This window comes from Xiphophorus hellerii, chromosome 6, assembly GCF_003331165.1.
Source record: "Xiphophorus hellerii strain 12219 chromosome 6, Xiphophorus_hellerii-4.1, whole genome shotgun sequence".
NCBI classification, from domain to species: Eukaryota; Metazoa; Chordata; class Actinopteri; order Cyprinodontiformes; family Poeciliidae; genus Xiphophorus; species Xiphophorus hellerii.
The window spans coordinates 20,925,137-20,977,896 of record NC_045677.1 but is presented as its reverse complement, the minus strand read 5'-3'; the positions used below and the strand labels follow the sequence as shown (position 1 = coordinate 20,977,896).

General features: G+C 37.0%; 2 protein-coding genes across 2 annotated transcripts; both read left to right on the top strand.

The window, feature by feature from the left end:
- The first annotated feature begins 297 nt into the window (after window positions 1-297).
- On the top strand, window positions 298-8,498 carry dapk3 (death-associated protein kinase 3). The gene is given in 10 exon segments (XM_032566237.1): window positions 298-401; window positions 1,671-1,775; window positions 3,312-3,672; window positions 4,726-4,776; window positions 4,778-4,856; window positions 4,967-5,015; window positions 5,118-5,144; window positions 5,224-5,376; window positions 5,476-5,521; window positions 6,892-8,498. Coding segments are annotated over 9 exon segments (1,365 nt in total). The 5' UTR covers window positions 298-401; window positions 1,671-1,713; the 3' UTR covers window positions 7,429-8,498.
- Window positions 8,499-13,469: 4,971 nt separating this feature from the next.
- On the top strand, window positions 13,470-49,206 carry prkci (protein kinase C, iota). Its single transcript, XM_032566234.1, has 18 exons — window positions 13,470-13,953; window positions 24,693-24,814; window positions 28,103-28,192; window positions 29,480-29,530; window positions 30,194-30,279; window positions 30,409-30,546; window positions 30,630-30,684; window positions 32,886-32,941; window positions 33,784-33,960; window positions 35,893-35,990; window positions 37,693-37,779; window positions 37,866-38,001; window positions 38,126-38,213; window positions 40,315-40,440; window positions 40,857-40,936; window positions 43,272-43,361; window positions 47,586-47,701; window positions 47,788-49,206. Exons 1-18 carry the CDS (start codon window positions 13,871-13,873, stop codon window positions 47,873-47,875), a joined length of 1,767 nt encoding a protein of 588 aa, XP_032422125.1. The 5' UTR covers window positions 13,470-13,870; the 3' UTR covers window positions 47,876-49,206.
- Window positions 49,207-52,760: the final 3,554 nt, after the last annotated feature.

Sequence of the window (52,760 nt, the reverse complement as noted above, 5' to 3'; positions counted from 1 at the left end):
ATAAACTAAATTATTGGTTTATCTAATAAATACATTTGTCATTTAAATTAACACATATAGAAATATAACTAAAATGCATATTTATGTGTTACATTTTGGAACTTAGGACTTGATATTTGCAAAGCAATTTCTTATTTTATTTGTTTTTATTTTAATTGGGGTTTTTTATTACTTTTTCAGTTTATTTTGGTATGCATACTCTCATTTTTGGAGCTCATTTTAATGTTAAGCACATTGTAATTTTTAAATTAATAAAATAAAAATCCATGAAATTCTCTGAAAATCTTTTACTTTGAAGGTACACGCAGGAAGTTCTCTGTCTTAACGTCAATAAATTGATAAACCAGGCGATCCACTCAGCTAGTTGGATGAGGAATGCAGTAGCTATAGCGAACCGTACGGTGAGTATCCATTGCTGTAATGTTTTCTCTTTTAATCTGACTAACTGTGTATTTTGCTGTCATAATTTGGGTTTTAGTAGCTTTTTGTGAGGTTTAAAACAACGAGAGCCGGTGTTTAACGCTAGGTTATGTACCGAGCTATAGCTAGCTGTCTTCCGTTGTCAGGATTCGTTTTGTTTCTTCTTGTTAATGCGTTGAAACCCCTTTAATCAGTGAACAAAATAATGAGAAATGTGTGGTTTTTAGTTTGATTCGTGTTATCTGTAACACGTTCGTCGTTTGGCTGTTTTATCGGTTGTATTTCTCAGGGAAAAGCCCGTTTTTTATTTTTTGTAAAACCGTAACAAAAACGTTAATCGGAAATTGTGTCGTTCATAAAAACCTTTACGAGTTAGGGATATTTTGTGCAGCGTGAAGAAACAAAAGGTAAGACATCTCTTTGTGAGGTCGCTCCGGGCCCTTTAATTGAGTCAGAGTTTGCTGAAGCAGGAGCAGGAGGTGATCTAAGTAAGACTGGTATGCAGAGGTCTGACATCAGCCCCAAAGTGTCTGAAAACTAAAGCTGTGGTTTCACTACCACCAAATAAGGAGGACAGGAGGCAGGGCAAGGAGAGCAGCTCCACATCCATAAACACAGGAGACTCTTATGCTGCTTTGTAACTCGGGATATTATCTAAAAAATAAGGGAATGTTTTGCTCTTAGAGAAACAGCGATAATTTAAATTCATTTTAGTATTTAAATTCGAGAAGGAAAATTCATATTAGATGGACTGAGTACACAATTCTATTTCTTAAAATTGTGTTGCTGAAAGTGTTAACTTTGTTTTTTTGTTGTTTTTTGACAATATTCTAAGTATTTCCTATTTGAATCCTCAAGGCATCCTCAAGGTTTTTTTGGTTTTTTTTTGGCCAATCAAGCATGATTAATCTACTTATTAGTGCTTTGAGCAAATTATGAAGTTTGGCATCCATTCTGTTTTCCTATGTAAAAGCCACACTGGACTGACAGCAGCAGATGGTATGGCTGTGGAACTTCAAAATGGACATAAAGCAACTTTTTCCTTCCACTCAACTTTCCATCTGTCAAAGAACATCTGACTTCCCATAACAACAGAACATGTCTATTATGACTCCTTTTTATTAAGAAGACATCTAATTAATTCTATTGAATTAAATACGACAGTGATGCATTTATATGTCATGTAAGTTTTATTTATTTATTTTTCTCACTGACTGATTTGTATAGTTAATTTTCTCTTTACTTTGCAGCACACCTGTAGGACTTTCTCCCCTCACCGTTAGCATCAGCACCATGGCTTGCTTCAGACAGGAAGATGTTGAGCTCTACTACGAGATGGGAGAGGAGCTGGGCAGGTAGGAACCACTCCCACTTGACAGAAACATGGCTTTCAAGTGTTTAATTTCAATACAGTAGCCCTTTAGTGCCAGGCAGAATGCACGCCAAGCACTTTATGAAACTCTAATAAGGCTTCCTCAGCTGTATAGCTAAACTCCAGTGATCTATTTCTTGTAATTATGAGCAGTATCTGGACCACACAGTTTATTGATCTGTCAGGTATGAACTCCAGGCTGCCAAAAAAAAACGAGATCATAACGAGTTTGCATCAGCAATATAAAATATAATTGAATGCACTTTTATGCTGCACTGGACACTTTTAAAGACGAGTCATCTCTTTTTTTTTTTTCTTTTTTTTTTTAAGAGATTGACCCACCTTCCTGCCTTGGCTAATCTCTTTCTGCAGTAATGCAGCAGAAACTGTGACGTCAGTGGCTCTCGCTGTCCTTTTCCTCCTCTGCTGTGGTGGAGTGTTTCTAAACATTGAGGACTGTGTCAGAGTGTTTTTGTTTGCTGAAACAAATTTGAATTAAGTCATACAGGGAGCGATCCTGCTGTTATGTTTCCACTTCTGATTTTTTTCTTTATAAATAACATTTCACTCCATGTAGTTGTTTTTAAGTACAATTAAAATGGTTCTTTAGTGTTGGACTTGTTCTGAAATGATGCTGATATCAAGCTTTGCTTGCAAGATTCCTCTGTCTGGAAGGAGTCTCTCACTCTTAAGAAAATATCTGTTAGTATAATTTACATTTAGAGTTTCAGAAAGGTACAGGCTTAATCAGTATTGAAATATTCACTACTATACTAGCAGATACTATTTGCATTAGCATTGACATTTAATGAAGCAATTGCACACTTCCTCAATTGTATAATTAAAGTGGCTTTTCAGTTTGCACTGATTACAACTTGCATCAGTTGGGCGCATAAATTAGTATTTAATGTCGGTCTATGTTGATTTTAAACTGGCTTCACTCCAGACAGCGTCTTTGGTGTTCTTGCATCTCCATGTTTGTGGAAGCTGGTTTGATCCCAAACATCCCAGCCAGTTTCCTTTGACCTGGCAGATAGTGGAAAGTTGCACATAGTTAAATGTTCCACATCAAACTGTGTTTGAAATGTTAATCTGAAGCTTCTTGATCGGCCTCCCCCCTAGATCTCTGACATCAACCTGATTGTACATTTGTGGAAAATGGCTGAAAGCCAGAAAAATAACCATGTTTAAAGGGACTCTTCTTCAGTTTACTGATATAAATCACACTTTTTAAGTAAGTGGCATCCTCAAGAAGATTATTGTAAAGAAGAATGTTTGTTCTAAACGATATTTGCTATGATGTTATAACCATACAGTCACCTTAAAAAATTAGTAATGAATACGTTTTTTTTTAAAATCCTAATGTTTATCACAATAGTATCAAAAAATAACACAATAAAGTTTAAAGTCTGTATCATCCACCTCTAGTTTGAATGCATCATTAAAAGTCCTAAATTCAGTTCAATATTCATGTGCACCATGATTTCTACAAGAAGTTTGGTCTTCCCTCTCTCTCCAGTGGACAGTTCGCCATCGTCCGGAAGTGCAAGGAGAAGAGAACGGGCGTCGAGTACGCGGCCAAGTTCATCAAGAAGCGGCGCCTGTCGTCCAGCCGGCGCGGGGTGAGCCGCGAGGAGATCGAGCGCGAGGTCAACATCCTGCGAGAGATCCAGCATAGCAACATCATCACGCTTAACGACATCTTCGAGAACAAGACGGACGTGATCCTGATCCTGGAGCTGGTATCCGGCGGGGAGCTATTCGACTTCCTGGCCGAGAAGGAGTCTCTGACCGAGGAGGAGGCCACGCAGTTTCTCAAGCAGATCCTGGACGGCGTCCACTACCTCCACTCCAAACGCATCGCTCACTTCGATCTGAAGGTCAGCCATTAATAAAAGGGGAACTGGTGGGAAGTTAAAGGCTGCTGAGGGCTTCATGGTGTTAACCATGGTAGTTTTACCTGGAAAAAAATTTAACTAAGCTCAAAAGTAATACTGGAAATTATACTGTAGAGTAAATGTGTGAAGAGTTAAAAAAAATAAAATAAAATTTCTAACTAGCTCTATAACAAAGGCTCTACTTTCTCAATGTGTTTCGGAGCTCTTCTGTAATCTGGGAAAGAAAGAATCGTTGGATTCAAGTCAGTAGATCTTAATCTGTCAATCCCTTTATTCTTCCTTCCATCCATTAAGCAGGTCCTTTATCCACCTTTGTGGAAAATTATGGAAATTGGACAAAAATAATTTTTGCCACTTTTAAACAAATTAGTAGTGATGAAATGTGTTTTATATTTGGGGATATCATTGTCATTGTGTATTTAAATTACTTTTCCATTTAAAATAAAAATAATTATCTGCATTGCTTTAATTCTCACGCTTAAAAATAACAACCAGCCATTTTCTGGCAATAACTGTGTGGTTTTTGGTGTTTCGATTGTTAAGTCACATTCTACAGGCATCATTACCTAGCAACCCCAGCCCGTCACCTAGTAACCCAAGCTGAGCTCTAGTACGTTTGGTCAGCTGGTTTTACTGCTGTGCAATGGCTGCTGGAAAAGACAAGTGTTTTGTTGCTGACTTACCATCCAGAAGAATTCGCTGAATTCTTATTGGTTGTGCAGGACGCTCCACTTCTGCTTTTCAAAGATGTATAGTTGTGTAATTGCGCATCTGTTTTCAGCCATTTGCACATGTGAGGGTGAATGTTGAGTTTGGGTGGCGTGGACAGCAGCTGCTTATATGGATTTAAAGCGACAAGACGCCCTGAAACATCTCATTCTAAATAGGCAGAGCTGAGCAACTAAAATCTCATTATCTAAGAATGATTTTGTGCTAAAAGATGTAATGAACATGTTCTGTATATCCTACAGACCTATCCTACCAAGGAAGGTCACCTTTAAAGGTAAAAATCCTTTTCTTTTTTTAACCTTTCAGCCTGAGAATATTATGCTGCTGGATAAGAACGTTCCCAACCCCAGGATCAAGCTTGATTGATTTTGGGATCGCTCACCAGATCAAAGCTGGGAACGAGTTCAAGAACATCTTTGGGACTCCAGAGTTTGTCGGTAAGGCCTCACAGCTGCACTCTGAGTTTAAACCTCGTAAGTGGAAAATGTTTAGCTTCAGATCACATCTGGTTTGAATTAAAGCTTTCATTCTTTCATGCGTTTTACAGCACCAGAAATAGTCAACTACGAGCCTCTCGGCCTGGAGGCAGACATGTGGTGAGGAGTCTTTTTTTTTGTTTTTGTTTTATTTTCCTCTCCTCATCTAGAGATGTTTACCAACCTGCCATTTTCTCTTTTCTCATCTCTTCCTGCTTGCAGGAGCATCGGAGTGATCACATACATTCTGTGAGTAAAGTTTCTCATCGTAGCATTCGGTCGAATCATTTCTGAAGTGAGCGCTGACGGGAAACGTTTTGTCTGCCAGACTGAGCGGAGCGTCGCCGTTCCTCGGCGAGACCAAGCAGGAGACTCTGACCAACATCTCAGCTGTCAACTACGACTTCGACGAGGAATATTTCAGCAACACCAGCGAGCTGGCCAAGGACTTCATACGCCGCCTGCTGGTCAAAGACCCAAAGTAATAAAATAAATAAAACTCATGGATTCACATTGTTTAAATTACTGGACCTTAGTTTAGAAGAAATGGTAACTTGATGAATGATTTCTGTTTGTGTAGGAAGAGAATGACAATTGATGACAGTCTGGAGCATCCCTGGATTAAGGTTGGCATTTTAATTATTAATTATTTCACTGTTCTCATTAAAACTTAGAAATGGTTCTTAGTAGATCTACTGACTTGTTTAATCAGTTTTTTTATGCTTTTATTATTGTAGTAGTTTTCTCCTCATGTGAGCAGATTGTACTGGTTACCAGAAACTGTTTTTGGGATGTTTGGAGTCTCATTTAAAGTCCAGGGAGTTTTTCTTAGGGTTTTCATGCCAGCTGGAAAATTCAGGAAATGTTTTCTCAAGTCTGGATAGATTAAGAAATTAGAAAAAAAGTTTTTTTTATTTTTTTTATCCACCATTCCATCCATTAATCAGTTAATTCATTTGTCTATTATCCATCCATAAACGTATCCTTCCTTCCTCTTATCATCCATCAATCTGTTATCCTTGTAACCTATAATATAATTATCAATTAGTCTGTCTCTGTCCATTATTGATCAATCCTTTATGCCTTCTTTCCTCCATCCATTTATCCGCTCATCCTTCTGTCAGTGCATTCGTCCATTTCTTTATCTGTTATCCTAAGTAACCAGTGATCCAGTTATTCTTCCATCTTTTTGTCCGTCTAACTATCCGGTTATGTAGTATGTGTTTATCTCCGTTGACATTTCTAGATTCTGTATTTAAAACTTGAACTCTTAGCGCTGTGGTCGTTAATTATTTTTAAATAAGACCTATTGTGCATATTGTCCATTTGGGTCTCCACGGCTTCTGAAAACAGCACAAGCAAAAAAAAAAACGTAAATGAAACAGTCAGCTGTTTATCAATAATGTATTTCAATGTAGCGTCACATTCGACAAGCACTGAACGTTACCTAGCAACCCCAGCCGAGGCCATCCTGCTACCTAGCAACCCAAGCAGAGTTCCAGCACATTTGGTCAGCTGGTTTCACTACTGTAATAATGGCTGCTGGAAAAAACAAGTATTTTGTTGTCGACTTACCAGCTGGAAACCACTAGCTGCGTTCTTGGTGGTTGTGCAGTAGGCTCTACTTCTGCTTTTCAAAGATGCATGGTGATTTTACATCTTTTTGCAGCCTTTTTCACATGCAAGCATAATAGTGAGTATGGGGCGTGGCCAGCAGCAGCTTATGTGGATTTAAAGTGACAAGAGACCCTAAAACAGTTCAAAATGGACAGAACTGATCAGACTAAAATCTCATTATCTAAGAATGATTTTGTGCAAAAATTTACTGAACATAGACCTATCCTAACAGGGAAGGATAATAGATTATCTTTAACCTTTTCTGTTTATACCTTAGAGATGATTTGAGAACTGTGGGGGTTTTAGTCTGGCAAAGCATAAAATTCTGTCATAACATCTGTGGAGTGTCTTCTCAATTTCCGAACTTTGATTTCTTCAGGTTATCAAGAGGCGAAACGTGCGCCAGGAAGACCGGGATCACAAAACAGAGCGCCGTCGCCTGAAGACCACCCGGCTGAAGGAGTACACCATCAAGTCTCACTCCAGCATGCCTCCCAACAACACCTATGTGAACTTTGAGCGTTTCTCCCAGGTGCTGGAGGAGATCGCTGCCGCGGAGGAGGGCCTGAAGGAGCTGGAGCGCAACCAGCGCTCCTGCCAGGAGGACGTGGCAGCGCTGCTATCCATCTACGAGGAGAAGGAGGGCTGGTACAAGGAGGAGAACCAGAGCATCTCCGCCGACCTCAGCCACATCCGCCAGGAGCTGCAGCGCTCCCAGACGCAGCGCAGGAAGTGCCAGGAGGACGCCCGGCTCACCATGCAGTCAGCCAACAACCTCAAGCGCAAGTTTGGGCGTCTGGAGAACCGCTACGATGCGCTCTCCGAGCAGGTGGCCTTGGAGGTCCGCTGGGTGGAGGAGCTGCTCAGGTCCATGTCCGCAGAGAAGGATGCCCTCGGATCCGGCAACGTCCCCTGAGCCGAGCCGCCGTCCAGCCAAGACGTTTTCTCTCTACAGCTTCATCCCGCCCTTCTGCTCTGCTTGTTCTCGGAGGAGATAAGTGTCATCTCCACGCGCTTCGCTGCTGCTGCTGCATATCGGGAAAATCTTCCACCATTTTCATCCCAGAGGGAAGGACGAGAATCTAAGAGGCAAACATGTTGAAGCCGCTTCTGCAAAAGAAGGCTGTTATTTTTAAAAAAATATACATTAATTTATGATTTCTAGATATTTTAACGTACCGTAACTCGGCTGTCATTTCAAACCGTGTTAGCGAGGAAGGAAATGACTCCCATTCCTTTGAATATTTGTCATTTTAAAGACTAGCTAGTTTTCAATTTAACCCTTTCTGTTCCCGTTGAGCTTCACAATGTATGTAATATTATCAGATTTCTGAGGGATTCAGGTGTATTTATTCATGCAGTTACATGCATGTCTGGACTGAGTGTCGATGCAATAAATTTAAAGCCTCAGCGCTGAATATAGAGCTTTAGGGTAACGCTTTATTTTACATGTCATGTAATTTAAATTGGATCACTTGTTAACTATTGAAACCGTTCTCCATCTCATTGGTGCCAAATCATTTATTTTAGCAGGAGAATAACTTGATATAGGTCCGAATTTACAGTAACTACTAAAATAAAGCATTACCTGATTTGAGAATGTATGAATCAGCCTTTGCAGTGCCTGAAAACAGATCAACCTCATCGTGGGCATTCAGCTGCCATCAGCTCAATCATTTTAGTCTTAAAATGCGACATGTTTTGCACAGTAGTCTTGTAGACCCAACGGTGTGCATGGAACCTTCTGTCAGTACATTCGGTGTAACTGCGTTCGTCAAGGCACACTTCAGACATTCCATTGACGAGTTTCACATCCAGCTACCACATTCCCTGTGCAGGAATGGTGTTTTATCGTCTGTAGTATTTTTCAGTAGAGAAATGTACTCATTTGCACTTATAAAGCAGTTTCAGAATCTATTTTAATCTGTATCCTGATCTGTTAGTATTTCTGGGAACTGTTTCAAATAAAGAAACTTCAGCAAGTTGTTTCTGTGTGGGAATCATTTTAACATAACTGCAAAAAATCAACAAAAAAATCTATATTCAGATTCAGGCAGTAAACATTCTGTCCTCATGAATGAGGCCAAGAAGTTGGACTCGCTAATATTTACAGCTTGATTTGCACGCACGGTATGTTCATACACTGTGAGCTTTTGCAGATTTTGTTATGATTACATAAATTTTGTTTACCTGAGTGAAGTTGGTCCCTCCATCGTCTTCAAATCAGAGAAAAAGGATATCAAACGTTTGTGCAGCAAAATCTGTGCTGCTTTGGCTTAGAAGATACTAATGAAAGTTTAAAGGTCATTTTGATTTTGTAAAAGTAGGGAAGCTAGTTGACCTTTTGGCCTTTACACTTTTATTAATATCTTCAAGGCCAAAGCAGCACAGATTTTGCTGCACAAAACCAGCACAAATGTAGGTGAGTGGGGGGGCTCGTTAACCTTTCATGACCTCTGGAAACATTTTTTAATGTCTTTAAAATGATAGTGGCTCAAATGAAAATGTTTGCTGCACAAGCGTAGCACAAACGTTCGACACCAATTTTTGTCTGATTTGAAGGTGATGGGCCAACTTCACTCAGGTATTTTGTTAGCGTTTTTCATAAATCAGCACAAAGTAAAGAATAAAAATGAGAAAAATTGCAAATTTTTTTCATAAGAATGGTTAACATAACTGGAACCGTAAAGGTCATTCTTGCTCCTTTGCTTTTATCATTTTTATAAATGATTCGGAAAGAAATTTGCTAAATGTAAAGTTCCACCTATATGGTGAAGATACTGTAATTTAAACTAATACAGCTCCTATTAAACAGGCTACTAAATCCAAAAAGGTCAGAACCATACCTGCTCATCACAGCCACTTTCAGTGTCCCTAAAATTTGTTCAGAAATTGATATAAAAAACCTTTTTCTTATGCACAATTTGCAAAAGTCATTAACAAAAACAATTAATCCCCTAAATGAATTTAAACTTCATTTAGGGGATAACTGAAAAATGTTATTGCTACTCTTAATTCCCTTTAAAATTGGTTTAAGTCTTAACCTTATGCTCTATTCTTATTTGCATTGAGTGTAAGTGAAATTCAAGATGTTTAAATAGTGTGTATGTTTAATTTTTATTTTGTATCCTGCATTCCGGTGTGCGTCATGGACAGGTTTTCCTCTGAAAACAGATGTTATCTCAAGTCCCGTGACTTCCTGGTACAATAATGGTGAGAAAAAAAAGTCGAATGCATTTGATGAGAATTAAGTTTAGTGAAAATCTTTATCAGATTAAGATCTGGACCTTGACTTTGACCACATGAGTTTTTAGCTCAGCGTCGAATGCAGTGGTATTTTTCTCTCATGATATTTTGCATTTTTGCCTAAAGGTTAGGTTTTGGTCTGATCTGTCCAGATCATCATCTTCCACATTTTTTACAATACATTGTCGGGAATATAGTATTAAGTAGAAATTATTTTCAAAATGTTTTTTCAAGATTTGTCACGTTGTGTTCTTATTTACCATCTACAGTCTGTTTGGTAGATTTCCATAATGTTTAACAATAACTGTTAACATCATCAGTTGTTTATACGGTGAAAAATAGGAATAAACATGACAAAATCCAACCACAAACCGGAGATCAATGCAGACTGAGCTGTTTTTACTTTAAACTTTGAACAGTGTCCTCTAGTGGTTAATTACTGAAATACAAGTGACAGATTTATTTTTAAATAAAGGAGACATTAATAATGATAGAAAAAATAAAAGATAATAATAAAAACTATATTAAAAATATATATAAATTAACAATAAAAACAAATCAAGAACAAAATTTAAATAATCTAAAAAAATTTATTACTGTTGACAGTAACAAATAATTTTAGCAATAATTATTACAATAATGTAATTTATAAACTCGCATGTCAACTTTTTCTTTGTTTCTAAATGATCCAAGTAATCTTTCTCAGAATAGTTTTTGAACAAATTAATGACTAATCACAAACTGCTTTAATAAAAATGAGTTTGAATTTTTTACGCAAGACTTGTTTCTCTGAAGACAGAAAGAGGAGAGGTATAAACCCTTAAATAAATATTTTATCAAATAATTTATTTTCTGTTGATATGTAAATAAATAAATGTCATGTTACTTATACATGTGAACACATATACATTGTATTTTTCCACCATTTTGTAAAATATTAAGAGGAAGTTAGCATAAAAGCGGATATGCAGCAAATTTAAATGAGCTTTCAAATGTATTAATTCATTCATTCATTCATTCACTCACCAATTACACTGCGACATCAGTCATAACAGATTTTGTCTTTATCTTCTAATAGTTTTGCTTTCTCTTGCATTTTTTTTTTATTAAAAGACATTTAAAAATACCTTTACATGCATGAAATAGACTGAAATGTGGCTTGTGTTGCAGCCCCAACAACGAGATCTCAGCACAGTGAGACACTTTAGTGCAGTGAACAATGAATCTGAGTGGAAACAGTAAAAATATGAAACAGAAACCGCTCCCTAAATGGACACTAAGTTATGATTCATGCAGCCTAACAGCCCTCAGGTGTTTCATTTTTCTGTAAGAAAGAGCAGCAAACAGATAATCTGAGCATCTCAAAGACTTTCTGAAGCCTGGATGAAAGTGTGAGTTGAAAACTGAGTTGGTGACGTTTACCACCAACTCTGACGCAGGTCACTGCTTTTAGCAGTGCGCCTCTGGTAGGTCATGAGTCAGCTCTCCTAGTCTCTCTTTCTCCAGTTGTGCTTCGAGTCAACAAATCTGAGTGAACTCTTAAACCGTCAGCTATGCAGAAGTCACTTATTAGTTTTGTTCCTCTCAAAGAAACACTGTACTTTGTTTATACACTTACTGGCAAAAAAAAAAACAAAAAACGAAAAATGCTTGGAAATAAATTAATCTTCTGTAGTTTTGCAATAATCTCAGACTGAAAATTTGAGATTATCCAGGATGTGAGTATTTTTTTGTTGATCACAGGGAATACTTTCTCACATTAAGAAATGATTCATCTCTACAAAGTCACTGATCCCACAGTTACCGCAACCTTTTCTCTTTTGCCAACAGGAAAATCTCTCCCATACGTAACTTAGATTTTTCTTCTTCTTCTGCTCACCGCACAGGTTTTCCATCATATTTACTACTGGGAATCGAGACGCTCATGGAAGAAGAGTAATTTTGTAAGTGGTGACCATTTTCTGTGTTTATTTGGCCTTTTGCTTTGTATCCTTATTGTTCTAAAAGACCCAATGATGACCCATTTTCAGACTTTATGGTTAAAAAAACAAAACAACCTCTAAATGTTTCTTCTAAAATACCTTGGTATTTAATTATCCATGGTATTTTGTGTCCTAACAAGTTCTCTGGAGCCTTTGAAAGAGAAAGAGCCCACAGCCTCATAAGTCCTCTACCATACGTAGCCCTATTAGCACATTATAAATATTTGTCTGGAAAATTTGCACATCTAGACAGTCTTGTGAAGAAACAAGTAGCTGGGGTTTTCCCTTTCTGTGAACTTGGAGTGAAGTCAAGTTTATTATTATAACACGTTTCAGCAACAAGGCAGTTCAACGTGCTTTATGTCATAAAAGTATAATACATTGACCAATTATGAAGCAACCAAAATTACATTTAGTGAAATGCATCATCAAAATCATTAAGCAAAAACACATCAAATATATTGATCAATGTCCCAGTTGTTATTAGTCAAAAGAAACTCTAAACAGGTGGGTTATTAGCTTATGTGTTTTGGCTGTTTTGCAGTTTTCTGGAGGTTTGTTCCAGATTTGTGGTGCATGTGCATAGAGGCTGAATGCTGCTTCTCTATATCTGGTTCTTGGGATACAGAACGGAGTGAATCCAGAAGACCTGAGAGGTCTGGAAGGCTGGTAGAGCGACAGCGATTTATTTTAAGTGATTTATAAAGTAACAACAGTATTTTAAAGTCTCTTCTCTGAGGTACAGGGAGCCCGTGTGTAGAGCTGGGATGATGTACTCTAAATTCCTGTTTTAGTGAGCAGCAGCGATCTGGATCAGATGCAGCTGACTGATTTTTTTAGGCATACTTGTGAAGACACTATTTATGCTTACTTTCTATTCAGTCCAAATACATAAAGTGTAAATCTCCTTATAAAATATATTATCTGGGTGGAACCTCTTCAATGAACCCATAAATCACTAATTTATGGGTTAATTTTCAGTGTACAAGAAACAGGTGGCTCTCCATCAGAACCTGTAGGAAGTTTTGTTTTCCTTAGGGTAATTGTTTTTTGAGTTTTAAAAAAAATGTTTTACTGGGTCTGGATGTCTGAATTTCATCCTCATCCTCCTCTGCAGCCAATGGTTGTAACTCGTGCGGCATTCAAGTGTAGTCTGCAACACTACACTAGGATAGTTGCTCAATTGTACGCTGAAATCTCAGAAAATAACCAAATCCTAAAGCGGTCTTTACCATAAAAATGGCCACATATTGAAGTGATTGTTCGCCATAGTATTCAGCTATTTTTACACATTTAAGGAAGGGAAAATAATATAGTTTTCCATGTTTATTTGACATTAGAGCGTACATTATATCAATCATATGAATATTCGCTTTAAATGAAAAAATAAAAATGTAAATTCATTGAAAAATGTAACCAAATTCTAAAAAAAATACCAGTCGTGGTAATTTTATTTATTTTATTTTAATGCCCATTTTCACTTTTCCGTCTTTCATTTTAAAAAAGCACCCCACATCTACCGAGGTGTTTCTAAAATGAAACTTAAAATAGCACACCTCTTTGTTGTTGGTCAATTATGTTATTTCCGTGCCAGAGAGCATGAACGAGAGACGTCTCTTACAGGTTTTAACTATTTCCGAGCTTTGGTGTGGAACTCGAAGGCAGCACCGTACTGTTGAAAACTGGAGTTGGTACAGTCAGAACGATGCTAAAACGATAGTAACGTTTTATTTTCGATATATGTTATTCTAATAGGCTGATTTTTAAATGTTATTTATTATTCGTCTTTAGACACGTGTAAGTATTTAGGTTATACATTTGTGTCGTGTCCGTTTGTGTGTTCAAGTTGGTTATTCGCTTCCCTGAACATTCCTTCATTGGTAGAGTCCGTCGCTAGGCCTTTGCGGTAGGGAGTTGTTTGGTGGACCCGCAAGTTTTCCTTTACTTTACAGGTTAATTTTATTTGACCGAGGAAGCCCGGAACCTCTGTTTTCACCATCTTTTGACTCATTGGGAGTCCTTTTTTGTCGGGGGACCCTTGAATCACAGTGTTTCTGGGCGTGGTGCACACCGCTGAAGAGGGAAGGGAGGTATCGGTGAGTCTGAATCTGAGCGTCCGCGGCGGAGCTTATGATGCCGACGTTGCGGGACAGCACCATGTCCCACCCCGGAGAGAATTCCCACCAAGTCCGGGTCAAGGCTTACTATAAAGGGTAAGAACACGACTTGCTATCCACTGTGTATTCGGCCTAATTAAATTAATTAATTACGGAAAGTTTTACACTTGGAAGCTAATCAGTTGGCTAGCATTAGCTGAACGAGCTAACGGCTGGCTAATGTTGGTCCTCTATCAGAGGGTTTCGGTAAACTTTGGGCAGCTGAAACTGTCCAGGAGTCCTGTCAACCCACAGCCAGTCCCTCTGTGGAATGCCAGGAATGTGTCAGCCAGACACTAAATATCCGGGGGCTTTAATCGAGTGGGGAATATATGTGTTTTAACACAGTTTCAAAGCTGTGAAGCTCGGCTTGCTAACAGTTGCTAACTGAAGTTGGTTGTCTCCAGCTGAGATTGATAAGGATTTGGCTTGTTGGTAAAGCCTTATACGGTGTTTCCAAGTCGACGCATCATGAAATGTTAAGATGTAATAAAAGTTAAGGTTTGTATGATATCGGAGACTGGTTTGTAATTAAACAGAGGAGCTTTATTGTGTGTTATTTATTTATAAGTTAGCCCATTATATTCAGCTGGTGTGAAAATGTACAGTATTTAAATCTACATTATTACATGTTGGAGCGATGCTTTCTCCTAATCTAATCTTTTATTGATTTAGTTATATTTTCATTCCAACAGCTACACAGGTTTCTATGTACAATTTTCACGAAAAAGAAGAAATTAACACAGTTTATCCTAAAATAAGCGTTAGTTGCATATTTTGGTCCCAGTTAAATTTAGTAAATTTAATCTGGAAAACAAACAAAGGAGATATAGACGATTTGCCATACAGTGGTAAGAATAAATGCGAATTATTCCAGTCTTAACAAAGCTGTTTTTGGTATGCAAGTAGGCTGCACCATATTAGGAAAACATAATTATATTTATTCATTTTTGCTAAAGCAATATGGCCTGCAGCAAGTTAAAGTAAAAATGTTACTGTAATTCTGATATGGGTTCATATTAAACAAACCACTAATAATAAATCCAACTACTAAAAAATATATTTCTATTTCAAACACAAAGCTGATAGAAAATGTGGTTTAAAATGAAACAATTTGTATATATATTTTTTTATAGTTTTATTTTTTACTGACTTTACCACATCTTTACCTTCTTCAGTCTTTTATGCTGCATTAAATAACTAATACCATCAAATATATTAGGGGTGCAGAGAGCCTTAATGCATGATGCTTAAATTATTAACTAACACTTATTGAACTCCAGGTGCTTCTTTGCAATGTGCATATAAATATAATGTTAAATTTACAATATATTGTGCGTCCTGTTGCATACTATTTAGAAATCCTGCTAATTTTTAGGCAAGCCGAACCCAAACATCTCCCGAATATTTTGCAGTAGGAGGAAAGAAGAAAAAAATATTCTCGGTATGTTTTCATTAAGTTATAGAAATGAACTGAGACGAGCCAGTTCAGCATGATTACCAGTCAACATGATTGGAGCACAAATGGCAGCTGCAGAGTCGCTGAGTGTGTCACAATTGAGTAATTTAATGAAAACAAACAAATGAATGTTTTTAAAGCCCAGAAGTAGCACCGCCTACGTATTTTTGTCTCATTTGAAGTGCTGAACAATAGCTTTACAAATGACAGAGAAATAATTATTTTAGATGACATTTTTGATCAGTGTTATTCCTTAGATACTCTCTTCCAGCTGACTGTGTAGTGACTGAAATCTTGAAAAACATGTCTTACGGGTCAGCTGGGCCTTTTGTGTTCGACACGCCTAAAGAACGCCGTAATATGTGCTGTTCATTGGGAGGAATCTTAACTATTTATGACCTTCTTCTTGAGGAATCTCAGCAATGTTCCCAGCGACGAACATAGCTGCGAGCTTCGTAAATGTCTGTGCGTCTTTCTTTTTGGATGCATTAACGTAGAAACATATAAAGATCTAGGCAGATGTTCAGATCACATTCTGCCTGAGCATATAGGTGAGGTGCCAAACCAGTCTGTCCCAAACTTTTGATGATAGTATCACCTCAGTAAAGGGCAAGTTTTCCATGGATTCCATCTTGACAAAAATGTAAGAAACAGGATTAAAATAGGATGTTCCCTGTTTTTCTGTTTATTCAATCTTTTCTTTTAGTCAGAAGTTGTTGGTCTCCACATTTCAACTTTGAAAAATTAACCGAAATCCCCAAAGAGATTAGATTTCATACATGAATAATTCTAGTTGTTTTCACCAACCTAAAGGTATTCTGAAACAACAAAACAATCACAGCTTATGTTTTTATTTAAATGTGTCACACTACTCTTTTTTTCTTTTTCTTTTTTAAATAATCTCTAATAATCTCTTTTTGATGGTAAAATGTTCATGAATAAAATTGTGATGTATAAATAAGGCCTGTGTTGGTTTGACAATTTCCAGTTCATAATTTAAAACATAAATATATAACATTATCCATTTTATCAAAATAATAGACCCAACAATTATTTGTAGTTCTGCCAGAATAATATATATTGTTTATTACATATATGCATTATTATTACATTCCACTTTGATTTTTCTAGTTGAGCTTAAACAAAAAATATTGCAAATGTTTCCAGATACCCAAATTTATCCAGACCATTTTTACAAGCACAAGAAAAACTGTAGTAGTCTTGTGTTAGTTGACTGACTGGCAGTGCACAGCAACAGATACTGCCAGTACCTGTTGCTGTGGTAGGGGAAGTAGAGGAGCGGCAGCGTTTCAGTGCTCAGCCGAAAACTCTCATCAGCCCTGCATTTTCTAATATTTTTCATGAAAAAAGTTAAGATTGTTGGTGATTTTGAAACTGAAATTCTTAGTTTTTGTACTGGTACCAATAACCAGCTCATCCCTGGTACAAATGGAGAAAATACGTGTTTTTTTTCTTTTTTTCTTTTTAAGTCTTCTAAAAGTTTTTGGTAGAATCTCAGTTTTTCTCAACAGAAACATGTAGATGGAAGGTGCAGACTAAAAAAAAGTAAATTTTCCCAAAAATTATCTGTTATTTTAGGCACATCCAAGGTATAAAGTGTCTTATCTTAATTTAAATATCCCCCCCTCCAAATATGACATGCATTTTAAGATATTCAGGAAGTCCTGTTAATGTAACCCTGACCATTTTTAGAAATAAATATTCTAATATTGTTTTGTTAATAATTGTAACTTTTAATGCACATAAAAAATGTCCTAGGAGAAGAAGAGTAAAGCGACGGTGAATAACATCGCTTATTTAGCTCAGAAAAAGCCTAAAGTTAGAAAAAGAGAATATCCAATGTGAAGTATGAGCAGTGCAATAAAAGAACCATTGCAGAGATCGTAAATAGCATTCCCCCAAGGGTCTTAAAATGGGGAGCATGCCACAAGATTTTTCTGTCCGTTTTAAATCTGTCAGAAATGTGTAGTTTTATTTCACTTATGTTGTTAAAGGAAATAATCGGCTGCTTTAAGCTTGAAATGAACCTATTCTTGTGTTTCGAAGACTGTGTAGTAATATCCTCTTATGTAAATTTATAGTTCAGCCCCAAATTATTCATACTCTTTGCAGATTTAGGTTTAAATATTTATTTTAACCTTACCGAAATGTTTTTTTTTCCCCTGACTGAAAGTAGCATTAACATTTTGGAGTGGCCCATCCTGAGACGTAAAATGAATCTACGCCTTTCACGATAACAAATTTAGATGGTTATTGCAATAACCGATAATATCGTTGTTTTGAGACCATTTTCAACTAATGTTCTTTATGGCAAAAGAATGCAAGAACATATTCTCAAAAATCAAGAAACCTTAAATTGTAATGAACATTAAACTCTGGAACTAGGAGGCAGTTTAAATATCCAAGATAAATAAACAAAACAAAATCGTCTTTCAAAAAAAGGGCCAGTTGAAATCAAAACATCAGAACGAAGATTTTATCATCCAGTTTTTAGTAGAAAGATAGGAAAAGAGAAAAATGATAAATCATGTCAATATAAATTATTGAGCTTGTTTTAATTTATCATGCGATTAATTGATTTATTGATTATTGTAACAGGCCTAACTGAATCCAATGGAGAATCTCTGGAGGAAGCTGGAGGAATGACCCTAATGGGTCATTGATAGGAGGCCTTCCAAGATAAATAATCAAAAATACCAGTAAAAACCTGCAAAAGCGGCAATTATAAAACAGGTTTATGTTCTGTAACACTGATAAATGTCTTTGCTTAGTGAAGAAGGTACAAATAATTTTTTATTGATATTTTTTTTATTATCTTGAGGTCAGGAATGAGCCAATGGGTGACTGTTTCGAGGAGTATTAGTCTCAGTGTGTGAGTAATATTTCTGTGTGTTTTTTCTGAGTCTGCCAGTTTGTGCCAGCTTGTGCAGGTTGGTGTCTGCTTATCGTCGTCTCCGTCCGTCACTGACTCATCTTCTTTTTGCTCTCATAAAGACTACAAAGACCATCTGACTACAAACTAATGCTCTGAGCAAGCAGCTAATTGTTGGTTTTTAGTTTGTTTGTCTCCACATATTATCCAAAGGTTCATACACTGATAACAATATGATGGGACAAAACTGAACAAAACAATTTTTTTTGTTTTTTTACTTTCTTGCTGTGTAAGCAGGTAAAAACTGCAGTCGTTCAGTACGTCTAAATAGAAATGATTTTTCTTGCAGAGTAGACAAATAACGCTTCAGTTTTAACCTGAAAAAAAAGCTATATGTAGAAGTTTAAGCTGTGATTATATGGCTTAAAAAATACCATATAATCTGTTATGCTTTTTGCAGACACACAGCTGCAACTATGCTTGCCTTACGGTAAATTTTCTGTGCACTGGAAACTAATAAGAGTTCATTATAACCTGTTTAACAGAATGAAATGTTTGGAGAAGTGATCGCTTGCAGTGTGCACTGTGGGTGGAGGATTTTAAAATCCATTTCAGGCCCTTTGTGCAGCTGGAGGCAGCAGCATGCACTCGGCGTCGACGCTTTGCGAAACATTATTGTTTATTGTTATTTGTGTATTTATTGCTGCTGGCTTGGATAGGCCTTTTAAAAGCCCCAGTGGCTCAAAGATAATACCCATTTCTCGGGGAAACACTTTAGGTAATGCCTGTAGTTAATACCCCATGTCAGGCACGGAGTCCAATTCACACCTGTTTCACCAGTCAGTTTATTATGAGGCTGCGTTTTCGCACTAATTGAAAAGTTCTTCACCCAGAACTCTTTTAGAAGAACAAAATAATTTATGTTTGAAAACAACTGACTCTTTGCACAAAGCGCACGCGTCATTTTGTTACTGTCAAATCAAGTGCCTTCATGCATCAGCTCAACTTTAAAATTCCTCAGTGAAGCAATGCTGCTTGCCAAGGTACAGAGATTACACCAGCCTGATGGAGCAACTCAATTATTTTCCTGCTATCAGCAGAAGTTTTTTCTTTTTGTTAAAGACTGCTGTTTGCATTAGTGCTTGAAGGCACTGCTTTGTTTAAATAAAAAGGTATTCCTAGTCTGTTTCCTTCTGAAAACCCCCTCAAGCATCATGCAGCCATCCATCAGCCAATAACGCGGCTTGTTTTCAGTAGAGCTCCAGCAGCTGCGTGTCAGATTGTTCTGCATTCGTAGACCATGTTTGGAGCTCGTCTCTTGTCTAGGCCTGTCACAACAACAAATTTTCCTGGCTGATAAATTTTCCCTGAGGTTTTTGCGATAAACAATAACATTGTCGTTTTGAGACCATTTTCAAGTAGCATAGTGGCAACAAAGGCATATTAAAGCAAGAACACATCCTCAAAGATTAAATTCTAATGAACATTTAACACTATAACCAAAAGACATTTTAAATATCCAAAATAAACCAAAACAACAAATTAATTGAATTATGAAGTGTGTATAAACAAAATTGTCCTTAAATAAAGGCTAGTTGAGACCAATAGACCAGAATGAAGACTTTTGTCTTTGACCTTTTGGTAGAAAGAGAGAGACAAAACAAAAACGATAAATCATGCAAATGGAAATTGAGTTTGAGTTTGTTTTAATTTATCATGCAATTTATTGCTAATTGCGACAGGCCCACTCTTGTGTCAGCCAATTTTGTCATCGTAGGTCTGTGGAAAATCATTTCCACAGATCCGTAACAAATGTTGTTTTAAAGCTGAAATTATATAGAAATGCTTTAAGTGATGATTGTCTCGGTACCACTCACTGGGGCAGCAACTAATGATTATTTTAGGTATCCATGGTTTCCCCCAGAAAACTTGCTAAGCCTGGTGCTCAGGGTGTTGGAGCAGTCATCCAGCTGCCGCCAATTTTTGAAGTAACATGTTTATAGTTGACAGGAAATTTGAAAATATCACTTGATAGTTATGTGTTGTTGGAAGACTGGAAGATTAATAACAAAACATCAACTATAAAGTCTTTAAAAAAGGCAATCATTAAAAAAACTAAAATAAACTAATAATGCTAAACCTAGTGGAGGCACAATTAAAGCCTAGTTGCCCGCCAGGCTTATAATACACTGGGGGAAATCCTGGTATTGATTAATTGGATAAAAAATTGGCACATCTGCAATTTTTTTTATTTAACCACTAAAGCCCATTTATACTATATTAGAAATGCATTAAATGATGCAAATAAACAATTTAATAAAATTTTTGAATAAGAAAATACTGTAAATATTTTATTACCTAAAATGCATTAAAGATTCAAGAAACTTTATTGCCACACCAGCTCACATTTACATGCTTAGGGTATGAAATTTGGACTCAGTTTAAGATGCATAATAAGATGATAACAAAGCGATCCTTTTTGTGAATTTGAACCAGGTGAAGCTAAAACGAAGCCACTGGAAGAGTTTTAGGTAGAATGTGTTCACAGATAAAAATACTTTTATTTTAAATACAAAATGTCTATATATTTTGTACAGTCTTGGTTTAATTACTACTCTGAATATGCTGGGGGGTTTTTCAGCAAATGACCTTTTCCTGAGCTTGCATACTCCAGTTAATGATTAATCGATTACTAAATTAGTTGACTAGTTTTTCAATAATTGATTGATCACAATTAATCGTTTCAGCCCTACCACTCACTCTAAATGGACTGAATAAGCTTTGTAACATTTGAACACAAGTCCCTCACTTTTGCTTTGTTCTTTGTTTGTTAATATAGTTGATTTGTATTTAAAAGTAGAAGAACACTGCACTATAATAAGCTCAGCTTAGTCACGAATTGTCAGTCGTGATTGAAGTAAATGGTGTTTTGAACATGCGTGCGTTTTTCTCAGGAGCGACCTTGTCCACATGACTGGATTGTTTCTGGCTGCTGCTGCTGTTCGTCAGATATTGTCCACTTGTTTAACACCGTAGGTGACCCCTGTTGCCTAGAGACCACAGCATCCAGCAATCCAGACTAGCACAGTTTAGTTTTATTATGAGGAACAGGATTTCTGAAGCCTGCTGTGTAAACTTCAGTCTACTGTGTATGATTTTCATGAATCATGTATAGTTGTTACTTTCTTTGCGTTGCAGTATTGGCAGAGAGATCGAAAGGCACCCTGATCTCTCTTTAGGTCATGACAGCAATCATGATGTTCAGATTATTCCCCTCCTTCCCTCTTTAATTTAACTGCACAGTTGGGTGTTGCAGAGTGGAGAGATGCCTCGTCTACTTGCAATGCTATTGCTTCTTAGTCATCAACAATTAAAAGATCCCATTTGTTCAACACACAGTTCTGCTTATTCAGGGTTTTGCCCAGAAAGCGTACTACGTCTGGTGGTAGGGGCATTATGAAGCGGTCATCCAGTGGTCCACCATGTTTTTCAGTTAAAAAATGTTTAAAGCTGACAGGAAGTTTGAAAATATGATTAGGTATTTATGTTTTACTGCTATTCACAATACGTAAACACCAACTTTAAAGTCTTAGAAAAGGCAAACAAAAAGAAAATACAATTAAAATAAATATAAATGTTTTGCATTGCTATAACAACCAATGACTGGACTGTAGGTTTAGCTGTGTCACAATCACAGCGTACATTATGAGCTAAGCTCTGTCTAACCTCTGAAGACGTTAATTTTGAGTTTGTGACCAATCAATAGAAATTGTAGAATTTTGGTTCATATTAAAATCTGTTTCTGTCTCATCTTATGAGTTTCTGGTATTGTTTCACCCCTCTTTCTCACATTTGTCTTGGTGATGTGACATTTCCTCTTTAAACAAAATTTTTCCTTCCATGCCATTGTTTATTTTAAAGCAGTTGTGTGAGGAATAATAGCAAAAGCTTTTTTTTTTTCCTGCAGTAGCTGTGACCCTTATCAGAATTTGAGAAAGTCATTAGAAGGAGCTAAAATGTAACGAAGACTTGGGTCCAGTTCCACTGGACACAGAGGAGGCTTTATTAAGATCATCTGCACTCTCTGTGTTTGAACCATTCTCTGTGATTATGGTGTGCTTTCTGTCGTCTGACTGTCTTCAAAGCTGCAGGATAAAACAAAGAGCTGCGGGGCCTGGAGGTGAGAGCAGACTGGCGGTGTGTAGTTGCCAGTCTTCCTCCGCCTCCCTTCAAGGCAGTGATTAACACCATCAGGAAAGAGGAAGTGGGTGAGAAAATAGAGGGAGGGCGAGGCGAGCATTAGGCCTGACTCTTAACGTCAGCGTGTTATTGCTCAGAGTACTTTATTTGCTCTACATGCGTGATTTCCAGCCAGCCAGCCAGTTTTAATATCTGCTGTGTGGAAGATGCATTACCAAGACAAGCTACTTCACATGCTCGCCATTTATGTGAAATTGGATTATAAACAAATCAATCACTACCTGTTGTATATTTATGTGCTAGCATGGATTTACCATTTACTGACCTTCCATACTCTGTGCTCACACTAGGACTCTACATGTTCTTGAAAAATTGTTTGTCCTGCTCTAAAGCTCTCAAGATGATGAAAAACCCTTGTCAGTCTTAATGATGGCAGTAAAGATCTTCCTCCTGGTGGTCATTCCACAAAAGCCAAGACAGATTTCACACAATATCCCCTTTTTATTCCCATCTGTTTGCTGATTTTACTCATTTTAATCTCTGTCCTGATGCCGCGCTCGGCCATCTGAATTTAACGCCATCGCTTGCAGACCTGTAAAAGCTTGTACGTACCACCCCCATCCACTCTTATAAGGTTGTAAACTGTGGGAGCCTACAGTGCTGTGGTCAGATGACATCAATTCTCCTGTTGTCATAAAAAAGTGAGAAATGATTTCTTACTCTGAGTTTGATGTGTTTCGGTCATTCTTAACCCCCATTTTATCTACATCTCATAGTTTTAGTTAAAGAATGTTTTGTGATCATTTCCCATTATAAGAACCTTCAATTTAAAACAGGATGTACCATCATATGTTTAACTAAGGTTGAAATTTCACAGGATGAGGTGGAGAGTTTGTAAGTGAACCAAAGCTCCTTTAGATCTAGAAAAATATCCGATCTGAAGTATTTTTCTGATTAACATATAAATATGTTGCTTCCACTCATTCTTGAGTTTCTGTGTTTTTTTTAATCTTGTTTTGTTGATATTTCTTGGACTTTCATCATTCTGTGCGAATGAATAAATTTGCAGTTGTAACAAACTCAAAGTCTGGGACCTTGCAGGTAGTGTTGTATTTTCTGAGTGCATGTGGTTCAGATGAAGGGATTGTTTTAATTTTTTCAGTGTCAGTGTGTGTTGCTGACAACAAATTAAAAAAAATCATTACCTAGCTATAAAATGAAAAGGCCTAGCTTCGATTGTTTTGGTTTACCCAGATAAATTATTTGGTTTTGATCATTTCATCTTTACTGTTGGCAGCTTTTTAATTGTTCTGACATTTTAAACCATATAGGTTGTCCATAAATGTTTAATAAGGAAAGAAAGACAGGATAATAAATAGTTATTGAATGGATTAAACCTCAAGTTATCTTAATTGATTTAATATACTTCATACCACAGAAACTCTTGCACTTAAGTTTTTATTGGCATATTGCTCTATTACAACCACAGTTTTAAAATATATATTTATAACATAATGAAATTAGGCACTTAAATATACTATATAAAATTATGTTCCAGAGTCCACTAGAAAGTTTATTTATGCAGAGGTGAAAAGGCGTGATTATGCTCCACTAATCTGGAACCAACTTCCATAAAACTATAAATCAGCCGAAACTCTGAGTTCCTTTAAATCAAGGCTAAAAAGGCCATCTGTTCAGAGCTGCCTTCATTAATAATAAACTGAACATTGATAAATATTTTATGTATATTATTTGGTCAATGATTTTGCTGATGGCATTTGACAAAATGTAATGTTTATTGCTTGTTTCATAATTGTTTAATATATTATGTTTTATGGTATAAAGCTCTTTGAACTTATTTGTTGCTGGAATGTGCTTTAAAAATAAACTAGACTTGACTTAAGTAGATGGCATAGAAACTAAACTCTGACACCAGTTCTGTTGGGAGGAATGGGCCAAAATTCAAGCAAACTGATGCGAGAAGGTGTGGAAAATACTGAAAACATTAAGGAAGTGTTTGTAAACTTGGTTTTGAAGACCGTAAAAGAACAATTATTTGAGTTTTATTTCCTTAAAAAAATTAAATGCGAAATGATTTAATTTCAAAATGTGCTATAACAGTCATCCGTTTTTTCTTCTTGTCTCAATGCCAGCATTTGTTAGATTTATGCCCAAGCTGATGGTATGTGTTTTGTATTGCCATAACTCTTTAAGTGTTTTCCTCTTTCTTTTTTCCCCCTGCAGGGACATCATGATCACACATTTTGAACCGTCCATCTCTTATGAAGGCCTGTCTGGTGAGGTGAGAGACATGTGCTCAATGGACAATGACCAGCAGTTCACCATGAAGTGGATCGATGAGGAAGGTGTGTTTGTTTATCTCTGCATAGTCATAGCGTTTCACTTTCTTTTCCTTCTTTTTTTTTTAAACAAAAACAGTGAGTTTGGGAGCAACAGAAGCTCCTGGTGCTGTTTATCTGCAAGGAAAAAGGTGGTGATGTTAGTCTAAAGGATGATGTTTATGTAGTTGGTGGGTAAATTTGCCTACCACAGGCGGTGTCAAACCTTCCTATGAATACAAGTTTACATAAAGACATGCACATCCTTGTTGTCGTTCTCCTCTGAGCTCAGAGGTGTGCAGCTCTTGTATTCGATCGTGTTAGTCAGGCAGAAGTAATGGTGTCACAGGAAAGATTGAGCCATCAGATCGTTGAGCCCAGGAGGAGGTCAGCCTGCCAAAACTCATTAGACTCAGACTGACTCCCACTTGTAACCTCCCACATATAATCAGTGGAGTCATTATGTGTGGGTAATAAACAACGCTTGGTGGTCCTTCCTAGGTAAACAGTGAAGAGGAGGCTGTCTTTCCTACTGCCTAATTAATAAAAAACAGTTTAATGCAGCTGTGCAGTGTGAGGTTTTGTCACTGTCATGATCAGGTGTTTCTAAAATTATTAATTTAAACAAAGAACACAATGAAAAACGGTCACATAGTGCTAAATTAGAATATAACCACATTATTATTTTCAGTGATTCAATGAAAAATTTTTATAGTATAGCTCAATTATAGCTCAAGCAATACATTATAGCTAATGGAGAAGAATATTGTGTGCTAGGTTCATATACTACAAAGAATGGCCTCTATCATTCCTCCTGTCTTACTAAGATGCTTTTTCTCTTTTTGTTCATGAGTGGATTATCAAATAAATTTAACCATTTCAGACTTTGTCCTGAATACACATTTTGAGTCTCTTCCAAACTCTTCAGCTTGCTTTGCTTAAAAATTATTTCAAAGTGACAGTGAGCCATTTTCCCATCACAGCTTTTCCTTCCACTCAACTTCTGCTAATATGCTTAGGACCATTAAACAGCCACCTTTTTTTTTTTTTTTTTTTAAATCTTTCATCTGATCTAAATCACACCGTGTAATCAATCTCCATGCTAGACAAGTTTATCTTATTGAATCAAAAACTAAAGTAACCTTTAAATTTTATGTCATCTATAGTTTAGGTTTTGCGATTCATGAAGTAAAAAAAAAAACAACCAAAACTCCACTTTTTTTTTGAAAATTGGAAATTCCAAAAACAGCCGAGTTTCTTTCTTAGTCGTCTGTCCAACACAGATTCACAGATTACTGACATCTCACACAAACTTGGCAGCATAGGATGCTGCCATGTACTTTCTCTTTCGCGTCACTTTAATTATTTTAACCACAGATGCTTTGCTGGGGAATATATGCGGTTTTAAAACAACAAACTAGGTCATCTATGTTTCCATACACACATAAGACTCTTAAACACTGATTACTTCTGCTTGATAGAGGTAAAATATTTAAATGTAGTGATAATAAAACAAATAGACGATAAAGTTTTCATTCAATCGTTCATTCTGGTAAATAACTAACAGCTACTAAATAGTAAAAAAATAAACCAGCTGCTTGTTGGAAGTTAGTCAATTATTAACATACAGAACATACAGCAGTTTTTACTGTATGTGTCACAGTTTCTGTTCTTGAGCTAATTACATAAGTAGCAGCTTGTTGTCATGGCAGGCGCACCGAGACCAACAGGATCGGTAGCCACCGCGTCACCTAGCTCTTCCTGTTAAAGGAATGTCAGGCATCTGAATTTCTGAGTGGCGTTTTCGATGTTTTTACCAGGTAGAGTGAAACTGAAACATCATGTGCTGCAGTTTGTCACAAACATACTTGATTCAAAGTGTGTTTTCTGTCAAGATATGCAAGTTTTGCTGAAGCCTCCGGGTATTGTCAGCAACAGCTTGAAGACACGCTGAGAAAATTCAGATTATTCCACTCCCCAGTGAAAGTTTCTAAGTACTCTAGCACAGTCTGAGATTCTTATTTGATAAAATGCCGGAGAACATCTCCGGAGACACAGTTGTAATGCAGGTTAATTTTATTCTGCTGCTGCAGTGATTGTCGTTGCGTGGGATGTGGGGACGAGTGTCATGACGGGGGGCCGTGATATCCTTGAACAAGCAGCCCACTGTGCATCAGACTGCTGTCATGATTAGTGGCGTGGGGTGTGTTTAGTTCCTCAAAATGGAAAGTGTTTCCTAACATTCAAAGGTGTGACTTTAAATCTGGAGTCATAACGATTTGTGCACCTGTAGTTGGTGTGCTATGTTGGCTGGCATGTAAATTTTATGAACCCACTGAGAGGCTGAGGTGTTTGACAGCTGAAAATATAAAGGGTTAGCTAGAAAAAGCTAAAAAGAAACAAGTACAACACCAAGAAATACTGCAGCAAAGTTATTTTTTAAGGAACAAAGCTGATTCTAAACATGAGCAAGAAGAATAATCAAAAAATTACATCAGAGATGACAAAATACTGACTCACCAAACTGTGATAGTTGCGAATTAACAAACTGGATAACAATTTTTAGTTCGTACAGTCACTTTAATTATTTACAGCGTATTTGTGGAGAATGGGGAAAGAGGAGAGCCTTTATTATATTTATCATTTACATTATATTTCTTACATATAAAATATGTTTCTGAGTCCACTAGAAAGTTTTATTTGTGTAGTGCGGAAAAGTCATCTTTATTTCTTTGTGATAAATTCCAGTTAAATGTAAAAAAAAAACAAAACTCTGTATTGTCAAGATTATTTTGAGAGAAGTGTAATAAAAGATTATTAAAGTTTATATACAACAAAAATAAATCTAAACAAAATCAAGCAAAAGAAGAACAACACTAAAGTATATTTACGTGTTAATTTTGACTATTTTCTCCACTGTTCAATGAGAGCATCAATAACTATGAATAAATTTGATTGAATGCAGTTACTGTGTGCATAAAAATCAAACTTCTTCATGTGACAGATGCGATAAAGAAGCATATTACAAATGGGGAATGTTTATCAAGAGCAGTTTTTGTTTTTGTGGGGTTATGGGTGCTGTCATGCAGCGACAGCTGTACAGTTACTTAAAAAATAAGTAAGAAATTATCACTTTGTTTCGTTTTTTATCGCTTTATCAAAACAGTAGCACAAAATATCTGCAGGAAGAAAAGTTTAGCCCAAGTTAATATGAATCTTTTCCGTTTGATCACTACTTTAATTGATTACATGGTTGTTTAAATGGTCTCTTGAGTCACATGTGCGTTTAATAATGATGCGTCTCTGGTTTATCAGGTGACCCCTGCACCGTGTCGTCTCAGCTGGAATTGGAAGAAGCTCTTCGCCTCTATGAACTCAACAAAGACTCTGAGCTCACAATCCACAGTGAGTTTATTATTATTTTTATTGGGTATACTGGGTATTACTGGGTATAAGTCACTGACATGACTTATACCCAGTATGACCTACACACACACACAGACACACACACACAAAGGTCCATTTGTATGTGTAGATTTTTGTCTGTCAGTATGTTTGACCCAAAACTTCATCAATTGACAGATTTACCTTCACCTGGTTCAAATTACATAAAGGAAATCTTTATCACATTTTATTTTTTAAAAAAGGAATTGAGTCATTAGCCTTTTTGAATGTTTTCTAATATTGTAAAAAAATTTATAAAATGTAAAAAAAAAAAACCAAAAAAGCTCAAGACTTTAAATCAAAATCTGCAGAATGTGCTATTTTTCAATAATCGATTGAGAAAATAGTCACTGCTGTCGGTTACAGAATAATGTATATTTATCTAAACATATAAAGCAGATATGTAACTGTAAACTTCATCGATGATGGTTGCATTTCCCTTTGATTTAGCTGTTTTTACTTCTCTGCATGTCATCTATAGGAATATTTTTGAACACAAACATCACCAAAACATACAGTTAATTGCTCAGTGACCTGTAAAGACAACATTACTTCCACTGTTGCTCATTTTAAAGCCTTGAAGCCAGTTTACTTTCCTACGTGTAAGCCGAACGTTATTGATTATTATTGTGCAGCCTCTTGGATCTTGAGTCGAGGGTTTTAACTCAGATGCTGTTATGGGTTTGAGGGTTGATTGACAGGTTTTCTGTGTGTAAGCATGCTCTCTGGGGAAAACAGGGACAGGCTCTGTGTTTAATGTAATGTTTTAATTAGATCAGAGGCGCCGGGTCAAGAATGCACTGGATGCCACATTCATGGAGGTGGAGGGGTTTTGAGGGTGGGAGGAGATGCGCTGGTTTCCCCTCAGGGGTTGCCAGATCTGCTTGTTAGCAAGCTTGTTGGCTGCGGCCCACGCCTCCCCTTTGACTCGCGCTGCTCCAGGTCGAGGTTGCTGCCTTTTCCCCTCTCATTGGCTGCTATGATCTTGTTTTTCCTCTTGCTTCCCTGGAAGTAACCAAAAAATGCTTATAAGTGTTTTTCCAAATTTCTCCAATTAAGAGGCCTTTTCAACTGGTGGTAAATGCTAAGGAGGCCACACTTCTCTTATTAATCAGAACACTTATATAGAGCTCTTTACATTTATCACTGACTCATTTACTCCTTTTCAAAGCAGCGCTGGGAGAAGATGAAAATATTATATTATTGCTACGCTAAGTTAAATTGATGTTTTCTTTTCTTTTTTTTCAGTATTCCCTTGTGTACCCGAGAAACCCGGTATGCCTTGTCCAGGAGAGGACAGTGAGTTCAACCTGTTTTTTCATTTTTAGACTTTTTTTTAGACTTGCTAAAAAATTTATAACTTCCCAGAAAATTTTTTAGGTATAATTAAACATTTTAGTACCGAGTTTAGTTTACATCTGGATGCATGGTCACTAAAGAAATCTAGAAAAGCATTAAAAATGGAATTTGGTCAAAACCTCAGGGGTTTTTTCACAATCCACTCATAAGTAAGGGTTCTATTCCGAACCAAATACGAAGCATTCAGTTTTTGTATAATTTTATTATTAAAACTAAAATAAATGTGTATTTGTCAAATGTGTAAATTTGACAAATTTGTTGGACATTTTGAGCCAAACTTTAATCTAAATTGTTCCATCTGTATTAAAATTCAGTGAAATATGTCTTTACCACATCCTGAAACGTTTTTTATTTTTTCTAACATAAATATCATAAAACTTGGACAATTTTTTTGTATTCAAACCATACAAAGTCTGCATAAAAATCTAGACACCTGGTTTCTGGTTAACTGGTTATTGAAAAACAACATTGCTAGCTCAAAAACAAACTTTACAAGTTAAAGCTAAACTATTAGATAAATTGGCATTATTTTGGTGTTTAATCCAGCTTAAATCGCACCATTTTACATTCCTTACATTGAGGCCAGTCTGTTTCTCTCCATAGAGTCGATATATCGCCGTGGAGCTCGACGCTGGAGGAAGCTTTACTACGCGAGCGGCCACGCCTTTCAGGCGAAACGCTTCAACAGGGTGAGACAAGATACTGAGATCAATCCAAGGGATTTATTTTGGTTTTGTATTACATTATATTTGATCATTTTTTTTGGTATAAAATGTATTTTGTGATGACTGTTTCTCTCTGTTGACCCTCCCATGCAGCGAGCTCACTGTGCCATCTGTACAGACCGAATCTGGGGTCTGGGACGACAAGGTTACAAATGCATCAACTGCAAACTGCTGGTGCATAAGAAGTGCCATAAACTGGTGACGGTGGAGTGCGGTCGACCGATGATTCAGGTGAGATCTGTCACAAATCATCACTATCACAACTTATCAGAACCTGCACATCCCGACGATTCTTAATGGTGGAATTTATCTAGGAACCAATCCTGCCCGGCACGCAGTCAAGTCATCTAGGCCCAGACGAACAGCAAGGTAACACACTTTTTAAAAAATCTCCATTGTTGTTTTATAGGTTGTTAAATTAAAACAGGGATTCATCAACTCAAAACACAGAAGAAAATTAATTATCAAAAAGATTCTACATCAATGATTTGATTCAAAAAGTGAACCTTTACATTTATTTCTGATAATTCAGATTCTTATGGCTTAAAGCTAATGAAAACCCAACATTCAGTTTTCATAAAAGCAGAATGTCACATAGACCAATAAAAATAATTTTTAATATAGAAATGCAAAGACATGTTCTTGCCTAAATAATCATCTGGAAGACTGTTCAACAGTTTTCCATTGATTAAAGCAACAAAATTGCTTTAATCATTGCTTTAGAATACTGAATCTGGCAGTATTCAACCATATTATTGGAAAGTTGAATGGAAGGAAAAATGTGTTGGTTTTTTGGGGGGGGGTTTTTAAAGGTTGCAGCAGGTTGTGAAGGAAAAACGTATTTAAAAGTTCTGAGGATCTGAAGGAAGTTTCTCCAGTAGCAACTCTGTTTCAAGCAGCCATTTTATTTGTTTTATCAAGTTCAAAGTCAACATAGATGAATGTCAGGAAATGTTAGAGCACTTCATGCTTCCTTCTACTGATAAGTTTTATGTAGAAGTTAATTTCCCAGCAGGACTTGGCTCAAACAACAATAATACAGCCTTTAATCATGATAGTTTCACTGTGGTTGACTTGTTAGCAAACTGGGCTGACCTAAATAAATCCCATAGAGAATCAAAGAAAAGACAGATAAGGCCCCAGACTGACAGAGCAGATCAGCTGAAGGGTTGGTGTTAAAGAAACCTCCGTTCCACGCTGCATTGATGCAAAAAAGATCCTTGGGCAAAGTGTTTAGGTTTGCATTAGCTGTAAGCTGTGGCCACTAAAATAAACATTTGAGATAGATCACTGTGAATTCCTGAAATAACTTTGGGTGGTATTCTAATTTGAGATGCATCTGCAGTAACAGTTTCTAAATTTGGCCTTTGCTGAGCTTCAGAAACACACAGCCAGTACGAGGGCTGGATGTCTAACCTTGAAAATCCAAACCACAAATATTAATGTTTTTTTTTTTTATTAAAATAACACAACAAACTCCTCCATGCATCAGCCTCGTAGTCAATCAGCTGCACCAAGATACATTACAGATCTTTTGTTGTTGTATGAACCTTCCAGGCCATCCGAGTCTTCTGGTTCTGGTCTACTTTGCATCTCCAGAATCAGAACCAAACATGGAGAAGCAGCATCCAGTTTTTATTTTCCTCTAATCTGGAACAAACTTCTAGAAAACTGCAAAACTACCGAAACACTGAGTTCCTTTAAATCCAGGCTAAAAACCCAGCTGGTTACAGTTACTTTCAATTAATAACTGGAACACCATAAACTTTAGTTCCTATTCCAACTTTTCATTACTTTCCTTTATTTTACTACTGCATCAGTTTTTTTTTTGTCAGTTTCTCATTATGAAAAACACTTTGAGTTATACTTCTATTTACTTTTGAACTTATTTACAGTTCACTTGATGACCTGGAAATATATTTTTGATTAGGAGCTAAAATAATCAAAGCTTAAAATGAGTAAACTCATAGTTTATTTCTCAATGTAAGGATTTTATTTAAGAAGAATTTCATTATTTCTCTCCTTTCTCCGTTTAATGGGGTTAAAATTGAATAGGAAGAATTTAGAAGAGTGCAATAATCAACTGTAACGTCATAGCTAGATTTAAAACACCTTTATTAGCTGATTGGTTTTATTTTGAGGCTTATGAACCAGATTGAAGTGAGAGTTGACTGAAGTGAGACATTTTGGGATTTTAGTTACTAATGATAGTGAAGCAGCTGGACCTCCTGCTGCGGATGCCGACAGACCACCTGGGTGTGTTGTGGAGCACAGATGTAAAAACATTGGAATATATCATAAACAAAGAAGGTTTTTCTGTTTTAATGGAAAAAAAAGAAGTACCAGAACAGATTCTTTTTCTCGTTTTAACCCAGCAGTGAGAGATTACCCAGGCACTGCAGCGAGCTGTGAACAAAACGTGTGACTGTCTCTCACCTATTTTCTCTCCTTCTTCTCTCTTTTCTCCTACTTGTTTTTCACCCTTCCTGCCACCCCCTCTCCTTATGTATGTCTGTCACTCTGTCTGCCACTTTTTCCGCTTGTGTTTTCCTCATTTTCTTCCTTCTCAGGCCCTCAGACTAAAGAATCCAGTCGAAGCTTGGATTACGATGGAGAGGAGAAATTGGTGAGAGAGAAATCTTTTGATTGTCACTGACATGACAACTTGTCATCTTGATGTTCTTTAGGGATTTAAATTTTTAGCAATTGAGGAAAAAAATTAGAATAATCAGAAATAAAGGTGAGGGTTATAATCTCCATGTTGATACGTTTTGTTTACCTGCTGCGTTTCTGATAAAGCGTGCAGACGTAGGCGTCCTTGCACTGCTATTGATTTCCTTTGGTGGAGCTAATTAAGTAACCTTTTATCAAACTCTCAACAACAGCGGCTGATTAATGGCTTGGGATGGAGTTAGGGGTTACTATAGTTTAGAAGATGGGTACAGAATAAATTGAATTAGGTGTTTTTTTTATGGAGATTAGAGAGAGATATTGTCGGCAGTTTTCAAGTGAAGGCAGGAGGTTGAAATAGTTTACTACTAAGATGATTACGGGAGAGGAGTGAGGAAATGGTGAAGGTGGGAGCCATGTTTACCGAGAAATATGACTGTAATACAAGTGCCTAACCTAATGCAAGCTGCATGTTGGTTTTTAATAGGCACATGGAAATCATTACTAAGATTTATTCTCAAAAAGTTGCTCTGGGAGCCGCTACAATCTCATTTGCAAAGTTACCCAAAGGAAATCATCTTCCTGTCCAAACCAGATCATCAGCTCTGTCAATAGTTCACAGATGAAATTAGATTGAGAAAGGTAGCTGGATCGAAATTATTCATTTCTGATTGTCTCAGTTGACTTTGTAATCATCATATTAGGTTGTTTACTGTTTTGAATGATGTGATTTAACACCCTGCTCGTTGATTTTCTTCCCCCCTCTCCCCTGCTCTCCTGCCTCCTTCCCCCCTTAAGGCACGCAGCAGTAGAGACACGGGGAAGTCTCCCACCAGCCTGGGCCTGGCGGACTTCGACCTGCTGCGTGTGATCGGCAGAGGCAGCTACGCCAAGGTGCTGCTGGTGCAGCTAAAGAAAACGGAGCGCATCTACGCCATGAAGGTCGTCAAGAAGGAGCTCGTCAACGACGACGAGGTATCTGAACCAACGGGGAGACTTAACTTGTTCTTTTTAAAAAGGCATTTCATGGGAGATTGTTTACACTAATTAGTGTTTGGCGGATGTGTTTTAAAATGATGTTAAAAATGAGCTGAGCAAAACTCCACCAACCCCAGAGGAGAGAACTCAGTAAACATGCATGAAATGATTCCTTAGCAGGCTTATACCCGTGGCTCTTTGAAAAGTGTTTGAACCTCTGCAGATTTCTTCTGTTTTTGTCAGATCATGAAATATTTTTCAAATGAAGACTGTTTTTATTGTGGAGGGAAAAAGCACCCACCCATGTTATATCCTGAATTAAATGTGATTTAGACACTTTAGTTTCACTAGCCACACCTGAGCCTGATTAGATCCAAACGTGTAGAGTTAGGAAATCTAATTAAAACGTTCCCCAATGTAAAGGAACTGACAAATGATAATAAACAAATAGTTTTATTTTCCAAATTCAGTTTTAGAAGGAGTTTTTTCCCAAACTCCACCTTATTTGTTTTTCCCTTTCTACCCATATTTATTAACCCAATTCAGCACAAATATAACAAAGTGTTGTGATTCAGCAGAATGTTAACTGGATCCATTCAGGGCATTTAAATGTATTTCGCCACTATTTTGAAAAATAATAATCCACATTTGAAACAAGAAAATCTTCCTATTAGAAATGCTTCAGAGTTGAAGGCCACAGTAAACTCTATAATGATCCGGACTGCTATGTAACTTGTTTTTCAATCGTTTGCCAGAGGAATATCTGAACTGACACAAAGAGCAATAAAATCTTTAATAAAATCTCACCTTGCTGACTCTGATTTACGTAAACATTTACTGTAAACGACTCCTGTAGCCTTGCACCTCCAATCAACGTGTGGCGACAGAATTTCCAGTAAAGTTTTTTACTCGATTCAATTTGATTTAATTTAACATTGCACTAAGCATTGAGTTGGGTTTTCTTTTATTATTTTGGAGGAAATTTATGTTTCAGAGAGGTTTTTTCCGCTATGACAGACCGTTTTTTGTGGGGGGGTGGGGGGTTCTGAAGAGAGCCGAAGTGAGCTGAGCCCCATATTACCTCATATTATTAATGACAGATAAAGTGCAGCAGCCAAAATACTACAGAAACTACAATATAGCTTTTCCTGCTTTCGGATATCAGGGAATTCTTCGTCATGTGGACTCCATTTTGTTTTTTAAATTCCACATTTCCATCTTGAAAGTTAAGTGTTAAATTGCTGCTCATTCGCAGTTTGTTTAGAACATTGATAAACCATCACAAGGCAGGTCTGGAGGGAGGAATTATACATTTAAGATCTCAAAACAAAAAATGTAAGTGTTTTTTCTTAATAGTGCAGTTTTTTCCATTTACAGTTTCTATATACAATTATCTGATTGAAAATGAGCTATTATTGCATAACGAACATCTGTCTCATTTATTCATCTTCGACATCTTGTCTGAAACACTTAGTTGACGTAACAGATCTCTTGAAAGCCATCAGTCTTTCTAAGAAGGTGTAGATAAACCATCATGTCATCAGAAATTGATCTGTCGACACATGTAGCAGCACAGCCGGCAGGCAACAGGAGTAGTTAGCCTTGATTAGACGCACTTAGCATGATTGACAAATTGACAAGCGCCTCTCGATCAATGCTGAAGTGTTCAGCTGTCCCTGCGCTGTCAGCGTGAGCAGCATCCGTGTCCAGATGTATTATCTTCCAAACATCGATGGAGTCCTCCTGCCGCTTTTCTTAGCTCAGCCCTTTTTGTCCCACAGTTGGCCACCGTCCATACAACCCAACCTGAAGCTTTGTAGCACGGTCGATGGGACTATCTGCTTATTCAGCTTTTATTAACTCAAGGATACTATGTCACAATGATCTCGGATTGACGTTTGGGTGTGTCTTTGTGTGTTTCTCTTCCAGGACATCGATTGGGTCCAAACAGAAAAGCACGTCTTTGAGCAGGCCTCTAATCATCCATTCCTGGTCGGTCTCCACTCCTGTTTCCAGACAGATAGCAGGTGAGATACGAGCATCATCATCGACCCTTAGGACAGGCTGCAATGTGTGGGAAAAACTCATTTCTTAATCAACTCAATATGTGCATGACATTTTGCATGATTTTGGACAGGAATGTCAAACTCGTTTTTGTTTTGGGCCAAATCAAGGTCATGGATGCTCTGAAAGGGCCGGTTGTGCCAGAATGTATTGATAAAAAACATATTAATATGTTAACAAATTGTTAACATATTAATAAGTTCCTTAAAATTAAATAATATTGAACATCTTTTCAGTCCCTCTAGGATTTCCTGATTTTTGTGATTTTTTTTTTGCAATGAAAATTACAATATTTGTGGTACTAATTTGGAAATATTTATGCTTATTTATGTTGGCAAATGTGACTTTTTTTTACTCGCTGTATAGATCATGGACTATAATCTTACATCAATTAAGGTGCAAGTAATAGAGTTTTTGACAACTTTGAGATAAATCTGCAACAAACTCCCAATTATATCTTAGCGTAGAAAAGTGATTTAGTTTTTTGGGCGGGGAATTTCCACTATAATTAACAAGACACTCGAGGGACTGACTGATATAATTTGACAGTAAACAGATAAAACTGCATTGATTGATTGATAAATAATATTTAAACACACTTAGTGTTTAGTCTAGAATCTAGAGGGCCACATAAAAACCTTCAACGGACCGGATTTGGCTCACGGGCCTCGAGTTTGACACGTCTTCTAGGGAGTTCTGACATGGTGTCCGTACATCCTTAAAATGTCGTAAATTGATGTATGTAAAAATAAGGCCTGGAAATATCTTATATTCATAAAAAACAATAACTTGTTCTGTGCAACTAATTGTCTTCAGAATTCAGATGCTCTGAAAGAAAATGCTCTGGTCAAATGTATTCAGAAATATAAGCGTAGGGATCTCCAACTCCAGTATGGATGAGAAAAAACAACAAAAGAGGTTTTTTTAAGAAATCAAGTGAGTTTCAGCTGTGAATAGCTGAACTATCAGGGACAGTAGGATTAAAAAAGCTTTAAATTTGTTGACAATCTTTTGCAAAACGTCTCCATTCAATCTGACTTTTCCCCATCGAGAACAGGGAACATTTTAGCCTCCTTATGTGCAAAGTTTTTAGAAAATTGCCCTGCATCTTTAGTAGCATTTAAAGGACCGCACAGGCTGAAAACAAAATGCACACCACACTTTGTAGATTTCTGTTAGCAAACAAATTTAAAAACCATGTGGCTTTTGCTCATCTACTTACCTTATATAGTACCTTGTTGGTATATCACATGAAATACCAAATTAATAAACAGTAGTTTAAGCCTTTATGGTTTAAAAAGTTAAAATGTGTGGTTGGATATAAAATATCTTTCAAGTTTGAAACAGTCATGTAGAGAAACCATTCAGTCATTACAGAATTTACCCATATGAGTGTTTCTAAGTGACACGTTGGGGTATTTTTGCATCTAGACTGGAGTGTGCTTTTCTGTCAATGAATCTGTGAAGTCACAGTTCAGGTTGTGGGAGATTCCCATCATGAAAAATATTCAGAAATACCATTCATACTCTAAAACTAAATACAGAAAACTAAAGCTAAAAATAGCAGAGGAAAGTTTGATGGACTGTTTGTGTTGCCCTGTGTTTTGTGCCGCTAGCCAGTCACCAGAAAAGCAATTTAACAATAAAAATGTATTTTCTCCTCAGACTCTTCTTTGTTATTGAATATGTAAATGGAGGCGACCTCATGTTCCACATGCAAAGACAAAGAAAACTCCCAGAAGAACACGCCAGGTATAAACCCAGTCCGTTCCTCTGGTTTGTTTAAAAAAAACAACAACAAAAAAACACGATCTTGATGATTGTTTCTGTTATTTCAGATTCTATTCTGCAGAGATCAGTCTGGCTCTCAACTACCTCCACGAGCGGGGAATCATCTACAGAGACCTGAAGCTTGACAACGTTCTGCTGGACTCCGAGGGACACATCAAGCTGACAGACTACGGCATGTGCAAGGTGTTTGTTTTCCCGTTAAAGTGCGAACTAATGATGCCGCAGTGCACTTTGGATAAAAGCACCTGCAGAGCTCCAGAAGAGTCGGCTTACTGATTTCAGCGCGCTGATCTTTCTGTTTTTGCAGGAGGGTTTGAGACCAGGCGATACAACAAGCACTTTCTGTGGCACCCCTAATTACATCGCTCCTGAAATACTCAGAGGAGAGGATTATGGTGAGAATTACAACGGGGAGGCACTTACCAGAAACGCTATCCGATGATTGCCTATGAAAAGTTACAGAGGAGTTATGATTCGATATCTGAAATGATCCTTTCAGTTGTAATGGCAGCTGCAGAAGCTGAGCTGCATGTTTATCTGGACAAGATGAGGGCAGATGAAATGTAGTTTGTCAGAAAAAAAACAGAACCTAGGAAATAAATGAATACTAAAGTAGACAAACTTAATTGGGAAAGTTTTAAACTTGCTCAAAGGTGCATGAGATTTGGAAAACAGTGTGGTGAAAGACCGGCCTGATGACTCAAGTCTATCGAGACACGTTAACAGCAAAGGTTGCCTTTAGTTTCAGCTGCTCAGATAAATGTCACTTTGTTCTACTAAGATCCTCGGCTATAATTATCAACACGCAAAACAATAAAATAAAAATAGGAAAAGCTCCCCGGTAACCAAAGTGGTATCATAGCGACAAGTCTTCCTAGTTAAAAAAAAAAAAAGAAGTTAGTGTTTACTACTCTGATTTTCATTATGTCACAGAAACCATAGTTTACATTAAAACTAATGATTCCTTATTGTTTTTCACTTAGTTGTGTGTTGTTGTGGTCCAGCCGAACGCTCTGTTTGGTGGTAGCTACGCGTTTCAAGTCAAGCTGAGTGTCAGCGTCTGACTTTGCTTTAAAGAAAATACAGTAATTTGACTTGACATCATTTAGTTTCAACATGAGAATCCTGTTTGAAAGACCGACACAACGGCTCACAGTTACACAAGCCAACGCTAACTGTTGGCATTAATTTAAAAGGGAAGTTTGAACCCAAATCAAGAAATCTTTTCACAATAGAGGAACCTAAAAAGTTAAAAACTCTTCACTCAATTCACTTTACAGTACTCTAGGAGCTACCTTTGGTAAAATAAAGAACTATGAAGGTTTATTCTTTTAGTAAAGTTTTTTTTTTTTACTTTAAAAGTATGATTTATTAGTAGATGGGAAAGAGGAATGTAATAGAGCTGCACACTTGAAAATTAGTTATTACAGTAACATCAGTGTATTTAATTTCCCCAAGGACATTTTTGAATGTACCTGCTTTGACCTTTATATTCCTAGGGTTTCTTTAATTTGCACATTTGATGCGTATATTCATTCTGTTGAATGGAGACTCAGAGCAGTAGATGCTAAAGGTCAAAGAGAGAGCTGGAAACATCACAAAGACAGGAGAGAATGAGAAATTGAGACTTGTTGGAGGTAAATATGGGTTTTATTGACACATTTGTCACACAGTTAAGCCAAATAGCTTGCATGCTAGAGCCAAAAAAACCCAGGCAGGTAGATAAAGATAAATTAAGGTTAAGTATTTGTTGCTAAGGTTTTAAAGGTGTTCTTTTTAGTTCATGTGCAGTTAGGTCAGCTTTTAACAACCTTTAGAAGTCTTGAATTTAAAGAGGACCTATTAAGCAAAATTCATATTTTACATGTTTTTGTTTTTTCATTTGCTTCTTAAAATTGTCAGAACGCTTTAAAAAAATCCACCAAGTCGTTTTTTGGCAATAAGTTGACATTTTTTATTTCATAAACCTACAGATTGTTCAGTCACAATCAATGGGCTCTACACCGTTACTTAGCAACCCCAGAAAAGCGCAGCCCATCACCTAGCAACCCCCAGTAGAACTCCAGCATATACAATGGCTACTGGAAAAGAAAAGTGTTTTGTTGTGAATTAACCCCCCAAAACCACTTGCTGCATTCTTGTTTGTTGTGAAGGAGGTTCAAATTCTGCTTTTCAAAGATATATGATTGCATAATTGGCAGCCATTTTCACATGGAGTGTAAACGCTGAGTTGCGGGGGCATGGCCAGCTACAGCTTATTGAGCTTTAAAGTGACAGCTCATTCTGAAAATAGGTAGAACTGACCAGACTGAAATATTATAATCTAGGAATGATTTTTGCAAAGAAAATATAAAAAAGATATTTTTAATAACCTATAGACCTATCCTTACCTGTTCAAGGAAGCGCAATAGGTCAACTTTAGCCTTTGGAGCATAAAGAAGTCATGTCTTTCTGCTTTACAGGTATAACCTCTAATGGCCAATGTGTGTCTCTCAGGGTTCAGTGTGGACTGGTGGGCGCTGGGCGTGCTGATGTTTGAGATGATGGCGGGCCGGTCGCCCTTCGACATCGTCGGCAGCAATGAAAACCCAGACCAAAACACAGAAGACTACCTCTTTCAAGGTATAACTCACAGAGAAACACATTGCTAAGATTTATAGTTGGACAAGGGGGAAAAAAAAAAGAAAACCTACTGTGATGAAACATCCAACACCTTTTTATCGACACCTTTATAACGGCTTCTGTCGGTGCCAGGCACATGCCATCTGTTGCTGGGAAATGTGTGAAAGTATGTGTTTTCCCTTTATTTCATTATTAAATATGCTCCCAGAATGTGTTTGTGTTCTTAGTATAGCCAGTGAGATGTTGGATCTGCAGACCGATGCATAATTCAACACACGTTATCACAACATGGATCACAGAGCCGCAGTATGTTCAGCGCTGGGGGTCCGAGCAGCAGCAGTGTCAATAACCTAACATGTCGGCTTGAGGAGAGTGTGTCAGTCTCAATACCTTTTTTTTTTTTTTTTTTGTTGCAGTTATATTGGAAAAACAGATCCGAATCCCGCGGTCATTGTCAGTGAAAGCTGCCAGCGTTCTCAAAGGTTTCCTCAACAAGGTATGAAGGAGTTAAACTCTCTGCTGGGAATTACATTATCATATCCATGTTAGTCTAATTCCACCTCCTTCTTTATTGGGTTTTCTTTTTCTCTGTCTAACCTGCCCACACACACACACTTCACTTTGATTTCCATGTTTCCATACATTTTTAATGTGCATATCGAAGGATGACATTTGAACAATGTAAACACATTTCTGTAGTTGAGCAGAAAGGTTAAAATTATTCTAGAAGTTTTCAGGAACGTACTTATGTAGAGAGATAGATTGTCTGTCCACGAAGAGTTCTCCAAGTCAATAAAATCATCTTAAATTACGCTCTTTAAATAAACCAGAAGTTGCATTCTAATAACTAATTGCATCAGTCACTTAAAAAATACTTGGGATTTTCTCATAAGCTTGGCAACTGCATTTTAGGCAACTTGTAGCTGTTCTAGTGAGGCATTGGCGTAATCCGGTCGGGATGAAAAAGAAGCACAAACGATTATTTGCATTTCAGAACAAGAGACGGTAGCTGCATTTCCATTATAAATATGTCTTAAACCTTTTGGAGATGCTATTAATGTCAAAACAACACAATTTCACAATTGCAGTGTTTTCATTAAAGGACAAACTCTATTAAAATCACCTGTGAACAAGCTTGTTTATGTGATAATTCATTAAACATCATGGCAGTAACGGATGTAAACACTTAAATGAGATTAGAGCTGGATGATGTGGCTTGAAAATAATTTTTTGTAATCCAAAAATTTTATTTAATTGTCTTTTAAACTTGCTTTTTTCCTTAAAAAAATAATGTAAATGGCAGAAAATATCTTCTAAAAAACATGCTTTTATGTCAATCATTTCTTCTGGTAGTTAATCTGAATTCAAAAGTTGATATAAATAGAATTGTATGGGAAAAAATGCAGATTTAGCTTAGTTTTGGGGCAAGACTTTGTTCTAATGTTTTTGTTTTGCTGTTGTCAGCGTTGGTGATACCTGTCATGAATAGTGCTACTAATATTTTCCATAAAGTGCCGAAATGACAGACATGACAATGGAGCACGTACTGTGTGGGAGAGATGTTGGCTCATCCTGAGAGGTCACATAGAAAGTTGTTCCTGAATTTGTTCGTTGATTTAAAACTTCTATTAATCATCACTAGATGTGCTCAGTTCAAACTAAATTAGCTGTACCGTCATCTAAATGACCGTAATATCACTAAAAAAAGATCAAAAACCACCTTACTGGAAATTTGTCTTGAGGAATACGTGATATGAACCAGTTAATAGACTCGTGTAATGTGTATTATGAGACATTTTAAAGGGAATGTATTGTTTAAAATGAACATTTTACACGTTTTTGTATTTTATACTTCTTCTAAAAACAGCCCCAAAGCTTTAAAAAAAAACAAAAAAACACCTAGCCATTTTTTTGCAATAAGTTAATGTTTTTTGTAGGAATTCTCCAATCAAGTTTTTTGCTGCCGATTCCGATACTGATCACCCACGAGGCCGATCTTTGCTGATCCCTGGAATGGCTGTTGATTTTTCGGTTTAGGTATAAATGGTACTAATTGGCAAAATGTAAAAAATTGTCTGGCAATAAATTCACCTAATATAGACATATTTTAATACATATCTAAAATCTTTTTTTTTTTAAGTTACATGCTGCAGCTTTAAGCAGACGTTCTGTGCCTTTACCTAGCAACCAAAGTGGAGTTCCAGCCCGTCACTTAGATACCCAAGCTGAGCTCTATCATGTTTGGTCAGCTGGTTTTACCAGCAGCCATTGTACAGCAGCCATTTTATGTCCTGTACAATGGCTGCTGGAAAAAAAAAAGTGTTTTGTTGTCGACTTACCATCCAGAAACCACTTGCTTAAAACTTGCTGATTGTGCAGGAGGTTCCACTTCTGATTTTCAAAGATGTACAGATGTTTGTATAATTGTGCATCTGTTTTTCACGTGCCAGTGTAGACATTAAGACGTTAAGGAGCAGCTTATTTAGATTTAAAGTGACATGACACCCTAAAACATCTCATTCTGAAAGCTCATAATAGCCAGAACTGATCAGAATAAAAATCGTGATTGAAGAGTGATTTTGTGCAAAATAATATAATAAATGTTTTGTGTAATCCATCCTAACCTGTTCAAGGAAGCATCATATGTCACCTTTTGAAGGTGGATTCAAATGAATTTAAAAAGCTTAATTTTTTTTGGCCTTGGTTTATTCGTCTGTCCTCAGTTTCTCTTCCTTGTCACTCGCTCCTCATCCTGGCTGGACATGTTGTCTCACTCCTCCTGCTGTCATCTCCCACCGCCTCTCACCCTCCTCTCACCTTCACTCCCACAGGATCCCAAGGAGCGTCTGGGCTGCCACCCTCAGACAGGCTTCGCAGACATCAACGGCCATCCGTTCTTCCGAAACGTCGACTGGGAACTTGTGAGTGATTTTCTTTCTTTCTTTCTTTTGGATGAGTGCTTTTCCTGTTTCATTCTCAGTCAGTCATGATCATTATTGAAATAATCGTCAACTAATTTATTAATAGATTAATTGCTAACTGGAGCATACAAATTCAAAAAAGACCATGTTTTGAAATGGCAGCAGCCACAGAGCAGTTAACTAAACCAAAACTTTACAGAAATATGCAAATTTTGCATTTAAGATGAAGGATCTGTAATTATGTTCTACCCAGAACTCAGGTTTTTAGCTTCATGTGGTTCAAATTCTGTAGATAAATAAATTAAAAAAAAACTCCTATAAGGCATCTTGTTGAGCCAAGCAGAAAAGACTAAGCTTTCATGTTGATGTTAAAAGTATTTTTTAGCTGCAGATGCTTCCTACTACTACTAATGGAATGCTGTTAATGCATTTTAGGCAATAAAATGCTTGTTTTCTTATTTGAAAAAGAAGTTGAAATATTTGCAACTTTTAATGGATTTCTAATATTGTGTAAAAGGGCTGTTAAAATCTGCAGAATTTGATAACTCTTATCTACGGTTAATCATCAGAATAAAGGATAGATTAATCGCTAACTAAGATGTTTGTTGATTTAGCCCTAAAATAAGCATGACAAAAACTGTGGTAATGTTAAATTTTTTTCCTTCCACTCACCACTCTTCTAAAATCACATTTGAAGTCATATCCATGATTGTGAAGACTGTAAGTGTTTCCTTCCATTCAACTTTCCATTAATACTGGGAAGTCCAAACTTTTTTGCTGTGGGCCCAAAAAAAAACAACAAAGCACCTAAAATCAAGCAAATAAAGCACCTGGATATATATTGTAGATTTTTACGATGGTGTATTTGGGCCATTTTAGATAGAAAAAAGGGCAAAATTTCTGACAAAACCTCAGAAGTTTTGTGATTATTATTATTATTACTTTCTAGAAACATTTTTGACATTTGAAATTCTGAAATTGTCAAGCTTTTTATAGAAAATTTCTGATATTAACCTAAAAATTAGTTTTCTCTAGAAAATTTCTTTGATTAATCTTAAAAAATGTTGGCAGAAATTTACTACTTACAGTAATTTTGCATGTATTAAAAGAAAGACATCTATTTTTCAGTTTCTTTAGAATTCTATTGAATAAATTTACTTTCAGTAATAAGAACAAGATTTGGGTCACTTTGTTTCAAAATGTTTGCTATATTTAACCATTTAAGATCGAATAATATCTCATTTGGGTGCAACAAAGTTGGCTTTTCAGTAAAATCTCTGGATAAATTTACCTTTTGTTTAAAAATTGGTGATAAAAAAGACAAATACTTTGTGTTGTACTTTAATTTGTAATTATGTGGGTAACAATTTTTATGTGTTCATCTGCATCTGTGGGCCAATTCTCTATCATTTTCAAATTGCAGTTGGTCAGTCCAAGGGCCACAAATGGCCCCCGGGCCGCACTTTGGACACCCCTGCATTAATGTGTTGGATTCTTCAGCACAATGTGAACAGCCTGCTGCAAACTTTGTGTTTTCCTCCTGATTTCAGATGCGTGCTTGTTAGAAAGTAGGACAAAGGCAGACAGCTGAGGGTCAAGCCTAAGTGCTTTAGGGGTCATGCTTCCTGTCTTCCTGTCATGCTCTGCAGGTTTGGCTGCAGTGTAAAAGCCAAAGGTTACCAGCTGTGGTCTGAGACGCGTGTCCTTGTTTAGGACGGCCAGACAGAAACAAACATGTCAGCGAGAGACTGACGACAGCTGATGGGGTGACTCACATGGGCTCAGATAGGCTCAAGCCAAAGATGGAGACGATATTAGAGGAGACGAACCATATAGAGCCAAAATGTGGAGCTCTGGTTTTTTTGGATCATCGGTGAATCATGTGTTGCTTCAGAGTGAAACTGAACTGTCTGCTAAGGTTCCAGTTCTCGGATACTGCTCTTAATTCCACGGAAGTAATCTCGGCCTCTGACACTTTCATTGATTATTTCCACAAAGTTTCCAAACACTGGAGCTTTTCTCTGTTTTGATTTCTCCTTTTACAACCATTCTAGTTTAATTCTGAATTTGGGAATGAAGCGGCAGGAGTCAATAACTCACTTGTTAGGAGGTTCAGAATCACTGTAAGAATACAAGTGAAATTGAATCTACAACCAGAAATACGTGCAGATATTTTTAAAGCTTCCTGTTCTCAGTTTCAACGATGAATGAGATGTCGTCTAATAGTGAGATTTCCGTTTTGTGACACCATCCGCTGTAAAATGAGACCCAGTCCCAGCAGAGTTGAAGCTCAATTGTTGACAGAAATCATTTCAAATAATCATGTAAAAATCCAAAGATGTTTGTTTTAGCAGCAAAAGTGTAATAAATAGTCATTATCATCAGCAAATTAGAGTTGATGGTTGTATTTGAATTAAGAAAAGATTATTTGGTAAGAGTCCGCACTTAATAATAACCAGGACTGAAACGATTAATTCCATTAATCGTGACTAATCATGACTAATTTAGTAATCAATTAATCGTTAATTGGAGAATAGACTCAAAAAAGGCAGATTGCTGAAAGAGCAACATACTCAGAGCAGTAATTAAGCCAAAACTGTAGAAAAAATATATACATTTTGCATTTAAGATTAAAAGAAAACCTTTGTAAACATTTTCTACCCAGAACTCATTATATGGCATAATTTTAGCTTCACTTGGTTCAAATCCTGAAAAACAAATGTAATAAAAATCTCCTATTAAACACCTTTTACTATCCAATTAAGTGGTTAAATGAAAAAATATTGGTAAGTCAACCAGAAAGGACTTTTTATATCTTTGTAGTATTTTTTTTAACCTGCTGATGCATCCTTTGCTGTACTAGAGAAATGCAATGTTGTTGCATTTTAGAAAATAAAATGTTAATTTTCTTATTTAAAAAAAAGAAATTTTATAAAAACGGCTTAAGTGCTTAAATGAAATATCTGCAGATTGTGTCTGTTGTTTTATCCGATTAATCGTCAAAATAAAAATTATTCTAATTGATTATTAAAATAATCGTTAGCTGCAGCCCTAATAACAACACTAACCTTTGTATGTTTTCATTAATATATGCTGAATCATTCAAAGTGTTTGTACTCCTAAACCTGTCCCCGTTTGAAGGATCAGGCACATTTTGTGTCTGAAGCAGACCCACGTGTGACGGACAGACCGCGTAGCTCAGCAGGGATCAACATGACCTCCTTTTTTTCCCCTGTTTGGTCTGGAGCGAAGAACCAGCAGTTGGTCACAGCGTCTGGGCAGATCAGCTTGCACTCCCTCCTCCCTCCCAACTTTGACCGTCCTGACACAAACAAAAATTTCTGTCCTACAAGTTCACCTGCAGGCCTGTAGGGGGAGCGCTTAAGGGCTTCCAGTCAGTCGCTGATGCAAGTGGGAGGCAGATGAAAGCTTATTGAGTTACTGGTAGTCAGTGTAGTGGAAAACAACTGACTCATGCAGGTTTTACTCACTGTTGAAACTGTATGCGGTGCCTCAGAGGTTTGTTAGAGAACAAACAGCATCATGAAGATCAAGGAACACGGCAGAAAGGTCAGGGGAGTTGTGGAGAACTTTAGATACTGGGTAGGCTTTGAAGAAGACCTGGTAAACATGCAGCAAGAGCTACGAAGCATTTTCATCTGACAGATGGTCTAGTCAAAGTTCAACTCCCATAGGTTCAACTAAGAATCTGGAAAAACTTAAAAAATAATGTATATAAGCCTGACATAACAAATTTTAATGGATGATAAATTGGAATATAAATTATTGCGCCAAACAAAAATTATGTTGAGACCTTTTCCAACGTATAATAGTTGGAAAAGCCCCACGCCCCCCAAAAAAAACCCCACTTTTCAAAAAAATTACATAGAAGATGTTTTTTTTGTTACTTTGTGTTGTTTTTATCCACATTTAATTGAGGCCTGGTACTGTGATTTATTTTTTTTTACTTTTTCTTTTCATCACTTTATTCTATTATGTTATTGTTTTTGTATAGCACTTTGGTGCAGTTTTAACCTGTTTTTAGAAGTGCTATCCATAAATTTGACATTGACTTCCATTCAGTGCGGTGCTGAAAAAGCTTGAAAACTTACCTTGAAAATTCTTGAAAAGTTCTTGAAATCTACTGTGGGAAAAGTTGACCAAGTTTGCTAATAATTAAGTGACTAAATTGTAATTTTTGCTTTTGTTTTCCTGTCGTTTCAGCTGGAGCAGAAGCAGGTGGTCCCGCCGTTCAAACCCAACATCTCAGGGGAATTCGGACTGGACAACTTCGACGCCCAGTTCACCAACGAGCCCATCCAGCTCACGCCTGACGACGAGTAACTATCCGCTTCCTCCCTTCGCCTCAGCTCACACGTCCGATTGTTCGAACATGTTCGTCTCACGCCTCTTGTCTCGTTTTCAGGGACATCGTCAGGAAGATCGACCAGTCCGAATTCGAGGGCTTTGAGTACATCAACCCTCTGCTGATGTCCGCGGAGGAGTGCGTGTGAGAGACTCGACATCTGTCCCCGTGAACGCCACCCACTTGCAAACACACCCTCACACACTCACACCGACCACGCGTGTTTACGTGGCATCTCCTTGCTGCATGAGAGACGACCCAGCAACATCAACGTTTTTTCCTGAGGGCCTCACATGCACAAGTAGAGCGCTTTGTTTTTGCCAAAACCAGTCTCACACTCTGCCATTTATAACCACTTGTCCTTAAGCCTACCTTGTTTCGTAGATATTTTTTTATATCATATAAATCTGCTCTGATCGGTTCCTTCATCTGGGCCTCTTTATTGCGGCCGCAAAGTTCTTCCACGGCTGCTGACAGACTGAGCATCCACTCCTTTCAGCCGACGGGGCGCTTTTATTCGAGTGTATATAATAAACTACTATTGAGGATGAACATTAGACGGGGCCTTTTTAGCTTCACTCCACACTCACAGTAATTAGTTCTGTCTAGAACAGTAATCATAACACTATATAAATCTATATATTTTCTCATATTTTATTTTAGATTATGTCAGTCGTAACAGCCTGTGTACAAGAACCAGACGAGTTCTGAGCTTCAGGTCCCTTCTGTCTGAATGAAGGAAATGAAACACTAATAGTGAGTTAATGCTGTGAATGAAGTCGCTGTGGGAGATGGATGAATAGCACAAAGTACCTGGATGCCGTAGCACAGGTTTTATTTAGTGTTGCCGGGCAGATTTTTCCTTTAAGAACACGCTCATACAGGACCAAAAACATTTTTCTGGTACTTGTTAGATGGTACAGTATGCATAAGGAAGATGTGCTGTCCTAGGTCATAGAATTTATATATTCAAATTTTTCTTTTTTTCTATTTTTTTTTAATATGATGCCTTTCTGAAACTTGCGCTCTTTGTGTTTTTTGTTTTTTTTTGTTAGGTTTTTTTTGTTCCATGTGCGTCTTTTTTCTTGTAAAACCAAACTCGAGCAGTTTTGACCCTCAAATGTGGCTTTAACACTGTTAACGGAGCCCGCGATCTAATTTTGGAATAAGATATTTTAAAGCAAAGAAATGAATGTAACGACATAGGCGACGGCGCATGTTTGTCCGGCAATGCATTCATCTGTTACAGTTTAGCTTTATTGTTACTTTTTCTGTTGAATCAGATTTAATTTTGATTTGTTTTTTATCACTTCATTGATTCCAAATTATTAATGGGGGGGAGGGACACAGTGTAAACACTATTGTTTGTATTCGTTGTATTTTGCAGATGTTTTACCATCCGCTGGACTTTATTATTAGTGATCAAAGAAGAAAAATGCAGATGGTAAAATAAACATTTTATTTCTCTCCTTGTGGTAATACTTGTTTGTGTTGGTGAGTGTCATTGGATATTAATCAGAAATGCCTTAAAGAACATAATCCTACACATTTTCACACTTTTGTCATTATTCAACAATAAATTTTGATGTATTTTAGGTTCACAAGCACAAATGCTGCTCTTGAAAAACACACCAGTCACATAACGTGCACACATTAGCTGTTTTTAATCACATTTTCAAATTTATTTATTGATACACCTTTATTGAACAAACAGTGGAGAACAATTCTGACCACACATTTTTAAGGGTTCTTTAAACATTAATTTGAATATATTGTGACAATAATAAATCAAATCGTTATACGAAATTAATCATGTTAAGAGGAGACAGACCATGGTCAGTCAGAGGCTTAAGATTCGCTGTAATACAGATTGCTACTAGAGATTTTTCCTGCCTACAGTCATCTCCATCTTCAAACTCTTTAAAGAATTTAAATGAATGAATTTAATTTCCCCTTGGGACTTATAAAGTATTTTGAATTTGAATAAATAATAACCAATAAGATAAACTCCATCTCCTGTCACACACACGTTGATTTTTGTCTCATTTGACCAGAGCTGCTCCATGTTTTTTATCTTTTCTACTAGGGTTATAGCAAACTTTAAGTAGGATTTACGACTTTCTATGATTATTCGCTTTTCTACAAAAGGCCAAAAAGAAAAAAACTTATATTTTTTGGATTTTTAAGAAAGGATATGAGCTTCAGAATGCTCTGTTATATTGCTGGTAGTTTAACTGCACCTTTTTCTTTTTTTTTTAAACCGGTTGATGCTTTGCCTCTTTTATTGCCCTCTGTGGATAAATAGTTTTCTGAATCTGACATTGGTGGAGGCCACAAATAATTTATCCTGAGCTTTGGGTCTCTGCAACTATTCCATAGCTACCCTGGTAGTTTTAATTTCTTCTGATTCATCCTCTCCTGGCCGGTCCAGTTTCGGAGGACGGACGTGTCTCGTCGGGTTTGCTGCAGTGCCAGACTCCTCCCTCTTTCAGGCGCCGAGCTAAACGATGCTCTGAGAGATATTTAACCCTCCCAGTCTGAACGCGTCAGCGACGATCCAGCCAAATTTGCATTACCGTATTTCCGCTATCTGAAAAATTCAAACGATTTCTAAAAGGGGAGACGTTGCGCTTTCCAGCCAGGATCAGGTTATTACGGTAATTTCATTCACGCCGTAGCAGGGAGTGAAATTAATCTGAGGGGCGCTCTTTTATATAAGTTCAGTCCATTTATTTACCATTTTAATAGATGGTAAATTGCAAAAATAACTTGCTAGATATTGAAAGTTCCAATCGTCATGGATAAATGGGCAAATATATTTAGTCACAGGACATTTAAAGAACTGCGTACAGTTAAAATGAGGAGAAATATCCAGTTGGAGTTTTTAAACTTAGTTCTTAAAGGGTTAAAGCACTAAGCCTTTTGTGGTATTTGAGCTTTAGGTGGTTATACTTTTCAGATTTCTTTATGTAGTAATAAAGAAATTAAACCATTTATCCCTTTTCATCTACTTCTCAGTTCTGCTCTTTGTTTTTGCTCATTTATTGCGCAATAAAATGAAATGCATTGAAGCTATTCAAGCAGTATGAATGCGCTTGCTAACAGCTGCCGTTGTGAATCACTCGATCTCTTGCGGGTCTTGTAGCAGCAGGGGAATGTATTATTAAAACAGTCAAGTTTTCATTTGCTGATGTAATGAAAGATAATGGAAATTGGTTTAGACTTAATCTGAATGTAGAGAACGCGCAGGATTCATTCCTAAAACAATGTCATTCTGAATAGTTATTCTAAGTGTATGAAACCTGATTTCATTAAATAACCAGATTTCTTTTTACATGTCAGATTCTGTTTGCACCGTTTGGAAAAATTTTTCACCATGACCAACGTTTCAAGAGGATATCGTAACAAACCTGCTCTGCTTGTTAAAAACCAGGAGATACAAACCGGTTTTATTCACCAGCTGTAGAATTTGGCTCTTAAAATAAAATCTCTCATAATTTCCCAATAATTAGTTCTCTGTTCAGATGAGAACATTTTAAAAATCAAAGGTTGTTTTTGATTTCTACAGAAGTCTCACCAAATTGAAACCACAAATATCAATGATTTTGTTTGAATTTTATGTGACAAAAAACGAAAGGTTGTAAATATTTAAGTAAAACAGGATGCAGATTTTTACTTTTAAAAAAAAGTAAAAATCTGATTTGTGTGGCAGATTGATCATAAAAACGATCGATTAATAGTCACAATAATCAAATAATTCTCATCTCTCTGTGCTCTGCAGCTCCTGTGAGGAAATTTGTCATGAGGAAAACTTAGTTTGCACTCGACGCATCTTTTACACAAAAGAATGAGCAAACGGTTCAGTCTGTAGACGTGCAAATCTGTTGAAAAATGCCAAAACCTTGCAGCTGAAATTTCAGTAAAATGTTTTCCACTACATATTGACTAAATAAAAACACTTCAGATTCTTATTTAGGGAAAAAGAAGTAATAAAAACCATGGATCCTGTTTTATTTAAACTTTACTGTCAATGTATCATTTGGGGATTTTACGTGATTGATCATCACAAAGCTGTGCTTGAAAAGAAGTTCACTGAAGAAGAAAAGAAATATTTGTAATGACAGTTCATTAAATATTTGTAGGAACATTTCATTAAGTTAAAAAAAGGGTCACTAAAGGTTTGACCTTACTCTACATTGGCAGAAATGTAGTTTTAATTGTAAAGGTTTTTCACCTAAATTATCTAATAAAACTCAGGTTTCATCAGTGATTTATAGCATACACGACCAACTTCACAGTCTTAAAAGGAGACGTCAGCCTTCTGCAGAGACTAAGCTCTCCCCTGCATGGGCGTCCTGGAGTGACAGGAATTAGACTGGATGTGTTAAGCCAGAGCTGTTCCTCTGGGGCTCCTTGACTCTCCTCTGCTCCCATGACTTCTGCCAGGTTTTTTTTTTTCCTTCCAGAGGCCTTGTCGTCCTCCTGGGGTGAAAAGGTCAGTGATGCCGAGCGGCATTACTCTGCCCTGACTCCATGCTGAGTGTTAAAAGGTGAAAAAGGGGCCATGACAATGATAACACCTGTCAGAAGTAATAAACCAAACTGATTTGTGAGATGCAGTTAGGAGTGCAGCTAAGTACTTTCTGAGGCGTATGCAGTCACTTTATGGGCCACAACAGCTGTTACAGCTGCAGCATGTATACCTTTTATTTAAAAATTATATTTTTTTTGTTTAAACTGTCACCATGTCGTGACAGTATGAGATGGACAATCTGAAAAAAAAAAAAATCAAGCTCCTCTGCCACCTTCTTGCGCCTAACTTGAAGCAGCCAATCAGAGCCCGGAGGTGGGTCTTAGTGCTGTCAATCATGCCCAAGTGCGGATGCTCACCCCTTTTTCTTGCTTTCTGCTACACTACATCTTGCCCCCGTCAGCAGAGCCTGTCCTGAATGCTAAGGCTAATTAGCAAGGTCACCGATGACATTGGTTAAAAGGTTTTATTCGACTAAAATAATATAAAAACATTGAATTAC

Bases quoted from the DNA above. Each gene is read 5' to 3' on its own strand.
- prkci (XM_032566234.1), top strand. From the start codon at position 13,871: ATGATGCCGACGTTGCGGGACAGCACCATGTCCCACCCCGGAGAGAAT. The intron at 32,942-33,783 runs GTGAGAGAGAAA...TCCCCCCTTAAG, and splicing joins ACGATGGAGAGGAGAAATTG to GCACGCAGCAGTAGAGACAC. The intron at 38,214-40,314 runs GTGAGAATTACA...TGTGTCTCTCAG, and splicing joins ACTCAGAGGAGAGGATTATG to GGTTCAGTGTGGACTGGTGG.